Source organism: Sander vitreus, chromosome 22 (genome assembly GCF_031162955.1).
Source record: "Sander vitreus isolate 19-12246 chromosome 22, sanVit1, whole genome shotgun sequence".
Lineage (NCBI taxonomy): Eukaryota > Metazoa > Chordata > Actinopteri > Perciformes > Percidae > Sander > Sander vitreus.
Window position 1 is genome coordinate 7337159 of NC_135876.1, and position 72089 is coordinate 7409247.

At 41.5% G+C, this 72089-nt stretch overlaps 1 protein-coding gene across 5 annotated transcripts; it reads right to left on the reverse strand.

Moving 5' to 3' along the window:
* Nucleotides 1-21333: 21333 nt before the first annotated feature.
* On the reverse strand, nucleotides 21334-49722 carry LOC144536847 (ATP-dependent 6-phosphofructokinase, platelet type-like). Of its 5 annotated transcripts, XM_078280115.1 has the most exons (23): nucleotides 49470-49721; nucleotides 46890-46963; nucleotides 45417-45494; nucleotides 44925-45114; nucleotides 41751-41916; nucleotides 41211-41255; nucleotides 40980-41088; nucleotides 40112-40207; nucleotides 39174-39266; nucleotides 38262-38387; nucleotides 37444-37508; nucleotides 35964-36033; nucleotides 34950-35096; nucleotides 33761-33831; nucleotides 31899-31986; nucleotides 29903-30055; nucleotides 28593-28745; nucleotides 27473-27637; nucleotides 26595-26656; nucleotides 26118-26229; nucleotides 24773-24872; nucleotides 23047-23152; nucleotides 21334-22148 (listed from the first exon to the last, which is right to left on the reverse strand). In XM_078280115.1, exons 1-23 carry the CDS (start codon nucleotides 49561-49563, stop codon nucleotides 21992-21994), a joined length of 2520 nt encoding a protein of 839 aa, XP_078136241.1. In that variant the 5' UTR covers nucleotides 49564-49721; the 3' UTR covers nucleotides 21334-21991. The 5 variants fall into 5 exon arrangements, with proteins under 5 accessions (XP_078136241.1, XP_078136242.1, XP_078136239.1 ...); XM_078280116.1 differs by lacking the exons at nucleotides 28593-28745; nucleotides 40112-40207 and adding an exon at nucleotides 40635-40730 and having other exon boundaries at nucleotides 49470-49722; XM_078280113.1 differs by lacking the exon at nucleotides 28593-28745.
* Between the last annotated feature and the right edge of the window lie 22367 nt (nucleotides 49723-72089).

The following is a 72089-nucleotide window of genomic DNA, read 5'->3' on the forward strand; positions in this document are numbered from 1 at the left end:
GGTCAGACAGCAGCGGATCACGAGGTGTTGCAAAATTACCTTTTACCACTGTGACGAACCTCGGAGTGGTCCAAACTTAAAGACAGACGCATGTCTGTACTAGGGATCGACCCATACTGGTTTTTCAAGGCTGATAACCGATATTTGGAATAGGTTACATTTACAGTGAAAATCTTTTAAGTCAAAATTTAGATTTTGGAATGTTACAACCTCCAACACAGAACTTTGTTTAAATGCTTTAAGCAATTATTTAATAAATGAGAAACTTTCAACATAATACACGGATGGTGTTGTGGGACATTAAGTCCGACTCAGTGGTGAGTGAAACCGAAACAGAGGGACAGACACAGATGTAGCAGAACTTTTTAATTAACATTATCGGTTATCAGGCAAATAAAACGTAGATGCAGATAATCTGCAAACTGCCATAAATCAGATAATCAGACAGGGCCGATAATCGGTCTATCCCTAGTCTGTATTGACTCTGTAATAGGGGTGCAAGATATATCGACTCAATATCGTTATCGCAATATCACGTTGCGCAATATTATATCGAAAGTATGCAATATTTTCAATTTTTATTGTTTCTAATATGTTCTGTTCTGTAGACATGGTCGTTATTTATATATTTTATACTGTCCAACCAGTAAAACATGTCCTGTTCTGTAGACATGGTCCTTATTTATTTATTCATGTTGTACCAGTCCAATGTGACGGTCAGTTGAAATAAACCTTGTGTTGTAAGAAAACTTTTATTTTGTAAACTTTTTTTTATTTGTTATGAATCTATTTTGATGCGTTTTTCCATAACTTTTGTAATTTAACATATGTTTAAAAATATCGAAATGAATATCAATATCGCAATATTCATAAGCAATATCACATTTTGTCAATATCGTGCAACCCTACTCTGTAAACGGAGCGATCTTCCCCATGTTTTTTCTTTGTCTGTCCTAAGAAACAAGCAGTACTTTCCATCCACGTGATTATGAAAAGGCCGCTCTGTCTGCCTTGCGTGACTCAACTCCTACTATTTCTGTGTTGTGCCAATTGCTATTTAGCAGGTGTTGGTGGGGACGGCTCACACTGATACTGTCAGTCACCATGTTTTCCAATTACCATAGCCTGCACACCAACATGATTGCCTGATTGGCAGTGTTATTTCCGTGGCAATTATTATGATTCTGATTATGTCAATCATTTCACTCTCCGCTGCATGTGGCAGTAGCTCGAGACACTCGCTTTTTATTTCCACTCATGTGTCTGATGGCTGTTTGAGGTATATTCTCTCTTTTTACAGTAGAGAAAACTTTTAAAAAATTCATGCTCTGTTCGCCTCTAGCGCCATTACCTTTGAGCTTGGTAGCTCATTCTAGATTACTAACGGCTTGTATATGGTCCCCATAATGATAATTTTCGCTCTCTGTCAGTAATAATTGCGAGGTTAGTTCTATTTTAGTGCAAGCTCAGGGCTTTCGGTTTTATCTTGCTACTTCTTGTATTATTCATGTCATCCTCGTGTCTTTGACTTTTCCTACTGCGCCCTCCATTTAAACCGCAATTACTACTATTACCACCTCTACGCTCCTCTGGTTAAAAAAAAAGAAAAAAAAAGAAGCCATTTTCATCATCATCATTGCCACTGCCACCATCATCATCTATTTACTACATGATTCAATTAGTGAGCCATCAGATAAAATGTCACCGCTGTAATCAGTCCATTGAGAACCTGTTTTCTTTTTTTTCCCTCGCTCTTTTTCTTTCTTTGCACCTTTCCACACTGTGCCTGGCGTTACATCTAAGGGTGGCTAATGACCTTGCACTTTTGAACTAACGCAGTATCTGCGGCAACAAATAGGTTTTTGTCTGCGAGGCTTTCAAGCAGCTGCGAGCTACAAGCAGTTCATACAGAATCAGTGGAAATGCGGAGATTGGCAAGGCTTCATTTACACCCTCTTCTGACGATGCTTTATCAGAACCCTGTTTCCTTTTTTTTCAGATTTGTTCCTCAGTCTTACAAATGGATTGAACTGACTCACGCCTGCTGCAAATGTTCAATATTCAAACTCGTGTCAGGACTCCAGACTGCAGTCAATTCAGGTGTAATGTGCTCAGTGATGGCTGTTTTATCTTGTGTGTTTTATCTACTGAATTGCACTGTGGTTTCTTATTTGCTGTGCACAGGTATGCTCAGATTGCTTTTTAAACCATTAGTAATCCAATCCTGGGCTCACAATTCACACTCATATACAGTAGTTGCATGCGCCACTGCAGCTTCAGCCGCATAGTGCCGATTACACAGCTATTGCGATGATTTGCCTGTCCCATATAAATGTTGGTAGACACGTGGACTGTGCATTCATGTTGTTGACTTTAAGTAGAACTACAGTCGATCAATCAATTTGATTTTATTGTAACCTTGATTGACATTTTAGCCATACTAGTGGTCTATATCGACGGCGGTTCATTACGGGATAGTTCCGGTGCCGCCGGACGTTCCGCTGGATGTCCCTCACTTTCCGCTTTCTTTGTGTTAACTTTAAACTCCGGTCGCATCGAGTAAAATTAACCGGAACCTCTGAGCAGCGTTGAAAACGGCAAGTTTTAAGGAAAATTTGGATTGTGCAACAAGGCAGGCCTGCTTGGTTCGTTCAGGGAATAATTGTAAAGATTTACAAAGAATGTGAATGTTTATGGCATTTACTCTGGGACGTTTTGAGACCGATTGGCAGGGATTTGCTATGGACAAGATACACTTGTAACTGCAAATTACGTTTAACCATGTAGCCAGCTAATTTAAATAGCTAACGTTACTGTATTATTATATCTATTGTAACAGTTGAGTAAGGGATAATGTAGAGCGAGGCGGTTGTTATAGCAAATACAACCCCGACAGGGTGATCCGGTCTTGAATCAGCCTGAAGGGGTTGTATTCACTAGAACAACCGCCTCGCTCTACATTAGCCCGCTTATTACAAGGGCTACTTACCAAATAAATCAATACTGTATTGGTCCAAATATAAGACATTTTTTTCCCCCTGGAAATACGTCTGAAAAAGTGGGGTCGTCTTATATTTGGGGTCTAGACCTTCAGCTGTTCAAGTCGCAGAGGCTGGTTTTAGAACGTTGAGGGACGTCACCTGCTTCAACAGCCAATAGAGAAATCAGCTGGTAAAGTCAGCTGTAAACTACAGAAATGAAATGATCCATAATCCGTTTGATTTTAATGTTTCAAACAGCTGGTCGAAGTGGCAGAGTTTTAGATGGAGCCTCAGCGACCGCCCGAAATACATTTCTGGCAAAAGCCACCGGTGAGGCACGCATTTTATTCCCCCCGCCCCCGGGCTGTGGTATTAGCCATATATTTTATGAGTCAGGCTGTTATGGGGTGCTGCCGTGCGATCGCTAGCTATAGGTGGACAAATTCATTCACCCAGCTGCTGTGTTAATCATTGCGGGTTGACACGTCATTAGCTGAGGCGTTGTTAAGTGAGCGAGCGGGCTATCGGCTGCTCTAATTCACATGTGTGTGGCAGTAAGAGACCATGGATGCACGGATGGCAATCGGTCTACCACCAAATATCTCATCATCTTTTGGGTGGATTACCTTAAAAGTGCCCATATTATGAAAAAAACTTTTTCTGGGATTTGGGGTGTTATTTTGTGTCTCTGGTGCTTCCACACGCATACAAATTTGCTGTTTTGAGTGAGATACGGTTTCTGAATGTCTCCTGCCTTCTGTCTCCGGGTGAGCAGTTCAAAATCGGCAGGGCTTTTTACGTAACTAGCCGAAACGAGGTGGCTAACTGTAGCATGCTAGCTCGTTCTGAATGGCAAAACACTGCTGCAACACACACTAGTTCACCATAATCTACAAAAGAACTACTTACATGTCCCTCTGTACTGCTCGTTTAGAAGGAGTCTCCCGGCTAATCCTGCCTTGTACTACTGAAGTTGTAGAAACAAACAGCTAGCTAGATGATGTGATCTTACCTAGCTACTGCGCATGTACGACTGCCAACAAAGATGTTACAGCAGTGAGAGGTCTCACTCTGTAGCTAAGAGTCTGAACCAGAGACCTGAACACAGGGTGAAAAGAGGAGCTGCAGCAATGTGCAGTACAACAAAAATATGGTGTTTTTTGATAATTAAACCAAGTAAACCTATCAGAATAGGTTTACTTGGTTTAATTATCAAAAAACACCATATTCTGGTACAACCTCAAAATACAATAATATGGGCACTTTAAGGTTTTATTTTGCAATTTATGGTCCTGGGGGGACCTCTAGCTCGCCTGGTACAGCATGTGCCCCATGCAGGCTGAGTTCTTGGCAGTGGTTCGGATCTGACCTCTAGCGTCAATATGAAGTTGACATTTTTGGTTTTTCGTTAAATGTCTTGATACCGATGAAATTGCCATGAAAGTTGGTACAGATGTCCATGGGGCCCGGAGGATGAATCCTAACTATTTTGATGATCCTCTGGCTTTTCATCTAGTTCCACCAGCACGACTAACCTTTTACTTATCCTGTCAAATATCTACAAGATGCATTGTCACATAACTTTGTACAGGCATTCATGGTTCCCTGGCGATGTATCCTGATGACTGGTGATCCCCTGTTGTTTTCAGTGAAATGCATGTCATAACTACTAGACAAATATCCATAACATTTGGTACAGACAGCCATGTCTGGCAACCAATTACAGTAGGTTATGAACCTGGCTAGAGCAAATGGATGGCAAATGTTCTTTTATTTAGCTATTTATACGATGCATTTGACTCCAAGATGATTTTGCACATAAGCTATTAAATACAGAACCTTAGGTTTATACCTGTTATAGGAGTGAGCCTAACCATTCTATTACATTGGTTACCAAACTTTGTTTTACGTCAAGTACCCCTACAACTGACACATATTAGACCACAGACCCCCATTGATGAGATTTCTTTCCCCAGGGTCTTTTTAGTAGAGAAAGTGTATGAAACCCATGAGCAAAAAAGTTTTAAAAATTGTGTTACTTATGGATGGAATTCTAGTGAAAATAAATTATTCCCCCTTTTGCCGGGGACTCCCTGGAACGCTCTCAAGGACCCCTGGGGGTCCCAGGCCCCACTTTGGGAACCCTCAGCCTTATACAGTAATTCATCTGACACACTTACCAACAATGGCCTAACTGAATGAAAGCAGACTCTTACAAACCCACATGGGTACACACACGCACTCGTAATCACCTTAAACATCCGCGTCATATCTTCCCCTGACCTCGCATACCGTACACCTGCCTGATCAAAGAGGAAAACAGCAGACATCTGTGTGTGTGTGTGTGTGTGTGTGTGTGTGTGTGTGTCCATCTCAGCAGCTGCTCTGTCAGCATCCTCTCAGTCCAAGGGGGGGGGGTCCACACAGCATGGCTAAAGAACTCATCAACAACCCCAGGCGCTGTGCTCAGTGTGTGGGATGTGTGCTGCAGACTCAGCCTATCAGCCCAGTATTTCCCCCCCCACACACACACACACACACCACCACCATCATCAAGGACCTGACTGTACACACATCAACATGCTTACTGTCTGCATTCATCCAGCCATTATGCCTTGTGCCCACTAGGACTGGTATTTTTTAACGGGGGGTTAAGATTTGGCAGTGCGAGAGCTTGTTATGATAAACTAGAACCTGATTTGTTATGAATGCAAAGCACACAGCTAAAACGCTCTCAGGGTATTTAGTCTCTGGCTATAGGCTTAATGAGTTTGTGTGTGCAAACTATGTGTTGCATTAATGTGTGTGATGCATGCGTGTGTGTCAGCGTTTTGTGCGAGGGCTCGTGTGTTTGTTCTTCACTTGTCAAAGAGGAGAGCTCTCTGGAAGTGTAATACACTCATGTATTGCATGATGGCTAGCGGCTGGAGGCGGTCGCTCGAATTCACCCGCAGAGGCTAATTCCATGCTAACAAGTCGGCGATGCCACATTGTCCCTGCCCACAGCCCAGTGGGCCAGTCTCAAAGCAAAACCAATTAGCTCACTCTGGGTCTGTCAACCCCCCCCACCTCTAAACTTTTTTTTTTTTTCCCTCTCTTCCCTTGGAGGCTTTTGATTGAAGGAGGTCTGTGAGGAGTGTAAAGGGGCTGCGCATTAATAAGCCTGTATCACTGACATGAAAGACGCCCAGCAAGGAACATCAAATACACAAGGCTAAGCTGCCTTGCCAATTAGCTAAAATAGCTGTTTAGTGACAAATCTTCTCACCCGCAACTGAAACCACGTCTAATGTACAAGCGAGCAGATGAATACAACTTTAATGGACGCATTAGCACGCTATGGGATTCTTTGTGAAAACTTTCTTTGCGCTATCAGTGTGAGTCTGAAGAAAGCGGCGAACATGAAGGTGTCAGGACTCGCTAAGTGAACGGACTTGACACTGTGCAGTATTTGCTGCAGTTCAACTGCAGGAGTAGCTTATTGGATGGTAATTAATGGAATGGAGGCAGATAAATAGAGAGAGAGAGAGAGAGAGAGAGAGAGAGCACCTTCATCGTGACAGCTAATCCTCATCTCTTCATCCCTCTCCTCAATTCCTAAATGAAACTACCCCTCCCTCATCACTCCTGCCCTTCCACTCCTCTCTCTTCCTCCCCTTATCAGGCCCCCTGCCTATTCTCCCCTGCCCCAACTGCACTTGTTTCCATGGAAACACAGGATGAAAAGAGTTACTTCTAGATTAAATCAAAGATTTTGAAGTGCTGAAAATATTACAAGCTCTTTTGAATCGTGTTCCTCGAGTTCAGGATGATACTCTATTTTCTCCTTCCAGATGCCGCGCGCGCGCGCGTATCCCTTTCTTCCCTGTAAGAAGAAAGACAGAGCAGCGCAGCTTATTCACTCACTGAAGCAAACTATAAGGCCTGTCTGTCTCTATGGGACCAATGAATGCCTTGTAAGTTGACAGTTTTTCTCTGTATTTCAGGGCTTTGTACTGTACGCGTCCCACAAATCTGTCAGCTGCCATCGTGGAGGTCCAGAGAAGAATTTTGTGCATAATTGAATATCCAGGCCAGAAAGAGAACAAAAACCTGAAAAGGTTTGATGTTTCTGTAGGATACTGCAGTCAACAGTCTGATAAGGTTGCTTGTCTTCAAACATTTTGTAGGTTACTGTGAAATGCGTTTTCTTTAGCCGCTGATTTTTCAACCCTGATTTACCACTTCAGGGCGCTACAATGCGTAGCTGGAAGCGCCGCCTCACTTACCGTGCAGGCAATGAGAAAAGCAAATGACTTAACTCGGTACTTGCTACGAACACCAGTGTTGGAGATGTTTGCTAGCTTGCAGATTAGATGGAAAGACAATGACGGTAACATGATCACACACTAAATTCAAAAGATGTAGCAGTAGCATAATTGTTGGGTCAAAGTCAAACTAAAATTTTGAATTCGCTGGACTTATTCTGTAAGAAATATAAACTGTGATGATACTGCAGCTAGGCCTGTAACAATTATTACACAATTGTCTAATTGTCCACATTTTTCTTTTACATAATTGCAGTTTCTGTTTAAACGCAGTTAATTGCTAAGGTCCTAAGGCGTTTGACTGGTAATTGTTGAGTTTGTTTGGATATGCCAAATTGTAATACATGTAAGTGATTATTGTTAGTTGTTGGCACTTGAGCCTATACACGTTCATGTAGGGCTGCACGATATGAACTCAAATCAAAATCACTATTAATTGCACATTTTAGCTCGATAACGATAAATTAACCATAATTAAATGTTTTTGTGATTCGATGACAGACACTGCGCTTTAAATTTCTTTTGTTTAAAGTTTTAAAAAAAACATTTTTGCGTGACAAAAATATAAATAGGCTATACAATCTATTTCTTAACTGCTAATTAAAGTGATACTTCACCGATTTAGCATTAAACTTTGTATCAGCAGAAACACGGTAGTATTTTTGAATGATCATGCTTCCCTCCCTCATGTCCCCCTGAGACCAGAGATCTCTGTATTGTGGGTCTGGGAAAAAATCTTCCGATGATGTAAAACGACGATTTTTGCGTCATCGGAAGATTTTTACCCAGAGGCAAAGGACTACAGCCAGTACTAGGAGCTACTTCCGCATAGCCCATAGGGGGTTGGACTGTCGACTTTTTCTGGAGATTGCCAAGGAAAAAATGAGTGTCAGCCATCTTGAATTCTCGCTTAGCTTCTCAGCAGCAACTGTTAGATTTATTCATCCCAAAGGAAATTTTAGAACAACAATTATGTGCATTCAATCTACCGCACACGTGTACCACCGGGATAAATTGGTACAGATCGGAGAATATGCAGGAAACTTTATTACAGACGGAATACTCGACAGACTACGTGAGCTTCGCCTGCTGGCTATCGAGACCAGCGGTGTTGCTCGATGCATCTGACTGGTAAAGGGACATCATCAGCGGGCACGTTGTACGAATGTGTCAGTGGAAAGCTAATGTTAGCTGGCCACCTGTTCCATCAATCCTGCTTGTGGTGGCCGGAGCGAGCAGCAGCAGCGGTGGTGGCCGGAGCGAGCAGCAGCAGCGGTGGTGGCCGGAGCGAGCAGCAGCAGCGGTGGTGGCCGGAGCGAGCAGCAGCAGCAGCGGTGGTGGCCGGAGCGAGCAGCAGCAGCAGCGGTGGTGGCCGGAGCGAGCAGCAGCAGCGGTGGTGGCCAGAGCGAGCAGCAGCAGCAGCGGTGGTGGCCAGAGCGAGCAGCAGCAGCGGTGGTGGCCAGAGCGAGCAGCAGCAGCGGTGGTGGCCAGAGCGAGCAGCAGCGGTGGCCGGAGCGGGCAGTGGCTGGAGCGGGTAGCGGGCAGTGGCCAGAGCGGGCAGTGGCCGGAGCGAGCAGCTGCAGCTGCCGTAGCAGGCAATGAGACCGGCTGTAGCGGGCAGCGGCCGGAGCAGGCGATCAACACAACAAACAAACATCCAACTTCAACGAAACTCCCAATGCGAGTTCAGAGACTGCTGTGTTTTTGTTGTTGTGGAAATATTGCTGTACCGGACTATCCAGCCTGCTGCTCTGTCGCCGGGTAAGACTAGTCGAGGTGTGCTGTGTTAACACGGACTGCCTGTTGCAGAAATGGGGTGCTTGTATCCAACTAACTGCTAACTGCTGGTGGAGTTTGTGACTGTTAAATGCCGACCATTCTACATCCCACGCAAATTTACGGCTGTGTTTATACTCCGTGTTTATACCACAGCCCACCAAGCACTAAAAAAAGTCAGGCACCGAAATGAGGAACCAAAATTTTCGTTCTTATTCGGTCTCGTTACTACCGTTTACGTCGGAAGCGGTGCCCTATTGGCAAAGTGTTTCGGTACCCAACCCTACTGACAATGCACAAAACATCAACACCCTACAGCTGTCTGCGGACACGGAGTGCGGAAAATGTATCAGAGCCTCCCGGACGGGTGAACTGAGACTGCATTTACGACACAGCAAACGAGACTAACAGTGAAAAGAACGCTAGTTTTATATCGTTTTTATTAATGCCTCTGTCAAGGTCTGGTATGTAATGTAATATGTCTTTCATTCATATAATAACTTTAGATTGCGCAATGTGGTTGTACATAAGACGTTTTATTCCTTTTAGTCCGTGTTTGCGTTGGCCTACTATTTTCCTTTCCCTTGTCCTTCAGTACTGTCCATGGATTTCATGAAATGCGCTATAATAATCTAAGTTATTACATTGGTTGCTACGACAAACTCTTAATGCTTTGGCTTGTGACACATTGACAGTGATACCCGGTTTAGCTCACGAGACATCCAAAGTAGGCTAATGTACTGTATGCTACACTTGAAATGCAACAATGCATCTGTAACTTATTCTGTTGTTGTAAAGGTATTATTATCTGTCTGAGCAAAACGTTCATCGCAACTATATGACCTCCCCGTAACACTAACTCCTAGACCTTTACGACAGTAGGTGTGGTAAAAACTTCCCGACGGGGCCGCTAGAATAACACAAACTGAAAGTCACTTTAAGGTGCCTGAAATACATGAAATGACCACAAACTCTCAACACGGCGTTAGGTGGTGGTGGCACGTGTTAGAATGACTTGCCAGCAACACGGAAAAACAAAGCCAATGGAAAGCCAATACGGGTCCTTTGTCGTGGTGATAAACGAGGTGGATGGATGGGTCAAACAAACATGGGACTTGCACCAAGGAGACTGCTGTTCCTTGCTTCCTTGTAACATACTTAGCTTATGTACGTAACGTACTTATTTTAACCCAAACCATGATCTTCTCCTAAACCTAACCAAGACGTTTTGTTGCCACTTAGGTAGTTATCGCATAAACCCAAATTGTTTCGGTGGTGCCCGGCACATATTTCTATGTGCCACCAGAGCTGACATATGGAGTCACGTAAAGGAGAAACGTACAGAATGCTGACATTACACGTCCGTATGGAATTCAGGTGATTTATAATTCATGCCCAAGAGTCAAACCACCAATACCTACGTTACCTAAGTCTGGAACACAATATATTGATTTATTAGCAAAAAACATATTTTGATTTTTTATTTATCAACGGTCAGCATTCGCGTTGAAATGGATTGTGAATACCATGTTGTAGAGACAGCAGAGCTGTACATTTAGAGACACAGTCAGCTGATTTCAGCTGATGTTACCAGGAGCTGACCTCCAAGATGGCTGCAAGAGAGTTCTTTAGTACGTCACCTCAAACCCTCTCCATGGAAATGACTGTCAGTTGTCCCTTTTGCTCAGTGCAGATGAGTAACAAGAGATCCATAGTGACACCGGTAGCACGCAAAGCTTTTACCAGCAGCAGCAGACTGAGTGTGTCCCTCCTTCACACATGGCCGAGTCCTGAAGGAGACGCAAGTGTGAGTTATACCTGACTGGGGGCAGGCATGTACAAGGGCACGTGTGTGTGCGCGCGCGCGCACACACACACACACACACACACACACACACACACACACACACACACACACACTCACACACACACAGTGGTGGCTTAATCCCGGGAGAGAAGTTTGAGTCTGGACATCAGTCTTTACAGCAGAAAGCACGCTCCACAAGGGGACCGTTTGAGTAAGAGCGGTCTACCTTACTCTCCGTCAAACTTGTCGTACTGCTCTGGTGACATTTTTCTTCGCTGAACAATAAGTTTAATGGATGTTCAATCTTTTCTTCGGACTGTATCCCCCTCCGAGTGCAGATCTTCAATAAGGGTGCAGTTATTAAATGCTGCAGGACTTATACATTTTTTAATGCATACATTTTTCATGCGTGTTAACATGGTTGTAAAACTTACGTCCCCCTTCTTTGTGGCTCTATTGTACCGAGAGCAGTAGCATGCTCCAGGGAGAAAGGATTTTGCAGATTGGGTTACATTATTCTGCCTATCCCCAGTGCTACCACCCAACAGAGTATGATTTATGAGGTACAACATCACCAAATTGCACCTAATGAATTGTATTGCTACTGCCTGAATTTAACACCCCCTTCATTGTGCTGCCTTTGTTAAACATGGGTTAACTGCCACGTGAATACCAATCAATGCTGAAATAGTTAATGAGTAAACGGTGTGAAATGGAGAATATGAAGGATTGATTTGCTCTTGCCCTAGGTGGGATTTATAGTGCGTGTTCTCACGCTGGGCCTAAAGATTAACCCCATGCTCTGTACCACTGTTGGTGGAGGTCTAGCTTCATGTTACTGTATCCATGTGTTGAGTCTGTGGCCCAGGAGGACAGCATATAAACGGATCCCACACATCTGTCTGCATGTCTCGGATGTGCCTCGACCTCCTCCCCCGTAACTGATTGAGGGGGAATAAATTTAAGTTCAGCAGACACCTGCATCAAACCGACAAAATCCGCAGCGGCGAAGGTCAGCGTTGCGTAAATACCCTCTCGCTCTTGTTAACGTGTCATGGCTTTTAAATGGATCGACAAACGGCCCACCTGGGACTCGTGGCAAAGAGAAAGGGAATGGGTGGTAGGGGGGTGGGAGGGGAGTAAAAAAACGGAACACAGCCCATCCGCGCCCGTCGTTATTTTTACAAGTCTTTACGACTCAATTTAGCGGATGGGAAATAAAACAAGCAAGGTGTCGGAGCTCCAGGGGCTGATATGAGTTAGTGGGGCTCACTGAGCTGTCAGAGAGCTCGGCACGGCGGCATGGGGGCTGGGATTAGAGGGAAGAGGAAGGGATGGGGGGTGGGGCAAGTTTATTCAGATCAACATCAGTCTTTAACTTCGCTTCACATCTCAGCTACTTGAAGTCTGAGCGGTTAGCTGAGGGAACGTCTCTGACCTAACTGTGTTCTTAGCATGGGTTCTGCATGGAAATCGAACACATTTAGTGTCTTTTCCATCAAATTCTAAATGCTAATAATTCTCCAGTGGAGTAAGACAGGCCTCTGTCCTTTTTAAGATATTTTTTTTTTTTCTTTTCAGTTTTCTTATTGCAATCAGGTGGCTGAATTGCTCCACGTGCTGTTAATATTGCGCGCTGATATTAGTTTTTCCCAGCCCGCTCTGATAGTGCTGTGTTAATGTGCACCCCTCAGAAAGGCCTCCAATTCTTACATTCGCCTCTATCTCCGCTCCCCCCGGTATTTCAGACCAATTGGGAGCGCACACGCGTGGTAGGGAGGAGAGGCTCGGTAATTAAAATTCTGTTCAGCATGACAACGCTGTTTCATGCCTCATTTTTTGTCACACGTGGGATGAATACGGGATAAGCACAGAGACTTTTAATAGGTAGGCAGACACTGGCGGTATGTGCTCAAAGTGCACGCCGCGCTACCCCGAGCACACAGCTGCAAAACGCACGCACACCTACAGCTTATCAGCAACACCAGTGCATATGTTATGTTCGGTAATAGCAGAGGCTTTAATGTTTAATGTGTGCTTAAATAAAAGGGCTGGAGCTTTGTATTCACTCTGTCCCTCACTGACAACTGGAAACTTGTGTTTGTGTGTGAGAACATGTTTTCAAGGATTTGTGTGTGTGTGTGTGTGTGTGTGTGTGTGTGTGTGTGTGTGTGTGTGTGCTGATTCTGTGATGTGTTTACCGATCTTAAGGGGGGGGGGGCAGGCAACACAGAGCCTCCTGGGATGCCGTCCACAGGGCTTGTCAACTACTGTCACTCAGTCATCACACACCCCCTCACCATCCCCATATCCCATACTCCCCTGCTCCGATCCCCGTGCAAAACAAAGGCGGCGGCAGCCACAGCAGCCACATCCAAAGGGACTGTCACTCCACAAGTATTTAACCTCTGCTACAGCTTCTTTCTGTCTCACTCGCTTTCCTTCGCCACGCTATGTGTCTCTCCCTCTCCCCTCCCTCCCCCGCTCCACTCCTGCTCTCCTTCATCAAAGCATTTCTGGCTATTTTGTTTCCCAGCTCTACAGAGAGTTATTGCTCATGACAACGATCACGGTCGTTTATTTTCTCTCCGCAGCCCGGCCTCTGTATGCACGCCGGGGCTCGTATTACCCTATGATATTCAAGCGCTCTCTCATTAAATATGCATGAACCCTGGAGATGAAAATTAATTTTGGGAATGTTCTCTCCCTCCCCCCCTCACTCTCTCTCTTTGAATGCTCAAATATTCCTTCATCTGACTTTGTGTCAAGCCGTGAATTAATTATTTCATTTACCGGTGATGGCGTAACATAACACAATATGCGGGGGTACAGCGACGGTATAGATCTTCTGAAAGCGGGGGGGGGGGGCAAAACACACGTCGCAGGAAGCAAGTTTTCACAGATTCGCCAAGTTTTGAACAAGTTTGCCCTGAGCTCTTATCATTCATGAATATTTAGGGACATAAAATGGGAAAATATTAAATTGAATAATGCATGTATGAAGCGATGGAAATCTTGCAGTAGGACAGTGCAGTCTTTTACTGCAACATGGTCTTTTTTTTTCTCCAGACACATGCCCCAACGACCCTCAGACTCCAGACCTGAGCTAAGTTTGAGTCTATATCCACGACGTTCCACTTCCGGGATTGCCGGGAATCTCGCCGGATGTCCCTCACCTTCCGCTTTCTTTGTGTTGGAATTCTCCACTCCGGTGGATTTCTGAGGACTATGGTTAACTGCTCCTCAGATCTCTGCAGGGTAAATCCAGACAGCTAGCTAGACTATCTGTCCAATCTGAGTTTTCTGTTACACAACTAAAACAACCTTTAAACGTACACATGTTCCACCAAAACAAGTTCCTTGCTGAGGCTGTTTTGCAGCGGGCACCGGGGCTCCGTCCGGCGCTTAGCACCGCCCAAGACGACTGGGATTGGTTTAAAGAAATGCCAATAAACCAGTTTTTCTCCCATCCCGGAATGCTGTGTGGACTAGCCAGACCCTCCTCCGCAGCGCTGTGGAGGAAGGTCTGGCAAAGCGAGACTGCACTGCAGTCCGCCCCGCTGCTCAGTAAATGACAGTGTTTCTCGGTAAAGAGCTGTGTGGAAGAGTGAAACCATCAAACACATGGCAGACACAAAGGGGCTGGTCGAGCAGGTTGTGTAGGAGTTGAAGGATAAAACAAGAACTGCTTTCAGAAATAAAACAGCAGTGAAAAGACGTTGACTTACAGATGGGCTGCCATAGTGACACCATCTTGAACTGTTAGTTTTTTATTTTTCTTTTGTCAGCCATTTTTAGATTCAGTCCTGAGATCAAAACTCTTTTGTGAGTTTTAGTCCTATTCAGTCAACTTGACCCTTTTTAGTCGACTTTAATCTCATTTTAGTCAAAGAAAATCAGCATCAGTTAGTCTAGTTTTAGTATCAATGGATATGTTGACAAATTAGCCTAGTTTTATTAGCCTTTTAGTCATACTCTAATTGAAATAACTGGAATTGAAAATTGGCCAGAAAATGACTGGTTTTATAAAGAATGCACTTTTGCAAAGAGGATGCCTAGTCTGACGTTAAAGAATTTGAAAAATATGCATATTTGCTATCTTGTCAAGAGTTAGATGAGAATATTGATACCACTGTTATCTTTTTATGGTAAAGGTGGAGCTGGCAGCTGGCTATGTTAGCTTAGCATAAAGACTGGAAACAAGTGAAAAGCCTGGCTCTGCCAGCCTAGAAATCTAGACGCACCCTATCGGCAACAAATGTAATCACCATCGTGTATAGAGTCGGTGGGCGGGCTTAACATAATGACGGCAGAGTTACGACGGTTCCGTGTGAATTCCCTGCTACTTGAAAACAAAGAAGATGGCCGCTGCTGCTGGCGAACAGCGGTTTTTCGAATCGGCTTTGGCCGCGACTCTGGAAGACTTGGAGTTAAGCTTTTCTTTGAGAAAAGAACAAAGAACGGCACTGAAGTCATTCTTAAAAAAGGAAAATGTGTTCAGAGTTTTGCAGACCGGATACGTTTAATCTATCAACTAGCGTTGCTCTGCTTGGTTGTAGCGCTATCCTATTGCGTGCAGAGGGAATTTGAAAGACAACCTTTTATCCCGCCCCTCGGATTGAGCCCTGTCAATGGTGAGTTTCCAGACCCACATCTTGAGTTACAAAATCCACCAACCAGCACCTCTAAAGCTCACTGATTAGCACGTTTAATCTGGTTAGTTTAATTCGTACCAAAACTGAGTCATGAAAACAACAATTGGCGTTTTTTGAGGAGTTATGTGCTGGACTATTTTTGGGCCTGGGTCTAACAACTGGTCCTGGCAAAGAATAATTTCATCTCCTCTTCAAAACTATATGGAGAATTTGTTAAACTGTTTTTGGCCACAGCGGGGAAATGGGAACACAGCTGGGAACACAACACTGACATTACTATAACCATTTAAGTAGTTATGGCAAAAATGTTAGCAAACATCTACCTATTTACACACAGAGCAGATACAGAGTAACATAAGCATCCATTCGAAGTGGTGTTTCAGGACACTCTGTAAATGGAAGTCCAATTTTCGCTTTCCTTCTAGCTCTGTTTTTGGTCTCCACCAACTCTTTAAAAGCTAAATGCTCCACTGTGCTTACTAGCTAGTTGCAAAGTTGGTCTGTATGCTGTTTGGTGTCATTTTTAGGAGTTTTTGTGAAAAACAGCTGCCGGCTACGGTGAAAAACCATAGACGGTAAAAGAGACCAGTGAAGTCACTTTTCCGGTGATGGCTGAGCGTACTGCGCAGCCTCAAACTGAGCTTGACGACGTAGATGTGACGTGAGCATCTGAAAGTTGTAAGTCTTCTGGTAGCTGTGCCAAGAGAAATCTCAATCATTCCCAATCTTGCAGAGACGGAGAGCGTAGGTATATGTAAGGAGATAACCTAAGGCACAGGCTAATTATTGCTAACCAAAATGCTAGTTGCAGAAAGTCGCATGGTTATGACACAATCGTTAGCCTATTTTTACAAAAACGTCAAAACGTCTGCTACGGGGCCATAACGTCAGATACAAGGTAATGGAGCCTTTTATACATTGTCGTGTTTCTTTAGAAATAAACAATGGACAAATAGAGTCTTTAAACGCTTCAGATGTAAAGTGATTTGCTGTCAAGGTGACACCAAAATGAATATGAGTCAATGGGATGCTAACGGGAGGTGATGGCTCGTTAGTCTAGAATCTCCTCAGTGGAGGTACACTTTCCAGACGTACGTTTACCCCCTTGTGAAAAACAATGCTATGAGACTGGGTGAGAGTGAACCACAATAGTAGAGTGGTGGGCTGTAAGACGAAAACAATGAGCTGAAAGCTGCCATGAAGCTCCATAGAACTGGCAGGAATAATTGGGTTCATCACGAGTGGCCGTTCACACACAACTTGACACAATTAGTCATACGATCCATTGTTAATATGAAAATATTGATAAGAGCAGATTTAAACTTCTATTTTCAACTTTTGTACACTAAATCACCTGGAGATTTAGTCACAGTTATTGTTTGCTTAGGTCAGTTCCGTCTCCTCCTCCTAGTGGAGAAAAAAAAAAGGCCGTTATCTTGATATATCTCTTCAAAATTGTTGCTTACGAAATGAAAACTATGCACTATTGTATTTTGGTGATTCAATGTGACACCCGAAGGCTTCTGAAGAGCTGACCATTGAGCTGAGGGGGAAGCTTTGGGCTGCTCCACACCAGACCCCTATGGCCTGCATTCACTCACGCTGACACCATCTGCATAACTGCATCTTTCATGAGCTCTGGTCAATGCCCAATCCATACTTATACTGTGTGTGTGTGTGTGTGTGTGTGTGTGTGTGTGTGTGTGTGTGTGTGTGTGTGTTTGTGTCCCTGCACCTGCATGTTATTCTCTGTTCTGGCACTATATTTCTTTTTTGTCTCACTCAACATTAAATAATGTAATTGCGTTCTTACTTGTTTGGGACACAATCTTTGTCATAGACTAATCTTCCAGGTCAGCGATTGAGTGGTCCCTTTTTTGTTGCGTTGCTACGAATTAGCACTCTGACCCGAATCTCTTCATCACCTTCATGGTCCCTACTAGTGGCACCTTGTTTAAGCCCGGTCAATATTAGCAAAGAGGGATGTGGGTGACTGTAGTTGGTAGACGGCTACTGAGGTTCTTATCAGGTAAAGTGGTTTTTGATTAGTGTTGATGGCTGGGACTAAATAGCCTTCAGCTTTTCCACTGGCTGCACCTGTTATGCGTGTTTGTGTGGGTGGGTGTGTGTGTCATTGTGTGCTGCTCTGCTCAAGGGTATGCCAGCAATTCATCACGTAGAAAAAAGCTCTAGCCGCTGTGCAGTGACGAACAGGTTTTATGTCTGCTCCCTAAACTATAACCTTTACACCGTCTGGCTGCCTTTAGCTATTTCCAGAATGCTGCTGTGTGTCTCCCTTGCAGCCACAGCAGAGGAGTTTTAGCATCACTAAGATGCAGACAGAAAGAATGAGGCTTTTCTTGTTTTGCATTCTCTAGCCATGAACCACACACTCTCGTGGCCCAGAAAGCCAGGCGGCGGCGGCGGCGGCGGCAGCAGCAGCACCCAGTCTCGGAAACGCTCGGCATCTGGTGCAACAGACAGCCTTGCATGTTAATGCCGAGTTAATATTATTATTATGAACTGCGAGTGACTTCGCATGTTAGTGAGCGCTCTGTCAAATTAATGTCGGTTCCACTAATGCCGCCATCTATTTCATGTCACAAGTACGCTCGCTTCAGACTCCCCCGCTTGCTCAGGCACACTGGGGCTGGATATGGAAACGCACAAAGGAACGCACACATACACACACACACACACACCCATACTCACATGCACACGCACAACCTACCTCACGAAAAGATTCACACCCCTTCATCTCAACAGTAGATACATATTTACACACACACACACACACACACACACACCCTTTCTCTGCAGAAGCGAGAGACGAGGGGAGGCAAATGAATGTCCTGACTCATTTATCACATAGCCCCAAAAGTACAGATGAATCTAGTGATGAGAATCTGTCCTGAGAAATGTCAGGAAGATATTAACTCCAATACATCAAAGTGGAGCTGCAGTCTCTAAGCTGACTGCCAGCTGATGCTCCCAGCCTTTGGTTAAATGGGGGGGGGGGGGCACACCACACCAGCAAAGATTTTTGCCAACTCTGACCATTTGTCACACATAAAACGAGTAAATAAAGACACAAGCGGCTTCCGTCTGAAGAATAACATCCGATACGATGCGGAGCGAATTTCATTAGTGTGCAAACGCCATTCTTTAGATCTGTCTGATCTCAATGAAGTGTGAGCGTGAGGGGAAAGAAAGGAAGAGGGGGAGATTTTCATTTCATTGCCTTTTCATGTAGATTTCGCTAATCGCTTCCCTAACAAAATACGGCAGACTTGTACTAATAAGTAAGTTAAGGCTCAGTGGACAGATGGAGTGAAACGGCACAGAGGCTAATGGAATTGAGAGCTTTCCATGCCTCCATGGGTGTCTTAATTGTCAAAGGGAGAGTCTTGTATGAGCATTTCGCCACTCGCCTGCTGGATTGTGGGAAGTTTTAAATTGGAGTGCGACTCACTGGGCTTGTTTTTAAGCCAGAGCTTCTCTCGTGTGTGCGAGATGGATCCAATCCCTTATCCAATGTCTGGAAACTAGTCCTGTGATTCACTCTTGTTTATTTAGGAACCAGCTTCAGCAAAAGTATACATTTCCAATGCAGCCAGTAGGAACTGCAGTAGACTCGTATCTAAAATCTATAACTTCTGCTGTTCTGTGCTTTTTCATCCTGCGCTCTCTCCTGGAATGTATAATGTGCTCATTTATTGTTTGCATGGATTTATTTACTCATAAATATTCATTCTGAATGTCATATATGTGATTCATTTGAAGAAAGGAAAAAAAAAAAATTGCTTTTTCAATATCAGCCAGCCAGGATTTATTGGCTCTCGTTTGCTATTGTTATCACGATATACCTTTTTTTTTTTTTTTTTTTTTATAGTAATCTTATTTTAGCTTTGCTGCTCTTCACTTGTTATTACAGAACTGAAAAAAAAAATCCCAACCGCTGTGGTTCATTTGAGGGGAAATTGCTCGGTACGGGACTCCATGAGAGAAAGAGAATGTGCTTTTAATCTAAAAAGGTCAATGTGCGCCAGCTATTTTTGAGATTCACTGCAGGCTTATAATTGGGGCCTTGTCTGAAGACGATGTAGAATTAAATGAAGACAAAGTTACCGAGCGTGTGGTTGGCCTTTGATGAGTATCGGGGAGTGAGGACCCTTCATTTGCAACCTTTAACCAGTCCAATAAGATCCGATTCGCATGCAATTCTAGAAGAAAAATAAGTAAGGGGGAGAAATGAAATGGTAATTGGTATTGATTACCTATGCACCAATGACCCTGCGGTCACCTCTTGCATTCTTAAATCAACCCAAATTATTGGGTATACTAATTTCATGCTCAGAGAGAAGTAGCCAGCAACACGGCAATGTTTCCACAATTAAGCATGTGCCCATTGGGGTCCGAGGAAACGATAGCGATGGGAGGCATCTTTTTGTGCACAGGCGTGGGTGTGAGGCTGAATCCACCTCACTGGTTTAAGTTAAGGAGGATAATTATTCTAGGAGGGTCTGTGGGGAGTAAAGGTGATTCAGGTAGCTCTTTCTTCAAATTACATTTCACGTCGCTAAGCGATGGCCTCAGCCTGGCCATATATGCAAGTAATTACTCGCAGTTAAAACAGGGAAAAAAGGGCCATTTAGGCAGGGAAAAGCAGCCTTATTACGTGCATACACAATTAATACACCCATGAGAAATTGAAAATTTTCTTTAAAAATGATAAGATGAATTCCTAATTATGGCTACAGACACATGCGTATTCACACAAGGCCTCACACACGTAATCTGCTCTAGTAATAATAAGCCACCATGTAGTGAAAGTGTGAAGAGCAGAAGTGGACAGCGACTGATGGGGGGGGGGGGAATCTGTGTCATAATGCACCCGGTGAACCCGGCCACCAGCCATGTGCCAGTGCTCTGCCGCCACCTGCTGGCCTTTAGCTACAACATGAAGACACCAGCACCAGTGCACTCTGGGACTCTTTTTGAATCTTGTTAGAAATAATTGGTCAGCTCTGTCTCACGGTAGAGGTATTGCCTAGACGTTTCTTAATCAAGAGACCACAAGATGCTTCTGTATTTTCACATTTCATCGCTGACATCTTTGCATTTATTGGAGAGGATACACATATTGGAAATGTTGTTTTTTTTTCTTCAGTATTCCAGTCCCTTACAGGATCAGATAGCCGGAAGCTGATTTTCTGTAAGAACAGCACTGTGTTTTGGAAGACAAATTGAGCATTTTCTCTTCTTCTTCTTTAATCTTTGAAATGATATGATATTAATGGATTTATTCTCTACTGGGTTTATAGTGTTGCCGATTTGAATGCCCAACAGAGCACCATCAAGGAGCATTTTTTTTTATAAAAACCCACTAACATGGATGGATGTTAAGACAATGCTGTCCTTTTGAGTCTCTTTGTGGTCATTTTCTCTCTTTGATAAGTTAACAGTCACTTTAAACAGAGGCTCTGGTCCAGAGCTTTGGGGAAACCCAAAGAATTTGGGAATTTATTCAAATTCTAGCAAAGATCCAAATGTTTCAATAGGTATCGCAGGCTGATTTTTTTTGTAAAATGTGTATCAAATAGGGCCCAAGGTATCTAGAATATTACCATTAGATAGAATGATGCAGCCATAAAAACATGGAGTCTTGTGTTTCAATATTTCATGCAGTGAACATCATATAACTTAAGTGAAGAGCTGGAAAGAATGTGATAAAGAATAGATAGAGTAAAATGTTTATTAATGAATGTGGAGGGGTTAAGTAAATAAATCCAGAGACACTAATAGGGTACACTTCTCAAGTGGGATTTTTATTCTGTGGGAAACAGTCTCTGACTGTACACATATAACTCGTTGGTGCATTATGACAGCTACTCAGTACAGCAGTGCCTACGGTTAATAAAATATCCATGTTTGCGAGCAAAATAAGAAACAATGTTAAAAAGATAAATATTAGTTTCAGTGTAAAGCACAGCACGCAGTTCTCTTGACTTGCAGCAGTAGAACTGTATTGCATCAGTCTCTAATAAATATGCTGAACTTCACACTGGTTCTAGGCAGATAACACACTGTTACAAATACAGTGTCTATTCTGTCCTCGTGCAGCTCTGAGCTTCAGAGCCTGCCTAAGCAACTGGACACAGAGAAAGTGCAATTTTAAAACAGCGGGGACATTAAACATCCAGGGCAACAAGGACACACAGCTGTGTGCGAGAGCAAGAGGGTGTTTGGTATTAGGGTCGCTGCAGAGGCTAGGTTACAGTTCATGAGTTTGTTCGCGACAAAACAGAGTGGAGTGACACTGAAGGAAATAACACAGACAGGAAATGAACATAGCATGTGGCCAAACCGAGATGGCTGCTGATTACCGGAGCTCTTTTACTACACATGCGCCGACTCCTCACAGACATTCAGTCTTACATACAGACTGGATTTTGTTTTAGGCCTTCACATGGCTACTGAAGCGTCGGACTCTTTAGGCCGGTTGCGTACGACGTGCTCCAGCTGTCCGGAGTCGGACACGTCAAAGGTGGTCTTGTACTTGGCTAGGATCTTCATCAGGGGACGCAGCTTCAACCACCACTGCTCCTTAGGGATCCTGTGACTGCAGGCAGGCGAGCAAATATCATAATTATATAATAGGGAGCAGGGACCACATGGATATGTGATACAAGAGTGACTTTAAAGGCTAAAACTGGTGTTTGGGTTCATTGATGGATCAGCTCTAACATAAATATAACAATATTTAGTATCAGTCATCTTAATTGTGGCCCCACATTGTTGTTGGGGGAGCCAACACTAACATGTACCACAACTAGGGGTGTAAATCACACGTTATATCCTGATTACGATATTATATCCATTTCCTTATCCATTCTTAGGACAAAGATACAATATTTACTGATATCACAATCTGCCATGATCCAATTTTGATTCTATTCAGCGGCCTGCCACCGATACGAGGCGATACCATGAGGCCATTTAACACAATCTTATATATATTTACAAAAAGCAACTAAAATTTGATTTGACAATTTCATTACTGAGCTCTTCCAGACAAACTACTCTATTTAATAAAAAGAATCAATCTAAAGTGGGAATTTCAAAATACAGGCGCATTCTAAAGATGACAATATGTATTGATCTTTTCACTTTGTATTGATAATATTGGATGGTTACACCCCTAACCACAACTAGAACAGGGTTCCCACACCACCTTCAGTATCACATTCAATGACTTTCCAGGCCCAGTTCCCTCAAAGTCCAGCAGCAACCACGGCATTGTTTGAGATACAGATCAAGGTTAATTACTGCTACAATACTGAGAAATGGTGTATTTTGTGTAAAATATATAAATTAGAACTTTTACTGACCCATGTGTATTTTCAAATACCCCCCCCCCCCAAATTCACAACTTCGAAGGATTTCAAGGACCCGTGGGAACCATGTAGAAGTGAAATTGCTAGAGAACATTGGTGGAGTTTGAGTAGTGTGATACGTACACAAAGTCGGTCTCGTCCTTGAGTTGTACAACGGGCTGGAAGACCAGAGCCCTGCGACGCATCCCCAGCAGGCAGCAGGAGTCCTCGGTGTTGGCAAACACTCGGCCTGTAGGGAAACACCGGAGCAGTCAGAGGAGGAAACACAGGAACGTACCTTCGCTGGTTGCAAACGGATAGACATTTGGCAGTGGGTGTGAGAGGTTCTATAGAGGGATGGAAGCAGTTCTGTGTGGATCTACAGGAGGGCTACAATGAGGTGCAACTGAAAGACAGGAAGCAACTGAGGCAACATCAAGCATCATAGACAGACAAGAAAATGTGGGGTAAAGCAGGAAAATGGTTCCATGCTCGTAGTTTCCAGTCTTACAATTTCAGATGACTTGGGAACTGGAAATAGAGTAGCATGGTGGCTACTGCTAAATTTGTGAGACTAAGGGCCTTATCTTACACCCGGCGCAGCGCAAGGCCCGATCCAAGTGTCTTTGCTAGTTTAAGACCGACGCAGTTGTCAGTTTCCCGTCCAGCGCCCACGTTGTTTAAATAGCAAATGCACCTGCGCCCATCTGAGCACCCATGGGCGTGCTGGTCTTACAGGGAGGTGTGTTCAGGTGCATTCTTGACGTGTTGCTATCTTGAGGCAGCGGGAAGTGATCGCGCCATTAACCAACAAAAACCTGGTCTGAAGTCAATAGCGCAGCATTTCATTGTTATTTTAACAGCGCATTCGTAAAATGTGCCTTGGCTCGTGCACAGCGCGCGCACACTATGCTTGTTACACACACAGGGAAGCACAGCAGCACACACACATACAAAGGATTAAAAATAAAAATATTACAATGTGAAATAGTATATGATCTGCTCGCGCGTTTTCACTTCACGCACGAGCAGATCAGTTTCTTCTCCTGAATATCTCTCCTTCCTGTTTAGCAAATCCGCTATCATGATAGCAATGCACCAAGGTCCAAACGCGCCTGGCTTTTAAAGGGAATGGGAGATGATCTCTGATTGGTTTATTGGATGTTACAACCAAAACACACCTGTGAATTAATGAAGACACTAAGTACAACCCTTTTGAACCAAGCGCCTGGCACACGGACCCTTTTTCCCGCCGTTTAACTAGCAAACGTGGATTTGTACACGCCCTAAACGCACCTGCGCCAGGCTCTTCACGCCGTGCACTTAGTCCGTTAAAACAGGACCCTAAGACAGTAGCAACGCTAACCAGTCTTAGCTGTACCCCACAAGTGCCTAGACCACCTGTGTGGATCCATAACATGGCAGAATAATCGCAAAGACGACAGGGAGGGACATGGAGCTAAATATAAAGATATAGATGGTCATGGAGCCAGCAAAAAAAAAAAAAAAAGATTTACCTTCATCTTATGTCATCCATGTGTATGGGAAATAGACATAAAAAACAAAAGAGGAGTTTTAACTTTTATTGTAGCCTAAAGTTTATACACATGCAGTGTGCTTTTAAGACAAACTACAGTTCACACATCACTCACAGTTGTTAGCGTTATCCGTCCATAAGAACATTCAAGTCACTTTCTCATTAAATAGTTATATGATAGATGTAAATGATCAATAAGTGATTTCCTTTGAGAGGACAGAAATACATCAAAATGTCAGACAGTGACTCCATGACAGGTCACGCCTCTGTAGGGAGGAAGGACCCACTACCATGCGTCATCTCACTAATATTGAAGTGGAGCATTAACCTTACCCTGTCTGAATGTCTCCAGCAGCTTTTTGCTAACCCACTGCATCGCCTTGGCAGAGATCTTGGTCCCAAAGTTACGGTCGAACGGAGACGGTGCTCCTCCCTTTCAAAAGGATCAAAATGTTTCATTTTATCGCATTCTTTAACCCCCAAAAAACAATATATGATATTTGGTCCATATGTGCTGTGTATTAAATTTGGCATTTTCCTTTAGTTGTGCTGTGGCCAGACTCTCATTTGTTTCAGACTTTTCTGTTGTCTTCTTGCACAACAGCCTGCATTCTCAACCTGCTGTAAATGTTGTTGATCTTTTAATGGTAAATGTCACATCCACAGTCAAGAAGCAGGAAATGATGATAGAAAGATGTATATTCCAGGGTTTCCGCGGGGTCTTAAAAAGTCTAAAATTTAAGAATCAAAATGTTAAGCCTTAAAAAGTCTTAAATCTGCTGAAGTATCGTGTTGTAGGTCTTCAATAATTTTAAACAGGTCTTTATTTTCCTACGTCAATGTAACACTACCTCTAATGCTCATTGAAATGTTCCTGCGGCGCTTTACAATGTTTTTTTATTTTTATTCTGTGGTGTTGTAGTTCTTTCTTTCGCTAGTCCAAATATAATTTGCTGTATTACGACTACAAATGAGACCAACATGCAACTGCTATTGCAGCCAATCTAGACACCAGTCCTAGTCCTTAGAATGGTTTCAGACGAAGTTTCCGGACTCTGACATCATTTTTTTATTTATTTTTTTATGTCTTGGTCTTAAAAAGTCTTATATTTGACTTGTTGAAACCCTGTATTCATCAAATGTATAAGACCAGATTCAAACCCAGAGCCACCAGGACACCCACCAAACTTCTTTTTTTATTATATTTAACGGTTATTATTATTTGTGTGTGTTATTGTATGTTTTCTGGACCCAAATGTACTTTCATTTTTCCTGAAACCCATTACTTGCTGCAGAAACAACCCAATTTCCCCTTGAGGATCATCAAAGTTTAGTTTGATCCAGTTTTATCTGCGCTACTCTCAAGACACACAAAGCCAAAATACAACAAAGCCCATCCATGTAAATTGAAGATCTGCATATTTATGATACAAATATAGACAAGTGTTATTAAATCTTTCTTTAGTCTGAATGAATTGTTACCCCTGGTACAGCTACAGAAAGGAAATACTCCCATTTAGTCAGTATGAAATTGTTTGGTCTTTATTATTATTATTATATTATAGGGTGTGGTCTCTAGACCTATCCGTAAAGTGTTTTGAGATAACTCCTGTTATGATTTGACACTATAAATAAAATTGAATTAAATTGAAATGGGAACAAGTGTGGCTGTGCCTACCTGCTGCATGTGTCCGAGCACATTCTTCCTGGAGTCAAACACTCCCCTTCCTTCTTCAGAGTACAGCTGGTAGATAAAGTCGGTGGTGTAGTTTTCATTACAGTTCTCATTCCTACACACACACACACACACACACACACGCGCACACACAGAGTTATTAGTCAGATGTCTGAGTCTACATGTAGCCATTGTTCTTTCCTCACTGAGATCATGTCATAGTGACAACAAGATGAAAGCAAAATTGCAAAATGTCAGCTGTTTAAGTGTTGACATCAACATTGCTTCTGTTTACTATACAAGCAGCTTACAATCAAGTGCTGAGGACAGGGAATACTGGCTCATAGGAACTTCAAAAATGCAGCAGCAGTGCACCAGTTATGTGTCTGAATTTGTACTTGCACAACATCACATACTCACTAAGTGGCTCAGTCTGAAAATGAACTGTGACTGTCTGGACTGCTGGAATCATCATGTTACCTGAGGACCAGTCCTCTTTGAATGCTGGTCTTCATTTTCTCAGTCAAATGTTCAACATTGGCCTGTAGGAATAAATAGGAAATGTGAGTGACCAGTAGATGGCACTGGGATGATGGCCATCCCAGAATTAGTCTGAATTGCCTCTTGTAGATGAAGTGAGTGTGAGTGGGCATTCACACAGCCTGTGTCGGCGTCAGACAGTGCAGCAAAAACGCAGGTCTTTCCATTCATTTTGAATGGGGGTAGTGCTTCAGGCTGCGGTGGGGTTTGCCACAGGGGACACACAAAACAACGCAGCGGGCCTGCGGCGTCAAGTTTAGACCAACTCAACTTTTGAAGAAACGCAACCCGACATCACGCTGTGGTGGCCAATCATGTAACCACAATCAGACTTGTCAACCAGTTTTGAGGCGGTGTGAGAGTTCTGTGTAAACGGGAAACAAGAAAGTCTGAACTGCCCAGGAGTTTGTGTAATAGCTGACTGGCAAACAACAAAGCATAGTCGATCTGTCTCACTTGGCTCTTTGTCTTTTCTTTCTCTCTTACTCCGTGAAATGAAGCTGCCTTCAAGTGCAGTCGGAAACGTCGAGATCTATAAACAATTTGACAGAAAACGGTAACTGTGAAATATTAAGTCTACTTGTGCTACTTTGGGGGGTTAAAGAAACCCAACAGGATGTCACACAAATGGGCAGTTTCAGTGACCACACCACCGCACAACCCTGCGGCAAATCGCCAGATCACTATTTTGGTCTGAATGGGGCCTTAGGGAGTGAATGCCTTGACGGAGAGTTGAGAAATCAAAGAGGAGACACAAACATCAGAGGCAGTCAATGTTGAGGTGCATGTGTGCGTGTTACTAAGACATTATGTGTTACCTGCAAGTCTCTGATGTCAAATGGCTCCTCGTAGATGTAGGCAGCATCGGCTCCAGCAGCCAGGCCGCCTACACTGGCCAGGTAGCCGCAGTAGCCTCCCATGGTCTCGATGATGAACACACGTCTCTTGGTCCCACTGGCCGACTGCTTGATGCGGTCACAAGTCTGACACATGCATATAAGCTCACAATGTCAGTACACATGAGGTGATTATTACAAGCTTAGCATTATGAAACTATGTTAATATGTGAGATATCTCCAGATAAATGTCTTGTTTAATCAAAAACCAGCAAGGTTAGAAGTGTGACGATTAGTCATGTTCAGATAAATACATTCCACATAGAAATACAACAGCAAGACACTAGTTTCAAGGCCAGCATGCTTATTTCTCAATCTGCACAAGAGTCAACTTGCTACGTTTTAACAATTCAGGCAGATTCAGGCTAAAATGCTGCTTTCGCCAGTTAGACTGGAGTCCTGCATAAGGATGAGAGAGCACATCAAATGGTAAACTTCACATATCATTTCAAATGAAAATGTTTGGTTAGAACTTTTGGTTAGAATTTTATTTATAGATACAGTATAAACTATCTTTTCTATTTGACCTGACATTAAAACATTGTTTTAATAGTCCAATGTGGATAATCAGTTTGACATCAGGTGACTGTGATGTCAGTACTAAGTCCAGTTTCAGATGCTACAACAATGTTAAAGGCGCATTCCACATCAATAAAGTTGGGGGACTCACAAGAGACGGATCAAGGCAGCCAAGGCCGAGATATTAGAATAGAATGGGTCAACACTGGATCAACATTTCCCATAATGCAACTTGATAGCATCTTTCATTAGACCCTACTTGCCTTCAGTGTTTGGGTTAAGGTTAATCCTGAGGTATAATGTTAGAACTAAAGTTAGGTTAAAATACAGATACAGAAATCTATAGAGCTGCAGCAAATACTCATGCAACACTTTACTGCACATCTGCTTTTGGAAGCTGACAGTCTGCTGAGTATAAGCACTGGACCATCAACGTGATATTATGTGTCATTTTCATCCTCTGTGCATTAGCATTTTAAACAAAGCGGTCAAAGTTGTTGGGGCGGCGGTTTGTCTGCCTTACCTCCACGATGGCATTGAGGGCCGTGTCTGCCCCGATACTGAGATCTGTGCCCGGTACATTGTTACTTATGGTGGCAGGCAGCATACACATCGGGATGCAAAGCTCCTCATAGGCAGAGCGAGCCTCATACAGCTGCAGCAGACTCTCAAAGGCCTGAAGCGGCAGTATATGAAAACGCGTTAGAGCCACTAAAGGCTGGCCAATGAGAGAGAGAGGTGAATCTCTCTCAGTTTACAGGAGTGTATCCTGCCATTCCGGCTCTTTCCGTGTGATAGCGGCAATGGCTTCCCTTTGGCAGAAAGGACGGAGGGACAGACGTGTGGATAGAGAGAGAGAGAGAGAAGAAAGTGAAGAAGGGAAAATGAAGAGAATGGAAGGACAGGACAGGACATTGAAAGGACAAAACGTAGAAGGAACAGATAGAACAGAGGGAAGAAAGACAGAGGTCTGTGTGTTCGTGATTCAGCAGCTCAATGCAGTGACACTGCATAGGACAACCATATGACGGCCACATCTGCTGTGGAAGGTTATCTGCAGGCAAGACAAGCACCGATCGAGTCTGCATACACAGGAAGGATGAATAAGATGGTGGCAAAGATTCAGGTTGGGAGATGTTATCCTGTTTATATTTGCGCTGGTTCTTTAGTGCATTTGAGTTACCATGATGCTTTAAACAAAAACAGCAAGAGCAATGTTGGGTATTATCTTTATATATTCTTTGCATAAAGAACCTCAAATTTATGCAATGTTACTAAATAAAGTTTGTATAGAAGCTTCATTATCAATACAAGCAGATGGATGCAATACAGTGCATGTTAACTGTACTACAGGGTGTTAGTTTGTGCTCTGTAGCTGTATGTGAGAGCCAACTAGACATCATGTTAACCACTCCTCTTGATGTTAATGATGTGGGAGGACACAAACACAGACAGAGAGAGCAGAGCAAACATTGGCGGCCACGACTCTCGTGCACCTCACAGCATGCCCGCATGTTGTCACTCACTTACTCACCTGACAGGGAAGGGAGGGACGCTACTCGGTACCTTGGTTTTACCTTTACCAGTCAGGCCTCACAGTACAGACGTGACTCTATTTGTCTGTCTGGCTGAGTTTCTGATGTTTTAGTTTTAGTCCAGATGTGGCTAACAGCTGCAATGTTCACAAAATTTCCTCCAAATAATTCACTGACTGGTAAATTTAATAAGAGCATGAGCAAGTTTGTCTGCTTGTGTGCATGTGTGTGGTTTCTATCTATCTGTCTGTGTGTTGCTGTGAGTTCAACTGTTCTGGTTGCCAGCCCCATCACTTACAGTAGTGATGGCGTTCAGAGCCGTGTCAGCGCCAATGCTGAGGTCTGAGCCCGGCACATTGTTGGAGACAGTGGCTGGGACCATTACCATGGGCACACAGAACTCGTCATATTTCCCGCGCGCCGTTAACAATTCCAGCAGTGACAGGAAGCCCTGCAGGGCAGAGCCAAGCACTTTAGTGTCTGCAAGGGTGGCTGGCAGGTTGGTTTGGTTAAGAGGTGCTACTTGCCACAAGGAGGGGAAGGACAGGGTGCCAAGGGGAGGAGCCAGGTCTATCACAGCGGACAGCAGCGAAACAGACAGGTACCACTCCACATACTCTAAACATTATCTCTCTCACACACACACACACACATCCATACATATACATTTACTTGCATATATCACAGGAAAATAAAGCTGGTGAGCATCTTAATGGGATTGCGTGAAATGGCTGGAAAAAAGCAGGTGCTCCCTGTTTCCAATTATAACCAAATCATCATATTGTTATATTTCAGTTACAGGGCCCTATTTTAACGATCTGAAACGCAAGTATCAAACGCCAAACGCAAGTAGCTTTGTGGGCGCATCTCAGGCGCTGTTGCTATTATACTGGTAAATCTAAAATGGGTTGGTCTGAAGTAGCTACATTACTCATAGGTGTGGTTTGGGCGTAACGTGCAATAAACCAATCAGAGCGTTATCTCACGTTCCCTTTAAAAGCAGGCGCGCTTGTTCCATGGCGGATTGCTATTATAATGGCGGATTTGCTAGGTGCACCCTCTAATACATCCATGGGCGCACTTCAGGAGCGGTTCACAGCCGAGGAGACCGACGTTTGCTATTGATTTTTCTTTTTGACAAAATGTAAATAAAGAAATGTCACAAAAACATACTTTCCGATGTTTTGGGCTCACTCTCACTGAATCACGAGGTCATGAATGCTTGGTGATATTTTTGCAATGTAGACCGAGATGACCTCACTATAGACGATGCAGCTCTTCTGTCTCTCCTCTCCTGTGCCGCTGCTGGGGCATTTGGGTTAAGTGACATCAGCACATGCAGTTCAACATCGCATCTCCTTAAGTCCTCTAATATTTCCTCATTTATGTCATCAACACATCAATGATTCATGGAAATGTGTAAAACAAGGTCATATTTTTCCTTGTATTTATGTATGGTTTGCAAAAAATGTGAACTGCTGGGTCCGTGAGATGAGAGAAGCAAAGTGTATGCGCGGTGTGCACACTCTACATTATGGTCAAGCATGCAACCTTAAAATAGCATCTGAATAACGCGCCACTGACTTTAGACTTGGTTTTTCCTGGTCTGTGGCAGAATTGTTTTCTGAAACTGCAAAATAGCACTAGGGAACGTTTGCACCGGAACACGCCTCCTCTTTTTGCTGAACCGCCCCTGGGGGGGCAAGTTAATTTCCTAATTTAACGACGCGAGTCTGTGAAGGGAAAAGTCTGCTGTTGTGTCGGGTGCAAAATAGGAATGATATATGCGTCGGTGTACAAAGTCAATTGCGCTGGGTGCAAGATAGGGCCCGTAGTGTGTGTTGCTTTACTTTTCATTTCAGTAATTCAAATGCCTCAAATTTAGAATCCTACTTTCTCTCTAATGATATATTTAGAGTAATGGAAATCAACAGTGAACCAAGAAATTACTTTGAAGCATGATTATGTAGATGACTATGTAAGGAACCATGTGGTGGTATGCTGACATAAAATGGGATAAGACTGATGGAAAGGATCAACATTACTGTGTTCACTGTCATATACTGTACATATAGACATCTGACAATATAATTAGTAATGCTTCAACAGTTACTTTGTTGTTTTTAAGTATGAGCATTCTCACCATGTTGCTGAATATTAAATATAGCATTAGCGCTCCTGTCATGAATTTTCAAATGTCTAAGAGCTTAAATGCTTATGGAAAGTAAAAATGACAATGTAGCCTCATTAGCTATATTAGCTAGCAGGGACAAAAAAGAAAGCTTTAAACATACCTCAAATCCACCAACAATTAGGAGTGCATTAATGTTGTGCTTTCGCATCTGCTCAGCAATTTTGTCAATATGCTTTGCAGGAAGTGTTCTGTAGGAAAGGAAAGAACAAAGTTATTTATTTATATGAACTGTTTCAGTGCATGTCGAAACATTCAAACAGTTACAAAGTATATAGCTGTGAATGTGGTCCTTAAAAGGTATAATATGCAGCAGTATCCTAAAAAACAATGTATAGACTAATACAAAAATAATTCCTCTCAATCATCACTTGTGACCCACCAGACGTGTGTGCGGTGTCTGTATCTGCAGTGACCCTGCCCTCTGCCTGTATTTTAACTTTTCTTTTTATTTTGCTGTGGGTTAGAGTTAGTTTATGGGTGTCAGCAAACAGCCTTTGGCTGCATGTGGGTGTGTAACCCCCAGCCAATAACAGTACAGGGTGTACAGCCCATTCTCATTGCCAACCTCCGCTTTGTCAGCGTCTCATACCGACACACAAAACCCTTTAGCATCTGTATGATACAAAGCGGCGGTATTTGACAACCAACGGTCCAAATCGCTGTTTTTATTTACTTTAGTGTTTCCCTGCTCCTTTTTCTCCTCTGCCCCAACAGATGTGTGCAGCAGACAGACAGTGCTGCTGTCTGTCATTGTGTCTGTTTTACCGTCACACACACAGACAGAAGGAAAATTCAATCCATCAGCTCTCTCTCTCTCTCTCTCTCTCTCTGGTTCGTTGAGATAGGGAGGAGGGGCCAACTTTAAATGCTGTGTTTACAAACACCAATTGACAAAATTTATTTTCGTAACAATCAAGTACCAAAAACCGAGGAGGACACGCTGTTGGATGCTGTCCTCCTCTCCTACTTCAATGCCTAACAAATCTATCTCTTTATTTTCCTGACCCTGTCTTTCACTGTTTGAAGCCTGAAAATATTGTAAACAAATGAATAACATAATTAATTCCACTGGTCGGACTGTTCAGCTCTGTTTCAGACCGATACCTCCGGTTCAGGCTGGTCCTCATCGTGGAAAACTTTTCAATACTCATCTGGTTTGAAGCAGCAAACATTCAGTGTAAGAGTAAAAAATTACAATTTATTTTTTTATAATAAGTTTATTTGATTCACAGCTGCTACATATAGTGTTTTGACCTCGACAACCCAACTGCATTTTACTGCAAACTTGCGACTAGTTAACTTTCTAAAGCAGGCACAATCGCTTGTTTGCTAAGAGTCGGGTCGGGACTCAACATTGTATTCAGAATATAAAATATTTGTATAGCACTTTTTAATGTGTGATTGTGTAAAGGTGTTCATGAGATAGATACCAACCTTTCGTGAAAATTTCGCCAGCCGTCTTCTCTCCTTTATGGAGACAGACGCTGTGTGCACGGTGGGCTCGATGGTGTTTTAAGCCTCCAACGTCGCCTTCCAGGCAGCTAACCCTCACCTTAACCTTTGAAACATAGCCATTGCCGTGCTGCCTAAAAGGCAATGTTGGGGGCTAGAAACACCAAACACCGCACGGTGGTGTGTGTGTGTGACACAAGTGACAGAGAGACGGAGGAGGGCAGGAAAAGGAAATGCTTTTAAATAGCGTTTAAAAAAAATAACGAAACGCAATGTGTGGTGGCCGGTGTTGATAGTGCGGCGCACCGCCACACAGTCTATGTGTGGGAAACACTGATGTGTGTGTGTGTGTGTATATATATATATATATATATATATATATATATATATATATATATATATATATATATTTTCTTCTTTTTTTTTTTTTTTTTTTTTTAAACCTTATGAATCTTATTTTGAATGTTGAACAGTTGCTGTTCAACCAGAGATTACAGAGCAAGCCTTTACCTTTTGGTTCCCAACAGGGATCCACCTTGTCCTGTCCATCCTCCGACATCAGCCCATTTAATCTCCTTAATCTGAGGGGAAGACAACAGCAACACATGCAAATCTTACTCCATCACGTTTTAAAAATGTCCTTCTTTTAGCATTCAAATGTATGAATTCTAGGCCTAAGATTGATTCTTTATTGTTGTTGGTCCATTTACCTCACACCTTTAATACATCCAGAACCTCCTGTGTTAGTTACAGTTCTGTATTATCTGACACATCTTCCTGGTGTCTCGGTGCAGAGATTGTTAGGAGAGTTAACTTTCTGGCCACACTCGCTTATATATAACAGAGGAAGTGGACCGGTGAAAACACAGGTGTGTGTAGCTGAGAGTCCCAGAGCACTGAAGTATAGAAATCCATTACTCCCACTGGTCTAATCTTCCTGGGGTCAGTTGGCACAGCCTGATTTCAGCTGGCCAGAGCACACACCGGATGTTTAACTAACCACTAATATTGAGGACATAATATTGAAGATAAACGATCAGATCGTTTAAGTGCTGTTCTTTGAATAAGACAACTATGGACTTGCGTTGTTTTTCTCCGGGAAAAGGTCAAAGGAGGATAAAAGAGAGGAAACCAGTTCTACCAGTCACAGAGCAGGAAAATAGCAGTGTCTCAAATTACAGAACAGACCTGGGTTCACATAAAGACTCACATATCTACTGTCTGCTTTTACCTTTCATTCATCATTGAAGATTTCCTCCATAGTTAGATCAGGTGAAAATCATCTCACTGATTGATTACTCAGAAGCTGTGTTTTACTGTCTGTGTATTCTTTTGCCCTCTATCAGTTTATTGTGGTACTGCATCAACTTTGGCTGAGCTGGGCAGAGGAGGGAGAGTCAGTGCAGGAAATTGGTTTACGTTAATCTAGACAGATTATCCCTTGTGGCCTAACAGTGGTTGTGCACTGTCTGACTCACCAATTCTCTTTGAGCAATTGATTAAAATGTGGAACACACAATATTTTATTAAACTGTTAGTGTAGATTATTTGATGAATACATTTCAATTGTAACATTAAATATCCTTAGTGTGATGACTTTCCTACACGATTTTCAATTTAACGGAGTGAGATTGCAAAGTGGTATATTATATACATGCAACAGTGCACTAGTATATATGTCATATACAGTAGTACCCACCTGGCCTTTGTAGAATCCCTCAAACCCATCACTGACAGCAAACATCTTGTGCCCCTCAGAGATGCCCACCCTGACGGCTGAACGAACGGCAGCATTCATGCCCGCTGCAGGGGCACCAACATTCAACACTGCCACATTGAAGTTGCTCTGAGGGCAGAAAACGGACATCAAATGGGACTAACATTGTTTATCATCCCACTAAATAAAGACTGTATGTTGCAGTTGTTTTGGGAGGACATGTAATCAAGCTCTGCAGAGTGAATCAATAAATGGTTTCTGCTCTGCTCTCAGCTCCATGCTGGGCCTACATTGGTCATTATCACAGATGCAGGGGGAGCCAAACCCTGAGGTGAGCTCCACAGCATGGCGTCTGCCTCTACACTTCACTGATCTGAGCTGCTTCTTTTGGAGCTACAGCAGCAGGCTGTCACAGCTCCTGGCATGGTTGAACAAGTCATCCCTTAGTGGGGAGCCAGGTGTCATGTGTCACCTGGTCCTTATGTGACGCATACCACTGAAACTATAGCCTACACAGCAAGCAGGTAAAACAGTTTATTATTAACTGGTTCACATAATTACAAGTGACCTTATTTTCCACTTAACAGCAGGAAACAGCTGACACCATGTTTAACTAGCATGCTTTATGCACCTATTTTCAGAGAAATACTCACATTACTCTATATTGCCAAACCATGCACAGGAATACTTTAATCGGTACATGAGCCTTGTTTTGCCAAGGATACCTCTGAAAATAGCAGCACAGTGCACCATGACTGCATCAGCTGAGTCGTCATTTGTTCGCAGATCCTTAGGACAGTAATAAAAAATTAAACATCTCAGTGGTTTGGGGAGGGAAATGTAACTCTAAAAACAATCTGCACTCCAGGCATAGTGGGGGCTGCTACTATGTGTGTCTGTATATTTCTGGCTTGTGTTAGGAGCGAGGGAACAGAGCTGATAACACTGTCACTGTCAAAAGGAAAGGTAATGTCAAGATGTCGTGAGGTGACTTACAACTGGCAGTTCGGATTCTGGTTTACGATGAGCCAGCAGTTTGTATGTCCTCAGGTTGTTTTCAAAACTCCTGCAGTAAAACATGGCACAGGCAATATCGTTACACCAATAGTATGGAACATTTTCAGCACCACATACATGAAAATGCACAATATCGCAGTCCCTTCAAGTTTCGCTGCCTTTTTTTTTGGATTGTTGTGGCCCAAAATGCCAGATTTTGCGGCAGCTTTTGTAAAAAATTGCAATAAAAGTTGAGATGTTTTGTTTTTTTGTTGTAATGAAGTTGCGGGAGATGGTGAAAATTGCAAAAAAGTTTTTTAGTGTACTTCTTAAAAAATAAAAGGAAACTTGTTTCAGGATGAATAAAACTACTCTGAGCTGAGTGTTCCTAGTAGGCTAACCTTACCAAAAAGGCTCAGGATGCTGCAAATGCTGGTATAATATGAAAATGGCTGGTGGATTTATGACACAAAATAATTATTTACAATTGAATGAATCAAATTTGAACATATATCTGTTAGTGGCTGGTTAATGTTCACATTTTGAAAGTTAATTTCCTATCCTGGTCTGGGATATATTCACTTACGGTTTGATAAAGTAGTCTACTAATTGGCCTTTAACTTTTTATTGCACTTACAATCACGAGCATTGCTGTGCTCAACTCAAGTCATCTTCTTATTACCTTCTCATCTCCGGTTTCTCCTGCATCTACTGTGTGTGTGTGTGCGTGCCTGTCTCTGTGTGTGTGTGTCTGTGTGTCACCGGGAGAACTGAGCAGCAGCCCCACCCGCTGCATAAAGCAGACAGCATTGAAACAGCAGCTGCTTTTAGCGACTTCAGAGTGACAAATCGTTACAGCGTACTTTGATGTTAAAATGTGTACAGGTTGGCAGGACGATCTGAATTGTTCTGCATGGTCTTTGGTGGTACGTTTTGTTGGTCAATGTGAGATGTTCGAGTCACACGTCTCATCTTCATACCAAAAACAAGGAAATGAATTTGGCGACGTACGTGTGTTGCATCAACTCGTTCTCACTCCCGCTTGGTCAGTGGCTCTCAGTGTCCGGTACCTAGGCAAAGGTCTGGCACGGGGGACTGCTGTGATTGGTGGAAGTTGGGGATGCTCGGGTTATTGGTCAAACTTGCGCTAAAGTTGCGGTGATTGGACAAAATTGCGAGTAGCACTAAACTCTTGGGAGATTGGTTGAATCGTTGCGATCGCGACATCGCAAATTCCTGGAGTGACTGAGGGTCAAAACTGAGGGATGTAAATTGAATTGGCTGCATCATTATAATTTCCAACTAATCGTTGACTCTATGCTGTGTATAAATGACGACGATGCTTAAAATAGCACCATGGTTCACTTTCTGTACTACACCTGTCTAAAGTAAGCAACATCAAACTCATTCCATGTCTGGATCTTGAGTTAAGTGATGTCTTTGGAATATGGGATTGCTCCCAGCAGGCCGTCAGTCATACCTGCCCCGAAGCTTAACAGCCTCCTCAAACCGTTTCCCGTCCATGGCCCTCTGGACCTCTTGAGTCTAAGGAAGAGAGAGGAGTATTTTCACTGTTTGAATTCAGTATAATTTCATACACTGTACTTCCTTTATGTACAAAAGCAGAGGCACTTTGTTTAATTCATATCAGCTATGATATATATATGCAGGCATTCATACTGTGATCTTTGAAGGGCCTATTATGAGCGCAACAATTGCTGCATGTGGGACTCACCGCCTTTCTATTTTAAAGAGACAGAACAACGCAAGAGTAGACATGTCATCAATACTGAGCTAATATGTAACCATGTTTTGACCTGGAATAGAACTGCATTCCTTGAACCACTTTACAAAATCTGAAAAAAATAATTGAAACATTTGGTGAGATTGTCCCTTGAGTTCTGTCAAAATCTAAACATGGTATTCAAATTCAACAACAAAGCCTCTTTATGCGTTTCTATGGTGATGGGTTGCTATTACATCACCATCCAGCAGGCAGTCATCGCCAGCCCTGCCAAATGCTTTACATAATCATTAACCAGACACAACTGCCTCTCAAACAATACAACTCTCTTGAGAACATTAGTGGCACTTCAGGACCGATGGGCCATTCCTTAATGCTCCTCCAACCCGCCCCCATTGACTCTGCCTCTCTTAGTCCAGCTGAGTCATTTCCCAGTGTTTGTGTTTGTATCTGCTTTGCAGTTCCCCTCTCTCCTCAGCTTCCGTACTTTTGTAAATAAGTGTTTGTGTGTGCATTGAATGTGTGGACTGTTTCCAGCCCGGTCCAGTGCCTACCATCTGTACACACTCCATCAGAGGCAGGCGCACCGATTGGTTACCGCACAGAGAGACCACGCAGGCTGGCGTGTTGGCTGTGGTCTCAAGAAGGGCAAGAACAGCCTCCACACCCATACGACTGGCCTGTGTGAGCAAACACACACAGATAAAACTGCGTCATCCTCACTATCAAAACATTTCTTTGTTTCTCCTGTACACATGTAATGTTTTCTTTGCCAACACATTCTTCCCCAAATCCAGTGATTTATTTTTCACACTGGACCCAAAATCGGGAGAAAAAAAAATCCTCCGATATGTCTTTTTCTCTGCTTCAATTTTTATTTGTGTGGTAAACGTGAAGAGATTTGTCTGTCACTGTTTGTGATGCGGTGCTTCACGTGTTGAGCCACAAATCTGTTAATGTGCTTAGCCTGAAACCTGGAGCCAATTCTCCTCAGACACACACGGGATTAAACAGGAAATGCTTTGGACAACTGGACTATTTCTACCAAAATATCTCCAATAGAGCACACAGCAAATGTGTACAACTGATTGATAGTGTGCACACTTTATAAATAATTTCTATTATAAATGCTACAAGTTGTAAAAGTCAAACATGTAAATGGTAGTTAAACAAATGAGATAAATCGAATCTGACAATGTTATGGTTCTAAAATCAATGTATAATCAATTTTATATTAGGGCTACAACTAATGGTTATTTTCTCAATGAATTGATTTGTCTACATATGCATGTTACAACTTCCCAAAGCCAAACAGTCCAAAACCCAAAGATATTCAGTTTGCTATCGGATATGACAAAGAAAAGCATAACATCCTGATATTTCAGAAGCTGCAACCAGCAAATGTTTAGTATTTTGCTGGAAAAATGTATTAATTCATGTTCAAAATAAATAAGTGGTGGACCTACCAGGATGCGGTCAAAAGCAGAAGGGGTCCCTCCTCTCTGCACATGCCCTAGGATTGTCACTCGTGTGTCAAAACCCAAGCATTTGACAACAAGCTAGGAGGATAAAATGTACACGTCTTAGCAAATACTGCGGCAATATTCTTTGTTATTCCTCTAAAGGCAAATACTTTTGTATAGTATATTTAACGGATTCATGAGATTATGCAAATGTATTTCATGCATATTAGTAATTCCGCTAAAAGTGAAATTCTGTCTGCAATAGAACCATACTATGAAACAAGTGTGTATGCAAACGTACATACATACATACAAACATGACCAGGCTCATCACACACTGAAACACAAACACAATAGAAAAGCTTAAGAGAAGGGGAAACAGCAAAGCACAAGCAAGCCATTCTAATTTTTCAGTCATGTTAGCGGGGAGCTCTTAGCTTAAACTGAACATCACAGAAGATCCCAAGCTGGAAGTGCTAAATCAAGTGGTGATACTCGGGTACTGTACGAGAAAACAAAACACTTGATATTTTTGCCGTCAAATAAAAAAACTGTTAGTGCAGGGTCGTGGCATACGGTGATTATCTCTGTGAGCAAGTTTACAGTGTCATAACATACATACCCATATTACATTTAAAAAAAAAAAAAAAAAAAACATTCAATACAACTATGTGTGAAGCGGTTAGAAATGAATGACAGTGGATTTCACAAATGTCTGGGCGTGAGGTTTAGTGAGGGTATCTGCTCAGGGTTTTATAGCGGTAGTAGTATAGTGACAGCCATCTTATACTGTAAAACTAGAGAGTGTGTCTGATAGAGCACTCCAGAAACACAGCAACAGAGTTAAAGCCACACCAGGGCAGCAGTACAGTAGTATAGGTCATACAGGAGGCAGTCCAAGCTGGCACTTGCCACACTTTTACACAAAGCTCTGTACTTACATCCTTGATATAGTCAGTGGTAATGGGCGTGTTGCTACGATCAATCGCCCCTTCGGCTACAATTATGATATTCAGCCTTTTCATTCCTGCTCGGTTCTACAAGGAGGGGTGGTGGAGAAACAACATGACAGAAAAACTGAGATGGTGGCTGCGACGTGGGCTTTCAGAAGCACAGGGGGCCAGACGATGCTAACAGCCGGGAGGCTGAGAATATATTATTTCATAATGAAATTTGTCACTGCAGCTTGTGTTTGCACTTTGTAATCAGCAATATCCTGCCAACCTTATTGCTGGTCATTACTGCATTATTGTGGACGTAGCATGCAGCATCATGGTTTTCTTATCAGGAGCAAGGTGGGTCTTTTTTCCACCCACATTAGCATCCTGTTAGGATATTCTGATGCCAACTATCAAGAAAACTGTAATACAGTTTATTTAGGCGATTTGTGGCATAGAAGACTGATTTCCATCAGTCGGGTCTCCATGCTTCTGGCTTCCCCTTTCTTTGCACTCAGGTACTCACATCCTTGACTATACCAGAGGTTATGGGCTTCCCATGCCTGTCTATGGCTCCCTCTGCAACTATGATAATGTTCAGCCTTGTGCCCCTGGAACGGGTCTGAATCATAGAACAGTGGCATGTTTCCAAAGCAGAAAAAACCACAATATGACACCAGACGACTCAGACTAAACACTTCACATAAGTCTTCTCTGATAGAAGAAAAACAGGATGTTCTCCTTGTAGAAAAACAGAAATGTTGTGCAGAATAACTAACATTGTCATGTTAAACAAGACAGCAAGACAGAATTATATACACTCGTTATGAGTCACTGGGTTTACTGTGGGGAACAAATAAGATTGTGTTACCGCAGACAGTTTTTCACACATTTTTTCCTCCCAGCCGTCCTCTGGGGGCATCTCAGGGATCAACACCCAGTCTGCTCCACATGCCAGGGCACTAACCAAGGCCAGGTAGCTAGGATAAAACACACAGACACAACAATGTGTATATATAAACAGAGGTGATATTGGTCTCTATCTCTGCCTTAGGGATTATGTTTTTGGATCTTCTATTGAGTTTATCAAATGCATTCTTACCCACAGTGTCTTCCCATCACCTCCAACACAAATGTTCTCTGGTGACTGAAAGATCAGAACAGAAAATATGACTTAGCAGTGCATTTGAGTAACACAGCGCTATACTGATGTATTCAAGAACATACATTTGAAAGGTGATGCTAAATAGAGCTGAAATTAGCCTAAACATGGTGATGTGTTTGCTGTTCAATTGCCTGACAGGTCGACAATGGAGCATATGTTTTATTTTGACTTTAATTCCTCAGGATATACTGACATTCCTTTTCCAATACTGCATTGACCTTACATGTGTTAAAAAGCAAGTGTAAGTAGGTATACATAAATCTTTCATAGATGTATATGTTTATCCTGCCATTGTAATGCTAGGACAATGAAATGCTTAGTCACAGTAAGTACAAAGTCTCCTATTTAGGACTTCAAATGGATTTTGCATTATCCAACCTTTATTTGCAAGTTCAGGGTGTACTTCTGCTCATAGCTGTATCAAATATAACTGATATAAATAAACAAACAAATAGAGCTGCTCTATCTCCCCCTCACCTCTGTGCAGTTGTCATAATTGCATCCACCACTTCGATGATTCTGTGCAGAGCAGAGTCAGTGCCGATTGTCATGTCAGTTCCACAGAAGTCGTTATCAATGGAGCCAACCATCCCCACGATGTGAAGGGCCGAATACTTCTGAACAGCATCAGCCTCGATCAAGCCTGAAAGGATCATATTATTTATGTTATCTTGCTTATAATGTATGCGAGAGTGAAGCTGGCAGCTGGAAATGGGGGAGGACAAGATTCATAGCAAGACTGTCTCTTTATCTCTAACTTAAAAATAGACAACCCTTTAATTCAGTTTTCCTGTGAGGTAGTTAAATCCTAACAAACATTTAGCCTTCGATGGGGCATCTTTACCATCATGCCCTGTATGGAATAAACCCATATTTGCTGGAGGCAGAACACTGACAAACAATACATGGTAGTGTTGAGGTGTCTGCTAATACTGGCAGGTGTTGTAGCGAGTCAATGTGACAATCTATAAGTGACCAATGTGGTTTTTAACAGCATAGTCTATATCCACGACGTTCCACTTTCGGGATTGCTCCGGTGCCGCCGGAAATTCCGCAGGATGTCCCTCTTTTCAGCTGGATGTCAGTTACCTTCCGCTTTCTTTGTGTTGTAATTTTAACCTCCGGTGAATTTCTGAGGACTGTGGTTAACTGCTCCTCAGATCTCTGCAGGGTAAATCCAGACCGCTAGCTGGACTATCTGCTGTCTAGCTGTCATCTCATCTGCTGTCTAGCTGTCCAATCTGAGTTTTCTGTTACACGACTAAAACAACTTTTGAACGTACACATGTTCCATCAAAACAAGTTCCTTGCCGAAGCTATTTTGCAGAGGCACCGTGGCTCTGCCCGGTGCTTAGCGCCGCCCAAGACGATTGTGATTATGGGTGTACCAGTAAAATAACACGATTCTCGATGCCAAATTCGATACCACGGTAAAAAAAAAGATTTTCTAAGATTCCATGTACTTGAACTTCTTTATTAAAATATTTGAAAAATATCAAAATGTCATAACAAGACATACAAAACGTGCAATAGAGCATAGAATAACATAATCAAGTGCAATGAATGGTCATAGTGCAATAACTAGTGTCCCCAGACACATTCCAGACTTCCAGGCATCTTTTCAAAAGGTACTGTGCAAAAACAACAACAGTGTTTCTAACAGTTGCGTGACCAGAGCGTTACAAACCCCAGGTAAATATTGGCAGCTTAGAGTCCAAAAGGACGCCGAGATGTCTAATTTCCTCCTGAATAGGTAGCTAAGCATTAGCTTCAGGCTAATTTATCACAGCTACAAGGGATGGACATTTGATGTCATTTCAACATTTGTGTACTCACATTGAATTATAGCTAGAGTACCCGAGTTGGTTACTCGCAAAAACAATTGAGACACTGCCAGTAAAGTGATCCCGACTGGTCCGGGCTAACCGTGGCTAACGCCGCCATGCTAACCCTGCTACAGCTAACGTTACCAGAGGAGCCATGGATGTATTAAGAGAACTGGAGACAGTGTTCGGCGGGAAGCCCCGTACATTCCAATGAGTGCTTAAAAGCGCATAAAGCAAACATGGAGCTCGGCTCTTCGGCGTTGACTGGCCCATGACGTCACGATGGACATGCGCACCAGCAACAGTTTGTTTGTGTTGTCGTAGCAACCGGTAGCAACATGCTCGTTCATGAGCTTCTCTCTCGTGTCTCTTACAAGTGGCGAACTCATGAACTCGCCGTTTCATTGTCTAAAATATTCACTAACGTTAAACATTTTAACGTTTTCGTTGTTCCTGATCGTTTACATGCTTAGCTAAATAAACGATGAATGTATTTAGACAACCAAGGAGATGTAATTATTATGTTGTGCTACTGGCTAACGCTAGCTATTAAGGTTAGCCTGCAGTTTCGTGAACAGGGCTCATCCACGGCTTCATCCCTCATCCACGTTACAAGCTTTACAGCACACAGCCCTCGGATGTATCAAAAGAGAGAACCAAGGCGATGTAATCACTATGTCTGTAGTAACGTTATGTAGGCATATAGCTAATTATGGTATTACCGTTCTCCTAATACATCCATGCTAGCTACCGCTAATAGCTACTAGCTGATAGCCCCGCCAGTTTGGAAAACGCTTCATACATGACGTTACATCCATGTTACAGGCTTTACAGCATACATACATCTCTCGGGTGTATCATAAGATAATACCATGGACGTATTAATAGAACACATGGTGAATTACAACCATTAGCTATATCCACTGCTCGCGTCCATCATGCGCGTTTGTCATACCTAGTTTAATAACTCTGGATTCGGCTACTACTGAATGTTAAAAAGGACCCTTTAATTGTTCGGGCTGGTTAGTTGATGTACCCCCCAAAAAATTATCCGCTGAAATATAGAAGTTTCTTTCGCCATTCAAAGTCTATGTGAAAAGTCTTTCTGGGCCATGGGGTGCAGTACCACCGTTATCCGCCAAGCCCATGGTGGCTTTTAGACATGCTCTCTTCCTGGGGGCTTGGGAGGAGCCGGAAAGCGAACCACGGCTGTTTACAACGTGTAGCCTGTTCAGTGGCCGTAGCCGACAACAGTAAGTTATTTGAAGCCAAGAGAGGTAAATCGGAACGAGAGGACCGTGAGTTTGCAGTGAACATGCCGGTTTTTAGGTCGGGTAGAGTTGACTCTCGTACCGGAAGTAGAAAGACGTGACTTCGGCCACTTCTTCGTGACCACCTCCTTCTGAATGTATCGACTGGAACACTCTGAAGTGTATGCTGCCCCCATCATTTCCGGAAGAGGCGCAGCAACGATGCTGCTAACACTGATATCGTCGCTAACGGTGCCTACGGTGCTTTAAAAAAAGGGCATCGTCGGGGTTTTGTAATTTTAGAACCGGAAGGTATCGGTAGTATTGATTCTCGTGACATCCCTAATTGATTGGTTTAAAGAAATGCCAATAAACCAGAGCATTTTTCTCCCATCCCGGAATGCTGTGTAGACTAGCCAGACCCTCCTCTGCAGCGCTGTGGAGGAGGGTCTGGCAAAGCGAGACTACTAACAGCACAACGTGCAGTTACTGGGTTTGCAGCAGATTGAGCACACCTGAAATTAAGAAAATAGTATGAGGTTAAAGCAAAGAGGAGGTTTATCTTTCCTCAGTACCTTGCTCCGCCAACTCCCCCAGCAGCCCACTCCATTCCTCCCTAAAGAGGTTGGCTCCGGTCAGGCTGCCATCTCCACCGATCACACACAGGTTGGTGATGCCATGCTGCACCAAGTTGTGAGCTGCCTTCAGGCGTCCCTCGTGGCTGCGAAACTCTTTACAGCGGGCACTGCCGATAACAGTCCCGCCCTGATGACGACAAGCGTGAAGATTTCAGCCTATTACACTCTTTTCCTGTGACTTTAGGTCACTCCGCTTCCTTTTTGCAACTCAAGCCCTGTGTACTTGGTGCAGTATGGTGTTTAGTGTCTTGCTTGAGGACACTTTGACAAGAGTAAACACTGCTGATAGTACACAGTGACTGCTGATATGTTAGGTAATGACCTCTTTAACCACAAAACAACTTTGCCTATTAGCTACATGATTTGCACGTTCCTCTTGAGTACCCTATTGCATTAGATGTGTGGCTGCTGCCCATGATAAGTACTCACCACTTGTAGCATGCTGGAGACACTTTCCCATGTGGCTTCCTTTATGTTCTCGCCACCGTCCACCATACCCTGATATCCCTGATAAAAAAAAATGAAGCATCTTAGTAAATAAATACGAACTAAGATTACTAAACAGATACTGCAAACAACATCAAGCTATAACAGCTGGAGTGATGTGGACTCCTAATGGCACCATTAGCTCATCATGACTCAGAACTAAATAAATATATCAACCTAATGCAATACCATAGCAAAGTGAAATGGAAAAAAAAAAAGTGTAATTGTAAAACTCAAGAAATGAATATGGTTTAAAAGTGTGTACATCCTCATATGTTGTCATGCAGGAGTGTGCATGAGAACAACCCTACTGTGGTACCTGAGTGGGAGGGTGGTTTCATACGAGGCATATGCTAAAGCCTCAAGTCAGTTATGTAACAGCACACTGAGCGAGGAGGTCCATGACATACACAGATGTGCAGGGCTCACAGGGTGGGCAAGCAGAGCACGGACCCTCGCCAAAGCTCCTGTAACATCTGCTATGTGAGAAAAAACATCCCTGTGTCCATAGATGTAGACCGGGATCCTACTGTTGTCAATTTGCAACTAAAGTGCAGCCTTTCCTTCATTAAATGCATTTAGGGTTGCGTACCGTTTACTTTTTTCCGGTACGATACCGATACCGGTACCTGGAATTCGGTTCCAGTACCCAACAGTACCTTTTTTCGGTACTTTCCCTCTGTAATAACAAAACAATAATTTCAGTTGTAAAAATAATTCCAAACCTATTTATCCTATTTACTTAGAACATTTTGTTATTTATTTAAAACATTTTACACGCCACACAAAATAAAACACCCCCCTCCTTCTCCCCTCCCAGACCTGTCCGATACCATCTATCTAATAATTATTAATTTCTTACACTACACTGTAACTTTCATTCTTATTCTATTTTAGGCTGTTTTTATTTTCTATCTCTTTTAAATTTCTCTTTAATGTTTTATATAAAGCATTTTGAATTGCCTTGTTGCTAAAATGTGTGTGTGTGTGTGTGTGTGTCGGAGCTCCGCTCTCTGACGATATGTGCTCACGCTTATGTGCTTTCAAGTACTGAAACCTGGCACCATTTGATTTAACGTGAATCGGTCCTCGGTAGTACCGAGGTAATTCGGTCGGTACCCAAAAAAGTACCGAGTTCGGTACCCAACCCTAAATGCATTAATGTGAAACACTTGTCACTACTTCCGACATCTTTCACATTAGTTTGCTAAAATATGGATGTCTTATACCTCTGCTGTGTTTAAAAAAAAAAAACTGTTTTTAACAGGTATTACTATATAAAGGTGATGTGGCTGCAAGTCATGTTTTCCTATGTCGGGCACACTTCTATTGTATAAAATAAACTATGATGATAAACTATGACACTATAACTGTGTCAAAGGCCTTAACAATGATCATCACAAAGTGTGGGCTCACCTCATGAATGAAATAAACTTTTGCTCCCACATATAACCCCATGCGAACCACGGCACGTACGGCAGCATTCATCCCTGAAAAACAATAAAGAATACCTTTAAGTAATCTTAGCAAAACAACTTTGTGCAACACTGCAGTGATGAGCAGAGTAAATAGTTCAACTTTAAAGATGGAAAACACGTTTTCAACTGTAGCAGTTGCTGCATGGATACCAATTTTATCTCTGTCATAAAGAACGGCAGCAGCGGAACTTTAGTATTTATGTTACATACGTGTGTGTGTGAGTCTGTGGCTTGGGCCACATTTTTTTTCCCCACACCATACTGCCATTTTTGGTCAGTCAGTTTCCCAGCTCCTCCTACAGCCTCTCAGTTACTTTGTGGTTAGTCCAAGTGAACTTGAATGTCAATGACAGGTTAGCTTAAACACTGACAGTGGGGATAATGGATAATGCTTTACCCACAGCAGGCAGACAGGAACTTGGCTGATGACTGTGGGACATATAAACAACAGAAGAAAGGACTGAGTTTCCTTTCTCTGCACAAACCGGTAAACAGTACAGATCTAATGGCAGCCAAGCAGTGTTGTTACTAAGCAACACAAAGGTTTAGGTTAGTGGGGCAGTGGAGAAGACAGCAAAGAAAAAAAGACAGTGAGATGTACAGTATATGGTAAACTATACTGGGAAGTAAAAATCCTTGAGAAATTAGTGTTTTTTTCCTACATTCCTACAGTCACAAAACAAAGCACCCATAAGCATTAGAAAGGGACCAACTATTCACCATACTGTCAGTGTAACAGCCAGTTACCTACTGTTTTATTATATATTACATAACTATGTTCATATAAACAGCCTAGTTTAATCACAGTTAGAGAAGACAGAAGAGGTTTAGGGATTGATAAACATACACACAAAGAATGCAAGTAAGTAAATACGACATACAGTAGATACAATTTTAAGATTATCCAAAAAATTATCTTTCATGTTTCTTGTCCAGTTTAGAGGTTTTTATCAAAGCTAAAAGTCTTAAGTTCTCATTCTGCATAACTGCCACTATTCTCATGCAGAGTGAGTGAAAGACCAAGCCAAGGCTACACAATGCCCTCTGACACTGACATTCAGTTCCTGTCATGCATGCCACTGCCTCATTAGTTTGGCTCTGGGGCCAACTCCGTGCTTTTTTTCTTCCTGTGTGTGTTAATGTGTAGGCTGCTGACAGTGAATTCCAATTCTAAAGCCACCCACCAAAGATTGATTTTTTATTTTTATTTATTTTTTAATCCTGAGCCAAAGAGTGCTATATTGTCCATAACGTGGCTGGCAATTACAGTAAAGCGTATAAAACGGCAGTGCTGCAGAAAGTAGAGTGCAAGCTAAAACAACATCTCCAGGTTGACCTCCCACAGCCTTTTTCACAGAAGAAAAATGTATGCCACAACATCTTAAATGCTTCAACATGTTACACTAAATTCTGCTGCAATGTTTGTTCTAAAAAAAATTTTTATTAAAATATCATATTGCCACAAAAAGGCCTACTGGTTACTGGTAGCTTTCATTTAATAACTTAGTTTCTGCCTTCAAAATTCATAGCAGGGCTTGAACTGAAAAAACGACATTGGTTTTTAGCATTAAGTTGCAGTAGCCATTACTACTACAGTCTTATGCTAAACCAAATTACTATAAAAATGTAGTACCTTTATATAGTGCTAGAAAGTGTGTATTATAACCACTGACTGTAAAAAATAGATTATAACTAGTGTTTCAGTCAAATGAGGAGACGAGCCGGTGAGCACGTGACCAGGGTTTCCTCTATGACGCCCGAGTGGGAGAGACGTAACGTTAGCAGAGATGTAACCAGAGACGGTTTAGTATGAAGGATATTTGATGTAGCTGTGCAACTCATCACGTAGACAGGATACAGGCATCCCACCACAGGCACTTACTGTGGCTGCTAACTAACCACAACCTCATGTCTCATCTCACTGAAAATATAGCCTACATGTTAAGGATGCTATTTTTTTGCAGTGTCTATCCCTCTTGTCAGTCCCTGCTTGTTAATAGCCTAACAGCACAACCCGCAATGCAGTGGTCTGCACTTCTATAGCGGCCACTGCTTCATAAATTAATTAGAACAAGTTAATTAAATTGTAACCTTAACTCATCAGTTATGCTGCACTATGTCTGTGAATAAGAAAAAGCGACACGGCTTGGCTCGACCTTGACAGCTCTCTTAACTGCTGTCACCGTGCTTAGCGACAAATATGTCCCCAAATCAATGGCAGAGGATGATGATGCTGTTAGCCAGTTAGCAAGAAATGTTATGTTAGCATGCTAACTATAATACATCCATGATGCTAAGTGGCGGGCTTCCTAACTGAATGGTCGTAACCTTATTCACTGTTATACTTTTGCTGCTGTACAATGCTTCTTACACTATAATAAGAGAAGCGTAGCCACTTTACTAACAGTACAGTGCATCACCCAGTTGAAGACGTGTATTTTTGCCCTCTACGGGCCTGTTCTCACTGGCACAATAATAACGTTACATTATCTCGGAAACTGTCAATCCGAGAGTTTACCTTGAGCATCCCCTCCGCTCGTCAGCACTGCGATGGCTTTCCCCGCTCCCGACAGATTCTCAAAGAATATTTTCTTGCCGTCTGGCTGCGCCATTTTCACAGCGGTTTACTGTATTTCCCAGTCCAATTCGATAAAATAATACAACGGGACCGCAACAATATAAAATTGTGCTAAAATAATGAAGGGCAACACACGTCCACCCCCTCTACCTATTTTTGCCAGGCCGCTATGCTCTCCTTTTCCCTGTTCCGCATCTATTCGTCGATTTGCCGAGTGATTGACATCGCCGTGAGCCAACCAGATCTCGATTTAGGAGTCCTTCCTTTGATTTGAAACCAATTGGAGGAAATGTAGATGATATGTGGGCGGAGCAGACAGTGGCAGGATGCCGGTGTCGTGCCAAGGTACTTACGCCCCACCAGGATTTGTATCCTTGTATCACCTGGCCACGGGAGCGCGCGTGTGTTTAAAGGGGTGATAGAATGCAAAACCGATTTTACCCTGTCATAGTTGAATAACGACAGTTTGGTGGGTAAATAGGACATACATAGAACCTTAAAATCCCATTGACACCTCTTTCCTCTGCAAATCTCACAATTTGAAACTGCCTCTGAAAACGGGCAAATCTCAACGAAGCTCATAGTTGACATCAACTATGTGGCTGTACCTTATTTGGCTCTAGTCTCTATCTTTGTCACTCACCAACATTTACATAGGCTACACCACTCATCTGAGATCAGGTATTCTTCTGAATAGGTCGCACAGATCTCAGAAATTGTAAACATTGTTCATCTGCTATTTTATCATTAAATTCACTTCTGAGGCTTTTTTATGCGAGAAATCAACTATGTAGAAGTCAAATATGGGCTGTTTTACGAAAATTGATGACAAATTTTGTCCGACTGTGTGTCGGAATTCAGCGGTACATTACATTATGTTACAGATAGACAATACAGACACTACATTACAGACATTACATTACAGACAGACATTACATGACAGACATTACAGGCAGTACATTACAGATAGACATTTCAGACATTACATGACAGACATGTCGTATGTCATGTAGTATGTGAATTAGCTTTCAAATTCAACGGGGAGCCATATTTGGCCATTTGGGGCCAGTGCAAAGTCAGGCTCTTTAGCAATAGAATTGTCAAAATCTTGATTTGGTTTGAGCTGGGTTTTCTCCATAAGTCCAGGGTAGATATGCACATGCTGTGCATCAGTGGGAAGTATAGGAGCTCTAGTATGTGAATCAGCTTTCAAATTCAACAGGAACCCATATTTGGCCGTTTGTGGACAGCGCAAAGTCAGGAGGTTTAGCAACATAATTGTCGAAATCTGGATTTGTTTGAGTTGGCTTTTTTCTGGCTTTTCTCCATAATTAAACAGTAGATATCTATTGTGTAGGTATCTATTAAGCAGAAAAGCCAGGTTATACAAATCCAGATTTCGACAATTCTGTTGCTAAACCTCCTGACTTTGTGCTGCCCCCAAACGGCCAAATATGGGTCCCCATTGAATTTGAAACCTGATCTGCATAGTACAGCTCCTCACCTTTCTAGGGATGCCCACATGTCCATATATTCTGTGGAATTATGGAGAAAAGCCAGAAAAGCCAGCTCAAAATATGGGTTCCTGTTGAATTTGAAACCTGATTCGCATACTACAGCTACTCACCTTTCTCTCGATGCCCAACGTGTTTGTAACTATTTCTAGAAAACAGCAGACATCTCCATATTATCTCAGGTTGTTTATTGTGACCTGGTAAAGACAGAAAATAACACACATGATGACAGGACAGACCTTTTGCATGTTAGGGGAGGGGATACACAAAATATCTGTTGAAAAAACGGCCTGATATTTTGTGTATCCCCTCTGTAACTGACATGGTAGACAGGTGAACAAAGCAGTTAATTGGAAAGCCATATTAAACTAAATTAAATTAAAACAGAAATCACGTTAGAGGGCAGGGAGGGACAGGTTGGCAAAGACGAGGAAAAAATATTGTTCATAAACCTGCATGACTCATGTAGATAGGCCTGTCAGTTGTCCTATGTAGCTAAGATGCTTGTCAATAAGAAATTTTGGAAAACACTGTTGATTAATCCACAATAACAAACAAAGCATTAATCAATTTACACGTCGCCAAAATGTAACATACAAATAGACATATGTAGATAAATGAAACCCTTGTCACTATGGAAAACCCTGTTGTGTCTTCCACGTCGCTATTTGTTCCATTTAAGAGGTGAATTCGAAGTGCAGCAGTTAAACTCTGCTCTGAGTGCATGCGCGCTCCTGCGACCAGGGGATACAAATCAAAAAAAGGATAAGTACCTTGGCACGACACCATTGTGGAACGCAGTTCTCAGGGACAAGGATGTTGTTGAGGGGTAAACCCACCTCAACTAAGTTTATTTGACTAAATTACTCTTAATTAGTCCGACATATGACTAATGGAAGCAGCTGGAAGGCCACAACACCCTGCAACAAGTTAAATGTAAAAGTTCCAGAGAGAAACAATGATGCAATGTAGTAGCCATAGTGTTACATCAGTAGCCTATATGACAGTGTAATAATGTAACGAGTAGGCTAAGTGGCTCAAAATGAATGAATAAGCAACATAGGAGTAATTATCACAGCCTGACGGAACCTTCATCAATTGATCATAGAAAAGTGCTTTATAAAAAGATTGTTCATCATAATAATAATAATAATTATAATTACTATATATATATATTACCTTGGGTGTGTTGAGTAGGGCTAAGTATATGTTGTTGTTTTTGTTGCATATCTGTATTCATGTGTTTTGACTGTGTGATGTTAATTCTCTTTTTCTCGTCTTTATTTTGTATTCTTGAACAATTTTGTGATGCAGCTTGCCCACATGTATCAGAAAATATATCCTCTTCACTTACCATTTTCCAGTCTGCACCCATAGATGTAGTTTGAAAACACAGCTTGATACCTTTCTGCAGTTTCAAATGGCTTTTTGTTGATGTCCTTATGATGTTTTTTGCAAGATGGTCACAATTCATCTTTGAATTGCATCACGGAAACAACCCACTGTAGCCTTTCACTATGAGTTATGATGAGGACGTGGTCTTAATACAGTTAAGCCTAAAACCCTTTGGCTGAATATAAGATATTCAGAGAGCCAACCATTGATTTTTGTTGGTGCATGGCAAGATTTGCTGTGGTCCTAGCTTTGGCCTTATTTCCTTATTAGGCTATACAGTGAATTTGCTCAAAATCCCCCCTGACAAACATGAAACATGCAATTAATCTGATATCAGTATTCAATTTAGATGTTGTCTCACTGTCTCCATCCAGTGGCGTGAAGAACAAATTACAGGCACAAATACATGTAAAGGTGCTGTAGGTAGGATTGGGAAGATCCAGGATTTAGCCAAAAGATTTGAACATCAACAACTTCTCAGTCCCTCCCCCCTTTCCGCTAAAGCCCAAAACGTTCTCCTAAGCCCCTCCCGCGACAAGGGAGAATGAATGTGTGTGCATGAGCAGTATATATAACTTTATATATATAACTTATATAACTTTCAAGGTGTTCATGGGCACATAAAGACATGACATTTTTTTAAACAATTAAAATTGTTATTAAAAATAAATTAGTGGTAAAAATCATTTACTTTTCCCTCAGATTCAAATTCTGAAGAGGGAAATTCAGTACACCTGGACTGTAATCATAATTTTATTTCAATGTCATCCTTTGATTTGAGTAATTATCACCATGGCTGCTTTTATTTCTCTGATGAGCTGGGAGCAGTTTGTCCAGCATGTCTTAATCAGACAGAGGACCTACCACAGTAAACCTTTCCTGTCTTCATTATTCATTTGGAATATCTAGAGGAAGTCTTACTCATACTGTACATGGATACAGGGCCGGAGTTGGACTCATTTTCAGCCCTGGAGTTTCAAGCCTTACTTTACTTCACGACTGACTATATTAAAATAATGTCGTTAAAACCTTAGTGTCTGCAATAACGCACTGTTCTCTACGGCCTTGTTATTCAGTGTATTTTTGTAAAATATCAACAATTTCAAAATCTATTTTCTGTGCAAATCAGTGTTCATAGACATCCAAACACTAAAATGAAATAAAAGAACAAATAAAAATATAAAATAAAAAGACAAAGAATTAAAATAAATGCATTGCACTTTCTAATGACTCCATTATCTATTTTTTTCCTTTTTATAATTTTATTTAATATTACTTTCATCCTATTCCCTTACAATTGAGGTCTTTTTACTGTATATACACAGTGAAGTGGTTATGGTCATATGTCAGTATACCTATACTGATGGTGAGGCTGGGATGCCCAGCCTTTCTGCATAGACTGAAATTTCATATATGCTTCTATGAAGTATATCTACCTAAATCATCACTGGAAATCAGTCGTAGAGGCACATCAGAGTCGTTCAGCTTTGCAATAACGGTGATCTTAAAGGTCCAGTGCAGACGCGTAACTATCGGTAAGCAGGGTAAGCGGTGCTTACGGGCCCGGACCAATCAGGGGCCCGCGTGACTGGAAGATATTGATTGACAGCCGGGGCCCCCTATCGCCTTTGGCCACTGACGAAGCGGGAGTGAGAACGGGTCAAATTCATTTCCTTGTTTCTGATATGAAGACGAGACGTGTGTGACTCGAACATCTCACATTTACCAACAAAACGTACAGCGAAAGACCGTGCAAAACATTTCAGACCGCCCTGCCAACCTGTATACATTTTAACATCAATGTACGCCGTAACGTTTTTTCACTCTAAAGTTGCTGAAAGCTGCTGCTGTTTACATCCTGTCTGATCTCTGCAGCGGGCCCCTCCGCGACTGACACACACACATACACACACAAAATCACACACGGTGGATGCAGGAAAAACCGGAGATGAGCTGTACAGGATGACCTAAATTGTGGACAGCTACGCTCGTTATTGTAAGTGCAATGATAAGTTAAAGTCCAATAAGTACTTTATCAAACCGTATGAATGTGTGTCCCAGGCCAGGATAGGAAATAATAAATTATTACTTTTTGTCTTAAATCCACCAGCCATTTTCATATTATACCAACATTTACAGCATCCTGAGCCTTTTTGGTAAGGTTCCTAGGAAATCTCAGCCCAGAGTAATTAATAATTATTAATTATAGTAATAATTATTATTCTCCCCAAAACAAGTTTCCTAAAGAACTATACAAAAAACTTTTTGTGCAACTTTCACTGTCTTCTGCAACTTCATTGCAACAAACATACAAAAGACATCGCAACTTTTATCGCAAAATCAGGCATTTTGGGCCGCAACAATCTTAAAAAAAAGGCCACGAAAGGGACTGCCCTTGTGTGTTTTTTCATGTGTTATGGTGCACATTCACCAGTGTTTTTTGTTGTTGTTGTTGTTGTGGTGCGCATAGGCTACTCCTGATTGTGTCAGTCATCTCATCTCTTATATGCTGTGTCTCTATGATCCTATCCTGTCCTATTGATGGTAGCCTACTCGTGGACATTGCGCCGTCATCACGTGCTGTAGTAGGGGGGCCCGCCTTGATAATCCTGCTTAGGGGCCCGGTGTTGGCTCGTTACGCCACTGGTCCAGTGTGTAATGTGTTTAGTTGTTCATTATCAAAATCTGTGTTGCCCGTTCACAAACTTGTCCTTTTCATGAATATTTACCACCACCATCAATTCCAAGTATTGCTTTTGGCTTGACGTTTTACATTTGCATTTGCATGAACTGGGGTAGACGCTCCATATTCATGCTCCATCTTGAAATTTTTGAAGCGTGAAGGCTACCGTAGCTGTAATACGTACTTTGAACTGCGTGGTGCGAGAGAGTTGATTGTGATATATGATCTCAACGCTAGATGGGAGAAATTCCTACACATTGGACCTTTAAATATCAGGAACACTTATTGCCAATCAAAGAAAGTGTAAAAGCTATGTTGAAAATATCAACTATGCATCAGAGAATGTGTTCCATGTGGTGTGATGATTGCATAATCACCAAATATTATTTCATCACATCAGTGTCATGGAGCTTATTTTCTCCACTCCCAATATGTAATTTCCTTGAATGCTGAGAGGAAGGTGCACATTCCTCTTCCTCATCTGATCAATATTTTTTATGAGACGTGAACTTGTGATGTTTGAGAATTGCTTGTTCACTTGTGTTTAGTCTTTCTGGGGGACTTTAATTCCCTGACCTGCCTGACCCTTTAAGAAGAAAACATGCACTTCCCCTTTAATGTTGGTCTCTTACACGCCATCCTTAAAGTGACTATATGTGACTTTTTAAGGTTTCTGAAACTGTTTAATGTTCCATCTGATGATCATAAATGACCTGTAACAGCAAACGAGACTAACAGTGAAAAGAACGCTAGGTTTATATAGTTATTATTAATGCCTCTGCCCGGGTCCGATTTTTCGCGCAAAGTCACAAAATGATTTACGGCAGATAGACGGCGCTACAGTAACACATTCTGAAGGGTCACAGATTTCTTTGTAACACCGAAAAGCCTGTGTTAGTGTATCCAGCCAGCTGAGACAGGTAAAAGGTAGCAGCAGGAGATTTCTTTATATAGGCCTATGTTATTTTAGTAGTTATCTGCTGTAGTGATGGCTGATACTGGGGCAGGGCCATCACAGAACAGAAGGAAATTAAACAAAGAACAACTAAAAGCTAAAAGGGAAAGACGATGGGCGAAAACACAAGTCAACTTCGGTCGGGCTTTTAACAGATGGAGACAATTATGGGATTGCGTAGACGTTTTATTCCTTTTAGTCCGTGTTTGTGTTGGCCTACTATTTTCCTTGTCCCCCTGTAATGTTACTTGTGTATAGCGTCATTGGGTTTCATGAAATGCGCTATATTAATCTAGGTTATTACTACGTTGGTTGCTACAACAAACTCTTAATGCTTTGGCTCGTGACACAGTGACAGTGATACCCAGTTTAGCTCACGAGACATCCAAAGTAGGCAAATGTACCGTATGCTACACTTGAAATGCAACAATGCATCTGTAACTTATTCTCTTATTGTAAATGAATGATTTCCTGTCTGAGCAAAACATCATATGACCTCCCGGTAATGCTAACTCAGTAATCAACAGTGGGCAATGCAGCACCGTAAAGAAAAGACCTTCACGACAGCAGGTGTGGTAAAAACACTGCCGCCTTTGTCCAAAGCGGCCGCTGGAATCAACACAAACTGAAAGTTACATATAGCCACTTTAAGTACAACATTGTGTCAAAAATAACGTGTGCATCGTTATAGTAAAAGAATCTAATGACAAATGTAAAAGATTGTTAAAGTTCTCCCTTATCCTCAAATGCAACTTCACCCTGGCTTGTGCTTCTTTTTTTAATCTCTAACTTCTGGGGAAGGGAAATGCTTGCTTTACATTATCAAGCGTCCTTCCCCGCCGGCGTTTACAGCAATCATATGGTTTCACTCCATGGGGTTGCTGAGGATGGCTTTGCTGGAAACAGCAGAAATGGCTCTGCCAGCTGGGAACTCCAGTAGAGCCTCTTCATTTTTTTTTTTTATTTCATCTGTGCTCCTCATTTTTTTGCCTTCAGCTTTTTTGCTTCACATAACATGAAAGCTCTATTTCTGTTAAAGTATGTCATCCGCTACAGCACAGTGTGCCATCTAAGAACAATATCAAACTAAGTGGTATATGCTGAGGACATTTTTATCCGTGTGACAAATGAATGGAACTTTATTATTATTTATTTCTGCAGCAGCAACATAATGCATGCACATTTACATGATTATAGCCCACTGTAAATATCCATTACAGCATTAAGTGACAGGTAGAATTTCTAAGCACCAATTAAACTACCGACTTTAGAAAGGTGCGAGAAACCCCAGTATTATCTCTCATGTACAGAGATGTAAACCGCCCAGACAGAGCTCTACTGGCTGGCGAGTTGCCATCCGAGTTGTTTTCACATGCTAACTGTACACTAAATAGAGCTGTGTGTTTAAAGAGCCGGCTCACACGGGAAACTGAGCCTTTGTCTTTGCCTGTTAAACCCTGTTAGCTTCATCCTAGAAGCCTACAATGAAAATGATACTGGATGTGAAGAGAGTGGTCGAATAAGCTGCACTGAAGAGAACTGATTGTGTACATGTCTGTGGGTCTGGTGTTGGTGAGATTTAATGGTGCGTTGAGAGACCATCAGGAGCAAAGGGTGCAAATGTGACATCTGGGTTAAATTGCTGGTAGCCTGCAGGTAGAGCTCCATGAAAAGCTGCTTTTTAAGAGTCAGCGCACTTCTGCACACGTGTATGAAAGTCTTGTGTTTGAGTTATCATATTCATGTAGTTGTCTTTAGTGGAAAGCTTTTATTTTTTGTCTCCATCGTTGTTGTTAAGCAGCCATTTCTGGAGTGTCTGTAGATGAAATCTGAGTAGGATTTGCTTTTTATTGTAAACCATTTATTATTCTAATTTAGGGCTGGGCAATATATTGATGTTATATCGATATCGATATATGAGGCTAGATATTGTCTTAAAGGGTGGATATCGTAATATGACACAAGTGTGGTCTTTTCCTGGTTTTACAGGCTACAATACAGTAAAGTGATGTCATTTTCTGAACTTATCAAGCCTAACTACTTGCCTTTACCCACCTAGTCATTGTATCCACATTACTGATGATTATTTATCAAAACTCTCATTGTGTAAATGTTTTGTAAAAGCACCAAAAGTCAACCCTGCAATATCGCCGCAATATCAATAGTAAAAAATATCGTGATATTTGATTTTCTCCATATCGCCCAGCTCTATTCTAACTACGGAGTAAAATGCAACACTTCTTTTATGTTGTTTGATTTTTCCAAGGCGGACCTGCAAACCACTGGTCATTAATAACAGCAAATGGAAAGTTCTCATTAACTGCAGATGTTGTGTTATTATGTCGCTGTATCAGTTGGTCAAATTGACACATTGAACGTGAACATCATTTGTAAGGGGAGCACAACTAAACATCAAATTCTTAAGTGTAAAATGATTACAAAATGATTAAAAACAAAGTGTGTAAACAAATGTCTGTTGTCAAGTATGGAGCAGCTAATAATGAGTTTTGAATTTATAAGCCCTAAACAATATAGGATTCAAAATAATAGCCTACTTTTACACAACTTGCTAATAGTTGTTTTTTCATGATATTCATTTTTAGAATGGACATTTTTTCCGTTTGACTGGTAGAATAATGTAATGCAATGTAAGGCACATGATGTTTGTTTTGTTATTTTTATTTTTTTCTTCTTTCTATATTCTTAAAACGGGACAGTGGATGATATAGATGTCTTGTTAGTTGTGATGGTGACATAGGTTGTACTGTCTGTCAAAATATTAATAAAAAAAAAAGACATTTTTTCAAACAGAAAAGTTATTGTTAAATTATTTTTTTCATTTAATTCAGATCAGTTACTGCTCCTGATCTGTCCCTTTCCAATTTCTGTTTGGATGATATAGAATTAAAAAAAAAGGACACAATTCAAGTGCTACCCATCATAGTGACGCTAGAGGAAAAGTCAGCAGAGTTCATCCATCCAATACATCATCCATTGCCATCCATAGAGCCATGCAAATTGCATGGCCAAAGACTGCAGTATTATACAGTCTTCTTCTACAATGTGGCAGAGAAGACCCTCCATTATACTGTTTGAAAGCTGAACAATGCTAATCATCTGATAGGAGATATCTGATATATCAGCAGCTGAAGTACCAACATAGCATCTTATCCTAATTGGGCATCGGTTTGATTTGAGCAATTCTGATTTGAATTCCGATTCTTCCATTCGATTCCAGTTCTTATCGATTCTCGATTCCAATTCTTTAAGGGGTGGATTTGAAACGGTTCATGGGTTGAAACGGGTTGCTTATTTCACAGATAAGTGAAATAACAGTTTTCTGTAATTTACAGTTTTACCGGGCTTTTTCAACATAAAGTAATAATACACTAGCGCTCCGCTTACTGTGCTCCATGGCTGCAACATAACAAGCGCCTGCAAGTACGGTGGCCGCTACGGAAACCAAAGATTGTGCGTGTTAAATTTGGAACCGATGATCAGATTCGAAACCAAGGCTGCGTCCGAAATTCCATACGAACATGCTATTACGTAGGCTAAAACAGTACGTGAGATTTTTTTGTATGTCCGAAACCTTAGTATGAAACCAATAGTACACAAATTGCATACTATTTCTGGTAAAATATTAAAGTACGCAATACTGGGCACTACGCCGGTATAAATATCCCACAATGCAATGTGGTAGTAACGACAACAATCATAACAGACAAACGGACAGAGACCAAGGAGCTCTGTAACGTCAATAACACTCTAATTTACATTTCTACATATTTTAAACGACTGATGGTCTAGTTATTCACCTCTTTCAGTAATTTAAGAATTATCTGGCGATGCCGCTAGAGCGGAGGTCAGCAGGGGTTAACACGGTTACGCGTCTTCAACGGCAAGGAGGCTCTCAGGAAGTGTCGTTGGAAATTACAGCTTAGTGCAGCCGAAAAGATGCACACTACTGTTTATTTACACAAAAGTACGTTGAACGATAGCATACATATTGAATATGTAGTGCAGAGTATGCAATTTCGGACACAAGCCAAATTTTCCAAACGATTCCAATAATTTTTTTTCGAAATGATTCCAAATTGGAACCGGTTCTCGATGCCCAATCCTAATCCTAATACATAATCCGGCATTAGTGAAACCTATGAGGCTGATTGTAACCGATCCCTCCCAGCAGAGGTCACTCATGGCACAGTCTCAATTCCCAGCGGTTTCTGTCCCTTAAGTAGGACCTCATCTCTCTCAAATTACATTTCCTGCTTGCAATTTGACACCAACAACCTGGTCCCTTATTGCATTGCTCAGTGGCTCGCTATATCCCAGGGGGAATCAGAACCCAATTTGAGCAGGTTTGTGCAATATAGACTTGCATTGATTGTTTGTTTATTGGCTGGAGGTTGATTCAGATTGGTCCCATTTGTTGGGATACATTTAAGCAGATGGTGTGTCCTAAAGGGATGGAGCTCAATCTTTATTCATCCCAGGAGGAGAACTGCTGCCTCATGGCTGAACCACGGGGCAGGCAAGTTAATATCAAGCACAGAAGTTTGTAAAGTGTAACTGCTCATCAAAGCACCTACTGTAAATGTTAAAGCCGTGAATGATAAAGTATTGTAGTTCATGGATGAATATAGCTTATGCACAATAAAGTTTGTTTCTGAGTGTAAGTACATGTTTTTGGCTCCATAATTGGTTATGATCTAATGATGACAGGACAAAAAAGGTTCTTCTCTAACATCAGTTTTGACCATTTGATGGATCCGACATAAAAACTCAAAACTACATGACTGTTCTGCAGTATTTTATTATCATTTTAAAAACAGAGATTTTAACAGAGAAACACCCTTCTTCCCAAGCTTAGCCTAACGTTTTATTGCCCAGCAATATACATTTAAAAAGTTAATTTCCTAATGTACATTATTTTTAAGTATTACTAAGAAATAATAAGATCGTACCCTTTCATCATTAAGTACGTACTAACTCTCTTGAACACAAAGTTGTTACCACCTTATTCCGGAACCTCTTGTGTATATAGAGAAATAAGTCTCAGTACTGGTGACAAATGACCCACAAATAAAATAAAATGTGTGTGATGATTTGTGAGTAATTTATGGTGTTTACATATGCATTTTCCAATCCAATTGATCCACATCAATTGAAATGGATTCTTAAGGGTCAGGAAATGGACTCTACATGCTTGAAATGACAAAAATAATGAATTGAAGTTGCCAAAATTAACACCATATGGCACCGAAACATTCCATGTAAAATACTTTTGTAAATACATTTTGGGAAATAGGCCTGTCCCACTTTAAAAATTCCACATAAATGCACTGAAAAGCTGGATGTTGGAGTTTTCCACCAACGCTTGTTTAAGTCTATGGTTTAAGTCCTGGTGTGTTTAAGAGAAAACTCTGCAAACACATGTAACCCACACGTGTCTGGTGATCCATGCACACACATCCAAGCAGCGATGAACGCACGTGGGGGGGGGGGGGGTGCCGGCCGGGGTCTCCCAGTCTACGCGGCCGTGTATTTCTGTTACCTTCCATATAGCATAGCATTGGACATTTTTTTGTCCACTATGTGGCACTAGAGAACACACACAATTTCCACATCATGTAAATTTCAGGTAACTTACTTCCTGTTACCATTAGGTGGCGCTATAACTCATTATTGACTTTTACATGCTCTCAGGCCTGTTCTCTAATAAAGCATAAAAACATTAGGGCAGATTGGACAGTGTACACAAATATATATATTTTAGACTTTTTTTATATGCATTTATATGCACAGGAGATTTTGAAAAAGCAAATGTTAGTAGATAAATAACCTTGACGTTATAAATGTATATGTAGAATACTGACACCTATTCAAATAGGCTTGTATTTATTTGTAGAGCTGTTTCACATTTGTTAAAATGATTTGCTATGTGTTTGTGGATTGGACAATGCATCTGTGAATTCATCACAGATCTTCATACACATCTTGTTCTTATTTGTGGTCACAGGGTTCAAAATGTGCACCATCCACCAGCAAATTGCTGGTAAAAATGCAAGTGGCTGGTGGATTTGCTTCACTCACCAGCCCAAAAAACCCCAATTATAATCTATCGAGTGGCTATTATAACATTTGAAAATTCACTAGCCATTTGGCTGGTGGATGAAAAAGTTAATTTTGAACCCTCATTTCTCTCCACACTACTACTACTCTTCTCCTACCACCTACAGTTTGTCCTGGTATGTACTCTGTGAGTCCTTTAATGATACCCCATACTGTGTGCATAATAAGTAATTAAACTGTAATTTGCAGGCTGCAAGCTAAAGCGTTACCTAAAACAATTATACTGCTAATAAAGCGCATTATTGCACCCTATATAACGCACTGACATTTCACCCATTTGCACACTGTGCTTGTGTTTCTTGTATTCTTCATTTAAAGAGTGCAGTTTAGATTATGTACAGTTTTTTTTTCATCTTCAACATTAAAGTGGGATCATGAAAAGTACACACTGGACAGACATTGTGAGGTAATGGTGTGTAAAAAGTGGGGAGCCGTGAACAATATTCTCCATGAACAGAATATAATTATGCTTGTCATGCATGTCTGGTGACATGCTGCATCATTTAGGCTGATACATGAGGCTCTTTAAATATTGTACATGGAAATGTGTATGTGTATTCAACCATGCTTATTATTAAAAAAAAAAAAAAGCATTCCTTACGTTTTATTTCTATTTCTTTATATCTGTAACTGGCAGAGTAAATTGACAGTATTGTTACCATCAGGCACAAAAAATACCTCGTCTGAGGGTTAATAGAGGTCACATTTTGTGTCGGAAACACATATTTTCAGCAGTAAATTACAGAGAAGGTGCAAAAAAAGCTGAGAAAAGTAACAAAGAGAATACAAAGAGATGGTTTATAATGTCAGGTAACAGCATAAAGGTTGTGAAGGGATTTCTTTTCCTCTCTGATTGCCACGTGGGAACAAATGAGCGAGCTGCCAATCTGCTGAACTGATTTCGGGGGGCCTCAGGTTGCTGATTAATGAAATGTGGGAGGACAAAAAAGACGGCTGTGAGCGGTGCCACAGCCTACCCACAATCCCTCACTGCTTTTTCTGATTGGGCTAATCACCCCATTGTCCCTCAGCATTTGGAGTCTGGGATTTTAACTGCAAAAAAGAGAAGACTGGTGGAAGCGATCGCACAGAAAACTGCATTTCCCCCCCTCCCCCCCTACCTTCCCTTTCGCCCATATCAAATATTGCACCATTACCTCCAGTTTTTCCATAACGCCTCATGTGTCATCCATCTAGCTCACTTTAATGGCAGCCTCGTAATTATTTAGATGATTATGTGTTGCAAGCCATTTAGCATGTTCAATGACACATGTTTAATTTATTTGCTGCGGCAGCTTCTCATAGAGAAACAGACAGACAGAGTTGGAGATGGGTGGTGATGCTGCTGCTGCGGTGCTGGTAGTGAAGCAAATCAGTGCTAAAATTGTTTGATAAATTGCAGCTGTTGATATAATATGCTATGCCACATCAAAGAGCTAATGTGATACAAATAAGGTGTGCTTTGTGTAGCATTGCAAGGCAACGTTTGCTCGGGCTAATGGCGTGTGTCTCGGTTGACCAGTGAACCCACAGAACACACTGCACCATTGAGCAAGCTATTAGGACATGGTAATGGGCGAAGCTGCCGGATGCTGAATACAGACTCCTTTCCTTCAAGGTTTTTTTTACAACTCCGGCTGAAGGAAAAACAGGGAAGCAGACAGAAAATTTACTTGATGATTTCCAGATTATTTCTTTATTTGAAGAAAATCTGGAATATTTTTCATTCCACAGGCAAGAAAAAAACAAATATTTTAGCGCAGTCACGGTTGTCTGTAGAGCTCAAATATATTTGAAAATATATATATTTTTTGGCAGCAAGATAATCGTAATTTGGGGAATATATGGAGAAAGGTATGTGAAAAGACATAAAGGCTTTGAGTTCATTTTATACCTACACTTATGTATTGCTGCAGTAGTGTCAGGTAACCACTAGAGAGTAGTAGAACCTCATTGAAGAGTAACGGATGGCACTGATTCTTCTTAAAATATACAAAATGGTATGTTTTTGACAGGCGTGATGGCTTTAACATCTATAATAATCTGTTTATTCTCTAAATGTAATAGTGTGAAACTTGATTAAAAATTAAATTGGATGAATGAGTATGAATAGTAAAAAATACACATGTAAACTATGTTTTTTCCTTTTATCTCTAAAGGTTTGCATGAAAATGTTGAATGCTTTTATTTTAAGCCCCGCTCCACTCAAAAAAATGTTTTTCATATTGTTACTTTACTTTGCAGAATGAAATATGTGCAACATTTGACCTGAGAAGGCTGTTTACATATTCATAAAGCAGTGCTGTAGTCAAGACCACCTTTGTCAAGTTCAAAACAAGTCCAAGACCTGGATGAACCAAGACCGAGACACAAAAAAAGAATCCTGTTCAACATCCCTTACTTCCGAGATACAGTATATCTTCTATTTTAAGGGGAGACACTACAGGCAAAACCATCATTTTTCAATTTTGAGTTTTTGGGCTATTTTGCTTCCGTAGCATGTCTTCTTTCAGACTGTTGGGAAAAAAACATTCAAAATACACATTTAGATGTTTATTTTATCCCACTTTTTTCTATTTGTGCCTTGTAGATTTCTCCTAAAATCACCAAAAGTTAGCATTGGATAATGCAATGCATGGAATTTCATAATCCATATTTCTAAAAACCGTTTTCTCAAAATGTGTTTTTCTCACACTCTGAGCCAGAAGTAGCACTTACATACACCAAACTTTCCAGTTTCATTCCTATCTATATTCTGAAGGTTTTTACAGAGGGGTTTGTTCAGATATCACTCATAGCCTTATTTATGTAACATTTTATACCAAATCCAAAATTCCCTCTGTAAAAACTTTTAACCCTAATATGTCAACAAAATGAAACAAGAATTTTGAACCTGGTTTTATCCAATGTTCAGATTTCTGTTCTGGAAATGTATGCAAATGTGCGCATATTTAACAAGACAATGCACAATTTGCATATTTAAACATAACATTTTAGAAAACTTGTAATACAAAAGATATTTGTCTTAATGTAATTAATCAACTGGGGAAGTTTCATGGTGATTTTGTTTTCCTATTCACCTGGGGTGTCTCCCCTTAAAGGGTAACTACCATTTTTTTCGACCTGGATATTTTCTTATGTTTTTGTGTCTAAGTGACTGATGGGAACAACAATCTTTGACATTGGTCCAGCATTAAGCAAGATCGCTGCAGTCAGCAGCGGCGAAAACAAGCTACAATGTAAGTTAATAGGGCAATGGTCCAGCTTGTATTTACCTTTACAAAGGTGTTCATTTTGCCACTGACAGGCTCAGATTAATATTCTAAGTGTCTGACAACATTATGGAAAGGATCCCTTCAGAGATAGACCTTTAAAACCTCTTTGAGACCATTCTGTTTAACCAGAAACAGCTCTGAAGTCGCTGGCGTTAAACCCACCAGACTCCATTTTAAAAAGCAATAATTTTAGCGTGTATAGAGCCAACATGTTTTCACATGTAAATCGGTAAACTATGTGTTTATTTCAACCAAAACTAGAGTTGTGATTGCTAGAAAAGTGGAAAGATGACCCAAAACGGCTTTCCATAGTTTTATTTTGTTTGTCAACTTTGAATGAAGTGTATTTTACGATGCTAATCTTACTGTTTATTTACATGGAGTCTGGTGGGTTTAGCGAACGCAATTTCGCGGATGTTTTTATGTTTTAAAAAAGGATCTTACTCTTTAACAGGAAGGTCAACCTATTTAGAAATCCTTTCCATAATGTTGTCAGACACTTAGAATATTAATCTGAGCCTGTCAGAGGCAAAACGAGCACTTCTGTGAAGGTAAATACAAGCTGGACCATTGCCCTATTAACTTACGTTGTAGCTTGTTTCGCCGCTGCTGACTGCAGCGATCTTGCTTAATGCTGGACCAATGTCAAAGATTGTTGTTCCCATCACCACTTAGACACAAAAAAAAATAGGAAAATAGGGTCCAGGTTGAAAAATACAGTAGTTACCCTTTAAGATGATCATTTAGCATTATTATTTGTAATTATCAAAAAGCAAGTGCAGAGTAACAACCCTGTAGGATCAAATTAGGCCATATTATTTATTTTAAGGAAAGCAATTTCACTTAAGCTGAAGTACGCTTCCCATTTTAGAAGTTGAGTCTTTTTGTTATGGTGTAACAATAACATTCTTCTGCGCTTCATCAATGGTTTTGCTTTGAAGGAGGAAGTTACTTTAGAAAAAAAAACACATATATTGCGGGACTCGTTCGAGAAGTCTGACACCCGAGAAAAACTCGAGACTGGAACGGAGTAATACAGCACTGTCACAAAGGAGGAGTTTCTGTATGCTCACCTTAAATCTGAGTTAACACGTGTACTGTACGTCTGACCAGGGTTTTATGACATCACAAGGTTGGAAGCCAATTGGGGTCCAGTATGCAACTTACACGAGTGTGACGTGGAAACTTGGCGCTTTCAGTCCAACAACAATGACTACGTTTGTATGCACACTAATATTCCACTATTATTCCGAATATGACAATACTCAACATTTTAAACAAGTCGTGTAAACTTTGGATATTCAGAACAAGGCCTTTTTTTTCGAATATAACATTTTCCGTTTAAGACATGTGGGATATTCTGGTATTATTCAGGTTTTAGAGGCATTCTTTGGACATGTCTACAGCACATTCAGAATATGCGTCTCAATCTGTGTTTTTACCACAGTTTACGGCCAGTTTACGGCCTTTTGCCTGTTTACATCTTATGGTCAGCTCTGTGCGTTGCTATGGCTGCTGTACACAAACCAACCAGCCAACAGTTTTTTTCTGCGCCTTTTGACATATGCTATACAATTGAATAAAACATCCAAATTCAATGAAAGTAGTGAACTGATCATTTATTTTACTTGTGAAGAGCGTTCTAAGGGACCATCCACGTTATCTTTTTTTTTTTTTATTATTATTTGGTTAAGCGAAACCCAAATTTCTGATACAGGTCTTTTAGCACAAGAAGTTGTCTGTGAGGACTCTGCAGACTCTGCGGTCAGTACAGATCTGTGCTCGCATGGTGCTGCGCAGCACAGCTTGCAGACAGCGCGTCGGGCGCAGTGTGCTGCAGCTGGGTCTCGACGCACGCTGAAGTCTGTCACTGCGCTCCCAGAGCGCTCTGTCATCTCCAGCATCTGCCGTGACTTGTTGTTGGAGAAACTTCTGGAACAATCACAGTTCTCTGCTTGTCAGCACCTGGTGTTCCTGTCTGCTTCCCGACAACATGTCACACTCTCTCTCTCTCTCTCTCTCTCTCTCTGACACACACACACACACACACACACACACACACACACATTTAACTACTTATATTACAGAACCAAAAACAGCTGATCACAGGCATTATTCAAAGCTTCATGCTTCAAAAAGCTTTTACTGTAATTTAAGTCTGAGTAATAGAGTACTGTTTGTGTAAAGGGTGAATTTAATTCCTCAAATGCAATCCAACTCTTAAAATATTTAAAACAGCAGATACATCCATCTGCTTTGGGGTTAAATACTGACCCAGAAAACGCTGGGAACATTTATCAATACTGCAGTGAGCCTTTTGTTTTGTTTTTTTATGTGGTTGATGCTTGTATAAAATGTATATATAGAAACTAAGCTCCCTTTGAGAGATTGTCACTTCAGAGTATTGTAGCGTTACTGCTTTGTAATGTGGAGGACCATTTCCATTTTTCATTCGTATAGCAAGAATCAAAACATTACAATTATGATTCCACTCAGCAGCTGTGTGTAGTGGCTTTGTTGTACAGTACGCAGTAGAGGTTTCCAACTGTGAAAAGCTGTAGTTGATCTCATGTAATCAGCAGTAATAGCAATGATTTTTAAAGCACTGCATAATGTGCCATTGTTTGTATCATATTTTTTTACTTGTAATATAACTATCCTGATGTTTTTATTAGGTTCTTTATAAAAAAAATAAAATAAAAAAAAACCCAACTAAAAACACTGTTTACAGTTTCTAGAGTTTGGGAAATTATATGTACCAGTTTAGATCAGACTCTGAAAAGACTGAAGTCTGACACCATCTCACATCTAAAAAATGGATTGGAATGATATACAGTGGCAGTTATAGTAGCAATAAAGATAGTGGAACTATGACTAGAAATAATAGTTGTAGCAGTTCAGGGCGTAGCAGGATGTTGCAGGGCATAGTAGGGTATAGTAGGGCATAGCAGGGTGTAGTAGGGCACAGCAGAGGACCATGTCATGATTTAGGTGCCAACCCAATCCAAGGAAAACTGCAAGGCGAGAAAACATAAGGACTCCGGGGAATAAGCTCCCTGGACATAAGTTAGCTCCCCGTAGATAACTTTTTAGTCACAGACTACAATGGTACATGTCCATATATGCGTTGTTTTCACGGATGGGATCGCCCCGCTTCCCAGCATTGCACGCTAGTGGGCTCGGCACCAGTTTCTCTCCACTGACCACTGACAAGCAAAGAAAAAGTCTCTGCCCTCCTACAACCGCGATGGCTGCAGCTGATTTAACAATATAGACGATGAGGCAGAGATGCAATGTGCATTTCATGAACAAAGACCTGAGTTAGTTCTGAGAGCCCCTGCCCCAAAAATGCAGAAACATGGCAATACAAACTGTGAAGATTGTTAAAACGTACCTTATCTTACGTTATCTCCCACACTTTCTGATGTTAGCCCCCCTCAAAAGACATGTAACCCACTCATTATTGCAACACAATTATTTGGAAAAACAGTTCTTGGAAATTTTATAATAATAATAATAACTTTATTTATAGCATCTTTAAAAACAGAGTTTCAAAGTGCTTTGACAGACAATGAAAGGCAAAAGCAGGATATCCAGAGGTCAATATAACAGAGAGCTAATTAGTGGGGCCAAACAATAGAAAGACAACGTTTCGGTAAATAAAAACGTGAAGACAAAAGACATAGTAGAGAGAAGACAAAATTTTGAAAAAGGAGACGGATAAAAATATGCAAATAAAAAGGGTAAAAACAATAAAATAAGTAAGTAAAATAAATAAAAAATAAAGAGCAATAAAAAGAGACGACATCACATGAAAGCAAGTCTATCAAAATAGGTTTTAAAAAGTGATTTGAAAGAGTTCACTGATTCTGTGAGCCTTATCTCCTCAGGCAGGTTGTTCCAAAGTCAAGGGGCTCTGATGGCAAAAGCTCAGACACCTTTAAATTTAAGCCTGGACTTTGGCCAAAAGGCCCCGCCCGAGGATCTAAGGCTGCCAACTGGCTCATATGGGGTCAACACCTCGGCTATATAGCTTGGAGCCAGACCCAGACTAGCTTTAAAAGTGATCAGTAAAATCTTAAAATCAATTCTAAATCACACAGGGAGCCAATGGAGCGAAGCCAGGATTTGGATCATGTGATGTCGTCTGTTAAAACCATTGACACGCCTAGCTGCTGTGTTCTGAACTAGTTTGAGGTTTTAGTTCTGTTGTGTACCAATCTGATATCCTGCATGTATCATTACACTTTTATATGATATGAGGTATTTGGAAAGTACTGGAAAACACTTGAGTGTCAGACTTACTGGCACTCTTATCAGTTACAAAACACACACAAGAGCTGTGTTTGAAACTGTTCACTCACTCACTGTTCCCTATATAGTGTTTATTAAACTGTGAACTATATAGGGGACGACCAAACGAGATTTCGGACACTCACTAAAAACATTGTTGCGTCAGAAGATGCGCCGGTTATTTGTGTGATGGAGGCGGGTGCGCCCAGCATCTTGTAAACAAACCGAAACAAAATGACTTCTAATATGTCCCTGAAACAAACCGAGCACTCAGGAGAATAGTAAAAGGTTGTATATATGTTGCATGTTACGTTAACCAATGTTTAGAAACGAAAGCCTGGTCCATTTTTCCTTTTCAGTTTTTGCAGGTGCTTCTGCTTCTTCTTCTCCGCTGGAAAACACGGCCGCGTTGCATTGTGGTATACGGGAGTATAATGTAAGGTACATCGTATCAGAGGCGATTTAGAACCAAGACGCCCCTACTCAGAGTAGTTTCCTCTATCTGTGTCACGTGGGCTCCGCCACTGCCACGCCTCTTTAAGAGACTAGCGGCAGGTCCGTTTGTATTGATTCCAACGGGAGAAGTGAACTTGAACGTAGTCACCAAAGTAAATATTGGAGCCATTTCTCACAAGCCACACAGCTCCAGAACATTTTAACACTATAACGGCATTTTTCAGACAGACACATTGGAGGAAAATTAACTTAGTTTGAGACCTGTTTCTGTCTCAGGACCAAACTCTTGCGAGATCAGGCAACACTGATAAGCTAACATCAACTTCGTGAACGCCCTAACAAAACTAATCTCTGTGAGGCTAAATATGTCTTTTAGCTGTGTAAATATCTAACGTTAGCAAAAGAAAATATTAATCAATTATACAAATATAACTTTTCATCTATCCACATGACGTTTACCACACGTTCAAACGAGGCCACACCCCTTTAGGAGACAGGAAGTGTGTACCTTTTCATGCCATTGGCGAGGCTTGAAATGCGCATCGTTAGAGGATCTTTGATCGTATGTACACTCAAATTAGCAGTGAATTGTGGGTATTTTATAGTGGACTATATAGTTAATGAAATTAACCGCGGAGAATTCGAACGCCACTACAAAATGGCGAACATACTCTATAGTAGTGTACTATTTCCGAAAGGAACTGATAGCAAACATAGGAACTAATAAAAAACTCATGGCTTTAAAGCTATAGTGCGTAGTTTCTGTCTCCCACATGAGGAATTCTAAGTAATGACAACAATTCTGTCGGTGCATCCACATGATACAAGCCTTCCGTGATCGCGCTTCACCCCCACCCCTCCTCCACGCAGTTGCTACATAGCCAAGGAGGACACGGAGGATTAAAACATGATGGACTCTTCAGAAGAGGTCATTATCTTCACTCGAGTTTCTGCGTGGGAAAGTCGCCGGACGACACAATTTCTAAACATAACCATACTGAGAAACACAGAGAGAGTTTTGTGGAGCCGATAGACTTAATTAGCGTTGTATCAACTCTTCAATGGCTTGAATGTAATGGACGTTCATTATTATTATAAAAAAAGTTACACACTAACTTGTACACACTTTAATGTAATGGACATCTGTCGACTCAGGCTAGCTAACATGACACATGGAATTCCTGTAAGGAAAAGGCAGCTAGTAGCAGCAATAATAATAATAAAATATATATATATATATAATAACCCAGACTACATAAAGTTAGCTCTTGCAGGTTATTAATAATTACACCTGTGCAAAAAAAAAAATCCTCTATGTTAGCGATTATAACGTTACCTAGCTTGTTTGGTAGCTTATTTAATAGCTTGTTGTATAGTTAGTTAGCTAGCTTGCTAATTCCACCCAACATGCTTTCACTGGTTACAGACAATGAGCCGGCTGGCTAGTTAGTTAGCCTGCTTGCTAGGGGATCAGTTCTCAGTTCAACACATCTATATTAGAGAAAAGAATCACTTTACTACTGGAGTTCCACAACTATACACATATTCTATGTAACTGTACAATTTTGGCTGTATTTTTTGTGTCTTCTTCAAAAGTTGCTCTTGAGAAATTTAGTTTTTATTGTTGTCGTCGTATAGAAATAAAAAGTTCATGTTCTTCGGCTCAACTTTTGTCTTTGGCTTCTCTGCATAACAGATTCCAAACTCTCTGTAGATATTTTTAACCTCTTCACTATTCATGTTGCTTTGCAGACACTCACTCTTTTTTAGTTTTTCACCCAGTATCTCCAAAGTGGGGTACCTCGCATCTCTTCCTCATCACTATTAATCACTAATTAAATGATGATTGAA

What these genes read in the sequence shown, in the direction of transcription:
- LOC144536847 (XM_078280115.1), bottom strand. Translation starts at nt 49,563, where the DNA reads ATGGCGCAGCCAGACGGCAAGAAAATATTCTTTGAGAATCTGTCGGGA. An exon ending in TCTCCAGCATGCTACAAGTG is followed by an intron (nt 45,115 to 45,416) that starts GTGAGTACTTAT and finishes TGTCGTCATCAG; the next exon opens with GGCGGGACTGTTATCGGCAG. An exon ending in TGTGTGAAAAACTGTCTGCG is followed by an intron (nt 40,208 to 40,979) that starts GTAACACAATCT and finishes CCCTCCTTGTAG; the next exon opens with AACCGAGCAGGAATGAAAAG.